Source organism: Ips typographus, linkage group LG13 (genome assembly GCF_016097725.1).
Source record: "Ips typographus isolate SLU linkage group LG13, UJ_Ityp_2.0, whole genome shotgun sequence".
Lineage (NCBI taxonomy): Eukaryota > Metazoa > Arthropoda > Insecta > Coleoptera > Curculionidae > Ips > Ips typographus.
In genome coordinates, this window is record NC_138434.1 from 6,297,349 (window position 1) to 6,362,561 (window position 65,213).

The window sequence follows — 65,213 nt, forward strand, 5'->3', positions numbered from 1 at the left end:
CCGTACAAGCCGGTGTAAGGCGGGTTGCAGGGACTTTAAAGTGACAGACTGACGTTTGACAGTGCCTTTTCGGAAGAATTGACAGAACTGACGGGTGACAAGGGAGGATTAAGAAGGTTGTTGTGGACGAATGTTGTTGTAGTTAGTTTTTAATACTTTAAAATTAGAAATAAAGGATTTAAAACGTAAACCGGCTACAATGTTATTTTCTTTGCAATGATTTACACAAAATGTATAGCTGCTGCTGCTGGTGCACCTCATGATTTATGTTCCCGCAAACTTCCAAGTGCACTGTTTTCATTATTTTTTAGTGCAAAAAGTTCCTCTTTTTGGCACTGTATGTACTATATTTGTTGTGCTTTTGTCATCAAACAAGTTGATTTAATAAAAAAAATGTTGTATGCAACCCATGCAAAAAATCCTGTTTTGCTCTTATGTGTTCTTGGCATGTTTTTGGTAAACTTTCACATTGCATGTAAAAAAGATGTACTTTTAGTAGTTAGAGTTATGGATGGCAAAATCTTTTGCAAAACATTTTTTCCACTACTAACATGATAAACATACTATTATTGACCCATTAGTAACTTGAGAAATTAGTTTTCTCTACCTTAATGGTCATTGTTGACTAGGTCAATAATAGAGTCTAATCTCTAGTTCTAGTCTGGCACAAACACAACAAAAAATAAAATTTTATTGACCATCAAAAATATGGTTAATAGTGGAAAAAACGCTATGTTATCCAGGGTTTAGATAGCTTTTATTGACCTTCACTCCTCGGGATTTAAACATGACATATGGTCAATAAAAGCTTCTGTCTAAACCTTGGTTAATAATATACTATTATTTTTAATTTATAATAAATTTATATTGTCGCAGATTCCAACATTTACATACCTATCGTACTATACACCGAATAATCGCGTATGTCAGCAAGTCTAGTAGGAATCTGGGTCAATCGACGAGTATTTATTCAGCAAGGCTGGCCATCTAAAATCACTGGTCTCCGGGTCGGTCGGCGAGCAACAGTCTCTAACTTGAAGTGGTGGGACGGCTCGCTACCCTCTTAGGATCCCAGGCTGATAAGAGAAGGGTTCTCTCGCAACTTGAAGTGACCGTTAGAACCCTTAATTAACCCCGTCAGTTGTTCACTTGGTCTTTTGGTCACATCGTACAAGAACACCTTTGCGTGCCCCTTTACGGTGTAGCTGAAGGACTAAAACCCCCACTCGTCTCTCCCGAACTCACATGCGCTCTACGACAGTTACGGCCGTGTTGGCCCTTTTATTCTGGGGGTAAGAATAACCCCTCTTAAGTGTATAGTTTACATTGTTTTATAATAAACGAGGCTTGCCTGTGACCTAGGTTGTTTCTCTACCATCCCTCACTACGCACCCCTAAACGTGACAATATTTATTGACAAACAAACTTTCCCAAGACCATCTTGAACTTTTTTTTGGAAGTATTAGAGCGAAGGGGGGATTTAATAATAATCCCACTGCCAGACAGTTTCAGGCTGCGTATAAACGTTTGTTAGTTCATACGCAAATCACTGGACCGGAAACAGGTAACGTCGGAATCAGGGACAATCTTACCATTTTATCATGTGGCAGTGGTCAAAAACTGACCCAAAATGAAAATGGCCACAATTTGTTACAAGATCCATCCAGCATAGTTTTTGAAAAAAATCTCATCAATTCTATTGATAAAAATCAACTGTCGGCTGGAGCATGGAATTTAACTTTATACACAGGTGATGTAGTTGCATATATTGCCGGCTTTGTAGTAAAAATATTGCGCAACTGTGTAACTTGCTCAAAATGTCTGACATTTCTTGAAAGTGAAACAGTTAATTCCATGCTTCAACAAAGGAAACAGTACGGTAAGTTAGTAAGGGCCTCTGAGCAAGTAATTGAAATTTGCAGAGTGGCAGAAAAATATTTCAGGTTTTATTGCAAAACAGAAGGTATTTTTAAAAAGACAAATAATCTAATTGTCGTATTAATTAAAAATGCATTTGAGTTATTGCCTTCAACAATTTTGGACAAATTTAACGATCATTTGTTTGACGATGATCCGGTAGAAAGCCATGCATTTTGGCTTATCAAATTAGTGCTAAGGAAATATTTTACCATAAGAATCCATCACGAAACTGCTAAAAAAATGGATGTTATTAAAAAATATCGAGTTAGAAGTATCTTGACGAAGACCATTTTATTTAAACACCAGTAGCTTCAACTGATCATATCCCAACACTTATACTCTTAGCTTATTCCCTAGGTTAAACCCATTTAAACTACTATTGTACAACCAGGCCTAAGCAGCTCGTTAGATTGTAAGGTTCAATAATAAGTTAATTTTGTCTTTAGTTTATATTTATATTATATTGCTCATTTTTAATACAACTTTTATAGTTGTATTACAATATGTGGATAGTTCTTGAAATGTAAAGGATTTTCAAGTGAACTGTTAATACAATGTGTGACTGAACTAGTGGACAATGACAAACTTCTTTCACATTATGATTCCGAATGTCACCAGTCATTGTCAACCTGATCTATCACATCCTATCAATACTTTACTCAGAAACTTGTTCGCTGTTTTCAAGAATTATAGCCCAGGTGGCATGGGTACTCAAGTCTATAAAATAATTTATTTAAATCTTATTTTATAAATTAATAAACATAGAAAAACTTCGAAAACCTAGTATTAAGAGCCCTATAATTATAAGTTGGTATTATTTTAAATGTATATAGTTTATAAGCACTAGATTTGGCAATAGATAACAGAGAGTAAAATAATTTAAAAGTGCGTTTTACATGTTTCATTTTTTTTGGAGTAGGTACCTATCCTGTGTAAAAGAAAGTATTTAGCCGTTTTCAGTTAACCCAGTATAAAAAGTCCAAAATAACATAGTATAGAATGCAGAATCAAAATTTTGAATAGGAAAACTATAATATTTAAATTTTTAATTGATATGGTTAATTATATAAATTAATCAATTTAAACCAATTATTATTATTATAGTATAAGAAAATAAAAAAAACAAAAAAAATATTCCGATTAAAGCTTACATTTATATCACAGAAACATTGCCATATTATCTTTTTTACCGCTTTAATAATTATTTGCATTGCTACCATAACGATAGGCTTTCCATGAGCAGAAGCTATTACTGAGAGTATACTTATGGAAGAAATTAAATTTAGGCAAATAATTTATAATCTTAAAAACGGTACGCCACTGGTAGACTAAAACGCGTTCCGCGTAAACATTGCCCCCACCTGAACAACAAACACATGTACTGTCTCTGGCGGCCATATTTTTACGTCTCTCACGCCGCGCGCCCACTTCTTTCTAAGTAGATGTTGTCCGTAAACAATAAGACGATTTATGAATGACTCGCGGGGTCTATACTTGTATTATGTCTATGAATATCATAACACGTAGCTCCTGGACGGCTGACCATATCACTATATCTTATTGAGTCTTATTATTGTCTATTTATAGGTATCTTGTTTGCACGAAGGACAGAAGGTTGGGGTGCAGGGCTTCTGGAAAAGTGTCAAATGGTGAGGTGACGGTTATGAATGCACACCAAAATCATCCGAGGGAGGCAAGGTACAAAGAAGCTGAAGCATTCAGGGCACAGCTAAGGAAAGCTTCTGTCACCCAGCGAGGCACTCTCAAATTTATTTACGACCGTGTAGCCACAAGGTAAGATAATATCTTATTCAATATCTATAAAGAAAATAGCAAAGCCTGTCTACAGGGTGTTTCACGTTTTAATATGCAAGCTTAAATCGCGTATTCTACGTCTAAAAATAACTATAGTTTGCTATATAAACCAAATTTCAAAAATGCTTTATTAAAGAAATACACGGTGTTCTTTAAAGTTTTGTTTTTTTAAGTTTTACTTCTTCAAACTTTTTTCTGTATTGCGTCAGTAATCTTTTTTTATAAATTTAAAATCCTTATTGAATGCTGTATTTTTGGAATATAGTTTAGGTACATAGCAAATTAAAGTTATTTTTTAGACATAGTATTTAAGTTTGCCTACTACTCCTTTTTTGGGCTTCACTATTTGTAATTGAAAATACTTAAGTAGCCATTTGAGGTAATTTAAAAAGTTGAATCCAAAAATTATTACCAAAATATTCCTAACCTCAAAATAAAAGGGCTACAGCTAATAATTTCTTTTTTCTAATGGATCACTGGGTATATTGAAACATTTTCGGAATGTTCTCAAAATTCTGCTAATATTTTCTAGAAAAAAATTTGGTTTTTAAATTGTTTTTCGAAATATTGGCTATTAGAAAATTTTTATTTTGTCTTTTGACAAACTTTGTTTACCTATATACAGTGCCATCATTTCAAAACTTCCTACCCTCACTACTTTTTTCAGCAAACAAAATTAGTTGTGACCAAAAAATATGTCAACTTAGATATCGAGGGGGAAGTTTAAAACTATAGTGGGCTTTGTATTTTAGATTTCCCCCCCTTGCCCTTAGGTGCCCTCACTTAAAATTTTTAAATGGCATTCCTAGCTTGTAGCACATTATTTTAAAGGTCTTAAAAACCCGACACAATTTTTACTAGAACACAAAATCAACAAATTTTTGTTAGTTTTTTTAATTTTGATTTTCAAATTTGTTAAACAGTCATGAATCGGGATTATGAAGACCTTTAAAATAATGTGCTACAAGCTATAGAAGTGCCATTTAAAAATTTCAACTGGGGGCACCTGGGGGCAAGGGGACAAATCCTAAAAATACAATGCTATTAGAGAAAACAATGAAAATTAGTTTATGTGGCAACACTGTATGTTAAATGTCAACAAGTAGTAGTCTAAAAACAAGTAATAAAAGATTATGTAGCCGGTCCTTTCACTCTTTGTATTTTGCACTTTTACCATATATAATTAAACAGTTAAAGTTCCCAAAATGTTTTATTAAGTCTACAAGAGCTACTCTGCAAAAGGTTATGGGCCCAGGTAGCCAAGTGAAGGTTTGAAAGTCGAAAAAGTGAAAAAGAAAACGGGGCACACGAGTTGTTCTTTTTGAGGTTACGATAGTACACCAGGGATGAGCTCCAGTATCGATATCTAGAACAATAACTTCTGTCGATAACTGCTTGTGTACCGAATAAAAAATAAGTCCCGATTATTTTTAATTTTTCGGTTTTTTTGTCGGGAACACGTCGTAAAAATTGTGTGGCGATTGTAAGGACTAACGCGGTGTAACGACTTGTTAAGTTTTTCAATCAGCCATGGATCAAAAAGAAGGATTTATCGTAAAGTTGAATGGGGGATTGGGACAATTGGAATGTTTGGAAGTTCCTGATGATAATAGTGCTAAAGTCCAAGGGATTATATGGAATTGTGTCAGGAGAACAAGGAAGGCCACACACTAACACAGATGAATGGGATAAAAAAGATGCAAAGGCCCAGGAGGTTTTAGTAACAAGGCTGGACGAAAATCCGGTAAATCACATTCTATCATGTACTACTTCTTCAGAAATGTGGAGCAAACTAATAGCAATTTATGAACATAAGTCGGAAGTATCAGTACACTTGCTTCAACAAAAGTTTTTTAATTTAAAGTACAATGTCTCAAGTATTGCTGATTTTATTTCACAATTAGAAGATTTAAAAACCCAACTCAAGCATCTTGGTGAAGAGCTTAGTGATAAAATGATTGTCACTAAAATTCTAATGTCTCTTCCTGATAACATGAAGTATTTCGTTTCGGCATGGGAATCAACTCCTGCTGAACAACAAACCCTCAACCATCTAACATCACGGTTACTAGTGGAAGAAGTCAGGAATAAGAAAGGTCAGCAAAATGATTTTGAAGTGAAAGTAGATGCAAGAGTAGATATTAAATGCTTTGCATGCAACAAGCCTGGACATTTAAAAAAAGACTGTTTTTATGCTCGTCCGGGAAATTCAAGGACTCATAATGCACATGGCAGATTTAATAGTAGATCTGCACAATTAAAATGTGGCTACTGTCATAAAAATGATCATACTGCTCAAAATTGTTGGAATAAACATGGACGACCATCACATAGAGGTGACGAAAGTGGCAATGCCTTCGTAAGTTTGCTGGAATTGGAAAACCAACCACAGGCGTTTACTTTAATCGCTGAATCCAAGCTAAATGGTTGTGATTGGTGTTTAGACAGTGGTGCGTCAGATCACATGACTCATGATGTTAACAATTTTGCATTTTTAGACTATTCAGCTAACAGGACAGTTAAAATTGGTGATGGTTCACTCATTAACGTTATGGGTGTTGGACTGATAGTCTTAGAGGCTTGGAATGGCAGTTGTTGGATGAGAACAGAATTGACAGACGTCTTGTATGTACCACAGCTGAAGATAAACCTATTCTCAGTAAGTAAAGCTTTAGATAAGGGTATGTTGATGAAATCTTCAAAAGAAAAGTGTAAAATTGTTGATAGTAAAAATTGTACTAGAGCCATAGCCATGCGGAGCGGTAAACTGTTTAAAATGTTATTTAGATCTAAAAAGGATGTTCAAACTGTTAATTCTAATGTTGCTTATGTAGTTGAAAGCGTCAATAGTTGGCACTGTAAAATGGCCCATGTGAATTTTCAGCATGTCCAGCAGGTTTTAAAGCAAAATAACATAAAGTTCAAGGATGATGCCACTACATGTAATGATTGTTTAATCCAAATATTGACGTGACATTAAGAATAAAGGAAGTGCATGATTTCTATGAAGCTCCAGTTGACAAGCGTGTCCAAAATATTACTGGAGTTGTTAATCAACGCGATAAGGATTGGTGGTTATGGAATCGTGCTGTACGACACCATGAATCAATAGTGTTTTGTAATTTCCATTATGTTCTTGAGATAAGATCTATAAATTTAATTATGAATATTGTCACGTTTAATTTATGAGCCCTTCTGGGTTCACCAATTAAACTGACTCACGACGTTAAACGTCGCGCCGGGATCTCAGTTTTAGGGATGAAATCAAACGCTGAGTTTTTCTCATACAACACTTAAATCTATTAAATATAGTATACACAAATGGATGCACAATACGGTTGTAAACATACAAAAAGTTGACAATTAACAATTGTACTTACATAGTCATAAGCTAAGGACTTAGCTTTTCCTGGCGATGGCTTGGTCACTTCGCGTTTGAATAACTTTGGAGAACGGACTAATTAACTTGATCTTTTCCCGAGGAGAGTCGACATTTCGACTTCTCGGGTCAGCTGGTCGCACTACCGTTGATCGGTTCACACTTATCCTATACTGCTAAAATCGGCGTATTTTATACCCGATTGATCGGCTGACGCAATTTGTTATTGTCGCTTGTTTTTCACATTTCTGCAAAGTAGGTGGTGGTGACTCATCACCGATACGGTGCACTCGGTGCATGACACATTCGGTGCATCGTGATGCGACCTTGCCTCGTGCGCTTAATATTTCGCAATCCTCGAATACTTTTATGTTTCTTAAGTTAATCAGTCCATCTTTCCAATTAACGGATTTTCCATTCGTGACATATGCCTCCGCCCCAGAAAAACTGGTCCCCAGTTTTATATGAACAATAATAAAAACTTTAAACAATAGAAAAAACATATCGTTAACATAAATTCAAAAATTACATGTGTTCATACCAAGGTATTATGATAAATGGTTAGTAGGTTTACATATGTGAGTATTTCATAGTACTCAGTTAAGTTACAATCATTTCTTAATAATAAGTTAGTACTTTCTCCTGCAATTATACATAAACAATATCATGCACTTTTAATCTATTCGGTTCCGGCACTGGCAGAACAAAAAATATTGCAACACTGAGAAAAGTTTAATAGAGGCTTAGTCCTATGAGCCAAACTTCGCATTTCACATCACTGAACACCATTGTGATCACTGTTCCATAAATGTTTGTGGTGTGAGTCGATTATTGAATCGATGATTCGGCTTGCTTGGACCTCCGTATCAACGTACAGGCCCATCGGGAGTTCCAACAACAATAATGGCTCATCATAGTGTCACGAAGGATAATAAATCAAATTTATTACTTGAACGAAAACATTAAAAAATGTTTATATTACTTGAGCGGAAACATTAAAATTGTGGAATGCGGTCGGAGTGCAACTGCAATTAAGATGCATTTGCTGAATTGCGAAATAATGTGGAATGTTTTCCAAGTACCGATGGTCGAAGGTCGTCACGAGTTGTCGGCTAGACGAGGCCAGGTCTGGGAGTTTTGATTGGTGGAATCAGTGTCTGGAATGCTATAAAAAAGAGGTTGCACCCTAGAGAGGAGTTCAGTTCAATTCAATCAGTTCATTCCAATCAATCCAGTTTTGCTGTGCACCACGTCGGAGAAGGCAGTACCTAGCCAGAAGACTCCGCTCACGCCACAGAATGTAGTCGTCCTGAATTTTGCAACCCGCACCGGGTTTACAAATTAATTAAATAGTAAACCATCTCTTAAACTATAATAAATCGCGAGTGCCAAACCCTCCACGAAGCTGCCCTCATAATTGTTTAACAAATGTAAGTACAGATTTGTTATTGTAATATTTTGTGCATGTAAAAGGTATTGTTTAAAGTGTTACTTTGGGAATTATGTTGAAGGTTTTATTCCGATTCACCAAGTTGATAAACCAACCATTTTGTCAATTAGTTTTAACTATTATTTAGTTATTAAATTATATTTTTCTACCAAGTGGTTTGATTCTACCTCTGAAACAAGATCTCGGTAAAGGCGTTTATTAAAGTAATAAACGCACGTCTCGTTTAACTTGTTGGGCCAAAAGGGCTTTTACAATTTAAACGTGACATTTGGTGGAGGCGCCGGGTAATTTTATTTGCCTTATCTTCCATTCCAACTCTAACCGAAGGAGTTCCCACCCTAACGGGACTGTCCTCTGTATCAACTGCAGGGTCTTCCCAACCTGAATGGGTGACTGTCCTGGAAGGAAAAGAATCATCTTCTGATTTACCTGAGGTTGATCTAGAAGACGTGGAGTCTGCTTATAAGTTGTTGATATCTTATGCCAAGAACAACAATCTTGGGGGTAAGTTAATCAAAGAATACTCCAAAAATTCTAGCTTTGTTGACCGAGGATTATTTAATATTACCCTATATGAATATTTGAACAACGAGATATCTGAAGCCCAAGCTCTGGGAATGATAAAAGGCATACGAATGGAACGGCAGAGGGCTCAAGCTCAGACTACTAGAGACACTGAACACGCCATTCAAAAGTTCATCACAGAGCAAGAGAATTTCCTGACTCTCGCACTAGTTAAGTTGAGACAATCGGGAGATAACGAACGAAATTGTGTTCATGTGCTACGTCAAACTATGGACACTCTCAACCGTCTCGAAAAACAGAAGTTAGACGCAACCCTAACTCCAAAATCAACCTCCCCGCCTTCTTCTATTTCCACAGAACCACCGGAAACAAGTATTGCATTTGGAAATCTCCAGCTCGGATGCAATGTAGGAGGTATCATTACTTCATATCAGGTGATTAAATCTCCTATTAATTTCGTTTTCTGGAAACAAGCCGGGGACTTCTTAATAGGGGTACCAAGTGACCTTCTAACTTCTATTCAAGTTGCAGAGTTCATCAAAAAATTCCGGAAAGACAACCCTAGTCATTCTGATAACAGAAAATGGGTTTTAAGCCTTCAGTAGATTTAGAAAAAAAAAAAAAAAAAAAAAAAAAAAAAAAAAAAAAAAAAAAAAAAAAAAAATCAAATAGTTTGGAGAAAAAATTTAATTTTACATACTGCAGCATGCTATTAAATTAATTTTTAGATGTCTTCTAAATGGGAAGTTAAAAATAAAAGCGGATTGTGTTATTTCGATGTCGAGGTCAAGCATTCCCGATAACGACAAAAAATGTGCCGGAATGAAACTTCTATTTGTCGACAAATAATTTTAATATAAGGTTTACTTATTATGTGTAGGTACCCGCTTTAAATAAAAGCATAGTGCAGAGTTAAAGAGGATTTCGATATGTTTCTATCGTTTGAAAACGAACAGTACATAAAAAAAATCGAAGGTTATTATTTGGTTGCTTGCAAAAATCGCGACATTAGTGGAAAATAAAGTAAAGCAGACTAATTAGTTCTATTTGACGCCGCGTGCCGGTGTGACCGACTTGCTTTATTGCACTCGTCTCGTCGCATCGCCGCGAAGGTGTCGATAAGAAAACTGCTGATTGATGAATTTTAATGTTTTTTTTTTTTCTAAATGCACATGATAATTTACCTACATGGAATAACAAGTCGAAATGTAGCATTGGCTAATAATAATTAAACTTGATTTTACTATGGAAAAAAATGACAACTGATTTAAAAAGTGACCCAAGTTATTTTTTTGAATACGAATGTACCATGATACATTTGTAATAAAGTATTTCTGAGGTGATATTTAAAACATTCAACACACATACTACTCGAATGAGACGATAGGACCCACACATCATAATAATGTGATTTTATTTTTACTTTATTTCTGCTGAATTTCAACCTGTTAAATAATTTTAACCTGCTATTTAATTGAGGTGAAAAACGCTAGCTGAGCGTAATACCTTATTATGTAAGTGGCACATAGAGTTTGTTTCTTTAACCGACCCGTTGTAATGAGTTTTATGAGTACTAAAGTTTCAACTTACATGCAGTTGAACTATTTTTGGTGCATCTGTACGAAGATGTCCAGCTCAAGATTCATGATTAAATAAAATAATTACTGAATTGCCAATGAAAAAATATTGGTATCTTTTATAAAGGAGTAATTTAAATACTCAAGAATTCAACAGGAAAAACAGTATAATTCAATGTTGGTAGGAGTATTAGCTCTCAAAGTAGTTGTTTCTGATTTTTCCCTTCTCAGTTGAGAAGTTTCTGATACAGAGAGGTCTGTACATGTTGAGAGATATTTGTTTTAGTGCCACACAGCAATACTGTTTGCTGTTTTCAATGTTAGGGCGGTGCATGATTTTTTCTCAAAGAACAAACCATAAGCATTTTTGAATGCGAAAACTAATAGCAGGCTGAAATAATTGAATGATGAAACCTTATACATACGTTTATTAAGTTTTGAAAATTGAGTCTTTGAAGCAAATTGATACTAGACTTCTTTAAACTCGGATATAAAAAGGTCCATATAAAGTAGCAAATTTGTCAATATTTTCAGGCAACGGAGATTCCTATTCCTGACAGCAACCGGTTATACGTTATCCTGGAAGTTTGCGTATTAGTTGCTTTAATCGTTTACCTTAATTCCGTTTATAGGATCGTCTCATTACGATGTACAATAAGTTGTACAAATTTCTAGCAGACTGACTACGACTACTTTTTGAAACAAATATTGAACTGCTGAATAATTCAAAGTTACAAGTTACAAGCCCGATAAAGTCAAAATGCTCATAATTAAGTTATAAAAATGATTTACTTTTATTTGCTTAAATGAATTATCCTACAGTAGGATATATTTTGTTTTTTTTGATTAGATAATTCTTTTCTTATGCCGCAGGCAGATGGTGATCACTTTGTTATTTAAGTCATCGCGGTACGAACGTTCACAAAAACTGCGTATGGATAAATATCATTGTAATTTCATTTTGACATGCAAATTTTTAGCATATGAGAATAATTATTAAGAAAAATTGCCATTGTTATTATAAAAGTGAAGAAGTGTACACTTGAGTTTTATATCGTGATTTTTCATTGTATGAGTAAATCGATTGATTGAAGACTTTATGAAACAAAGCTGGGCTAAATACTTATTGAACATTGACAAATAAAGACTGGATTGCACGGTCAAAATGTCAACAGACTACTTATTACCTATGCTGGTTTTTATACTATTTGGAAAATAGTAAGACAGATACATGGTATATTTTGAATTATACCACACGAAATAAAAAGTTACACACAAAAATACATCAGCTCTTGGACTAAAGCAAAAGCGAACATCGCTGCTTATCGTCCGGCTGATAATCCGAATGATGACAAACTTTAGCCTTGATTCCGCTTAGTAAGGCAAAGTGAAACTAAGACGGACAATGCAAATTTGTGGTAATGCAATAATCAGAGTTTATTTTTTATTAAAAATAAACCAAGCCAGAAATGATTTAAGTTAATCATTTAATACTTGCGTTTGCATACTAATAACATATTTTTATTTTTACAGAAATCAATGAGGGAAAAGTATTTGATTGAGGACATTACATCCAATTTTTGATAAAAAAAATCTTCTCCAAAAGGATTTGAAGTTAATTAGAAACGGTTAATGTTTCTGTATTTTTTGAAACAGGCAAATACGTTCTACTTTCCATAACATGAAAACTAGAGCGTCTAGAGCGAGTCGTTTATATTTACGGAGTTCAAACTTTTTAGTTTCAGGACCGGATTCCCGATTATTTTTACATGTCAATTAACTTTATAAAGTAATACGCAAGATTGCATGCAAATTAGAATTTTAATATAAGTATATTAGGCCTTAATGAACACATATTAACCTTTGTTCTTGTTTTCATTATATGTAAACAAACCATGCACTTGAGGGAGCCATAAGGAGCCAATGTACTAAGTGACGCTGTGCAAAGCCAGTATTGGAAGACCAATAAAGATGACACTTAACCTTATCACCAACGTCAACCACGTGATGTTAATGAAACTTAAGCAGGAAGGACTATGAAATTGACATTGCTAGACTTCAACTACTGTACTATTTGGTGACCAATGAGGGACAAAGTCATGGACAGGGCAATTTATGATTGTGACAAACATTTTTGTGCGAACAATGGCGCAATACAAATCGCAAAATCAAAACTGCGTATATTGAAGTATATGGTGCGTAGTTAAGCGCTCCCCAAGATTTCAAATGTGTTATGTTAATTTAAGGGTTAGTTTAATGATTAGGATTACTATAATTTTTAGGTACGACGAAGCGATGACGGAAAATGGAGAAAGTAAGCTTTTCAGAAAATATATGAAAAAGAAAATTAAAATTAAAATCAAAATTTTCTCTTACTCCATTTTTCTAATAATATTATAATGAGATGAATTTTATATAAGGCTAGCGATAACTAGATTAATAATTAGCATTGTCAAATGTAGGAGTTACCTCTCTTAGTTTAAACTGGAGGACCAGTTTCATGGAGGAGGGGCAAATGTCACGAAGGATAATAAATCAAATTTATTACTTGAACGAAAACATTAAAAAATGTTTATATTACTTGAGCGGAAACATTAAAATTGTGGAATGCGGTCGGAGTGCAACTGCAATTAAGATGCATTTGCTGAATTGCGAAATAATGTGGAATGTTTTCCAAGTACCGATGGTCGAAGGTCGTCACGAGTTGTCGGCTAGACGAGGCCAGGTCTGGGAGTTTTGATTGGTGGAATCAGTGTCTGGAATGCTATAAAAAAGAGGTTGCACCCTAGAGAGGAGTTCAGTTCAATTCAATCAGTTCATTCCAATCAATCCAGTTTTGCTGTGCACCACGTCGGAGAAGGCAGTACCTAGCCAGAAGACTCCGCTCACGCCACAGAATGTAGTCGTCCTGAATTCTGCAACCCGCACCGGGTTTACAAATTAATTAAATAGTAAACCATCTCTTAAACTATAATAAATCGCGAGTGCCAAACCCTCCACGAAGCTGCCCTCATAATTGTTTAACAAATGTAAGTACAGATTTGTTATTGTAATATTTTGTGCATGTAAAAGGTATTGTTTAAAGTGTTACTTTGGGAATTATGTTGAAGGTTTTATTCCGATTCACCAAGTTGATAAACCAACCATTTTGTCAATTAGTTTTAACTATTATTTAGTTATTAAATTATATTTTTCTACCAAGTGGTTTGATTCTACCTCTGAAACAAGATCTCGGTAAAGGCGTTTATTAAAGTAATAAACGCACGTCTCGTTTAACTTGTTGGCACAATTTAAACGTGACAATAGTTCGCCTCTTTCTTACATAGCCCTCAGTGTTACATGAAATATAAGACAAAAGGTTAGTATGTGCTACTTAAGGCTTAATATGCAATATTATGTCTTATAACAAAATTAATTTTAGCATCATTTGTAACCGTTATTCATTTGTTAGTATGTACGATCCATTTTCCATTAAAAAATAAAAAATGGAACGTGTGAAATTCATTTTCCAAATGCTGTAAAGCAAGGAATCCCGTGTATGCACCGCGTGATCAAAATTAGTCATGTAAGCAACGTCGAACTTTTATGTTAGTAGCTCGTTATCAACCAACAAGATTGTCGGGGCGTCGTGTCAGGAATATTCGCCTCTTCAGCGAAACATTTTTTATCACACCTATTAGTTCATGGCGCTAAAAAATAATTGGATTAATTTCATGACTTATACTCGCCATTTGGGGATAATATGACATCATACATTCCAAAAATTTTTTTTATTATATACTTTTTTTTATATATCATCCATTTGTGTATATCACGTCTGTATCAACATATGCATATATATATAGCCATTAAAATACAAAACAATAATAAGGTAACATAAATTAAATTGTAGACCTCATAGCTGCTGATAAGTAGCATATGGCCCCATGTCGTCAAACGGTTCTAATTGCGCGATAAACGGCTGTGTTACCGCGTGTCTAAGAACTTCTTCAGTTTGTTGCTGAATAATGGGCCCCCCTTCTTGCACCTGCGCCAGGTTTTCCGGATTCGGGCATAGTGCCGGATTGCGGTCGACCTGACTTGCGTGTGATCCAGGAGGTCCAAATGCACCTCCAGAAGATGTGCCAGCAGAACTGATTTCTGATGTTTCATCCCTTTCTTGTGTTTGGGGCACTACTGGTACCCGAAACTGATATGTCATATCATTTACATAAGCATGAGGATATGGCGGATGACCTGGTTGACTCAAAAATTGAGTTCTCCCGTACACACATGTAGCACAAGGACATCCTTGCACAAATACATTTTCCCATGCTCGCCAAAAATCCTCAGGTCGATATTGAGGTTGTTGGGGTGATATGCAAATTGCACAATCACATGTCGAAAATGGAGTGCCCCCTTGACGTACTTTTTCGCCAAGTAGAAGTATGGTATACTCCGTATGAATGATCTGAGTCCACAGGCCAAGTAGAGATTTTGTAATCCCCAACAATTGTATTGGTACCACTCGATCAAACTCTCCGTGCAGTTCCCACAAGTGGTACAGTGCCAATTTGTATAAATACAGTTTGGTGTTTATTTCGGTAACACACCTAATGTAAAACAAGAAATTCACAATCCATTCCATGTTTGGCACTTTCGCGAAAATTATAGGTTAACTTCACCCAAGTGTTACTTCACGACCGATTTCTAAAATGACACTGTAAATTGTTGTCCCATTCGGGTTTATTTAAACCAATCTAGTAATTAGTCATTATTCATAACTGCGCGTAGCGATGAATCAAATTTGTCTTATCGCTCGCGAATTAGTTGCTTTCTTTACCAAATGCATAAACAACTATATGGTCAAGGTGATTATTACACCGACAACATCATTATTTATCTTTATTCGTTTGTAGGTACCTACATCACAATAACAATATTCAATGTTTTTATTTCCATTACATGTAACCATTTTTTATCTTATAGGGAAAATTAAACTGATATCTGTTCTTGAATTTTAAGAATTTGCGCAATAAAAATTCAGACGCAGATAACAGAATAAAATCCTTGGGCCCTGTAAAAATAGGTACATAGCTCAATATGTGGAGCCGTACATTATAATTGTTACTTTGTTTAAACATTATGCTTAATTGCATTTTTGCATTTTATGCATTAATCGGTCTGCACTGAACAATGTCTGGTCTCATTAAGATATTATTCCGAACTGGCCAAATCAGCGAATCCCATGGGTTTAAGCATGGTGCACCATTTAACTGTTGGGAAAACATTTCTCTGATAACCTTAACATTTGACAAGTTCATCGTCTGGAAGTAATTTGCTAATTTCAGCATCCTGGCTTTCCGGTGGAGAGGGATCTGAATTGTATTTATACGGTTTTCTTATCACATTCTCCACAGTTCGTCCTCTGACCCACACGAAACTTTACCGTGCATTTTTGTCGTGTGTTTTATAGTGCATTTATAGTCTTTTGTAGTGCATTGTGTCATTTTTAAAAGTAAGTATAAGTGGTTTTTTTTTCTTTTATTCATCATTTCCATATATTTTTCCTTCCAAAGAAAAATTCTCTTTGTTTCGCTATCCAATGTTAACAATATCTTCCCTTTCAGATGGAACCTGGAAATGAAGTCGACACCGAAAAGGGCCGGGGCCGCGGTGCCCGTCTGATGGCCCTATTGGCTGCCCAGCGGGCCCGACGCACCGTGGGTGCGGCCAGCCTCAAACTGGGGCCTGGAGTGGAAGTTGGTCCTTCTGCGACCAGCGAGGTGGAGGCTCCTCCTGGGGTTCCAGCATCCCCAGAAGACGAGAAAATAGAAGAGGAAGGCGGCGTCAACGACGCCTCAACAGCGGTGGCGCCGCGTTTGGCTGTTGAAGCCATAGGCAGCAATGCCAAAACAGTGAACTTTTATTTTTTTTAAAATAAAGAAAAAGTAAATTATTAACCGAAATGCTTGTATTATTTTTGTTGCGGGGTTCCTTCTGGTGTCCATGGGTCATGGTAATGTAAAATTCTGCTTACATGGACCACTTCAGTTTTAGATTTTGGCGAAATGCCCTTTCGTATTTCATAGTCCACATCAGACATTTTCCGATTTATGTAATAAGGACCAAACCATCTAAGCAGTAATTTTTCACTTTTTCCTACTTTCCTGATAGGGGTGAAAACTTTTACTTGGTCCCCTACTTCAAATTCAACATGGCGGTGTTTACAATCATAACGTAATTTATCTATGTCTTGACGCCGTTTTATATTTTCAACTGCCAAATTTCTGACTGCTAAACCAATGTCTCTAATTTGGTCGCTATTACTACTTTCTAAGGGTGGCAACAAGTTTGCTTCTGTTGGTAAAATAGGTTCACGACCGTACACCAGCATGAATGGTGAAAATTTAGTACTATCTTGTTTTGCAGAATTGTACGCAAAAGTCACATGTGGAAGATATTCATCCCAATTTGATTGATCAGTATTAGTATTGTAACGCCTCCTTTACGTACCGGTCCAGGTACGGTTTTTGCCACACCTAGGGGTAGGTGCTTTGAAACTCGGGCGCCACCTTAGTTTTATTTGGAGAAGCGTAACTAAGGAACTCGCTTCGTATACCTGGGGAGCTTTTACACAGTCGAAGACAGAGTTCACGTTTATCTGTGAATGGATGAAGGGAGTGGGACAAAAATAAGGAAACACGGGGTAGTCAGCAAAATTAAACAAGTCGTGTTAACCATGAAAAATAACAAACATTCATATCCTTACTTAAAACTCTAGCACAAATGAACAAACAGAGAACAACACAGCCTCGTGTTCATATTAATAAACGGTACAGTCGGACCTGGAGATCCTAACTAAATCAATACGGTAACTTTGAAACGGAAAACAAACGGACAACATAACCTAGTGTTCAGAACGGGGAACGGTACGGAGAACTAAGACGGTTTCGAAACGGTAAACAGACGGTTACGGTATGCATGACAGATTCGGACGGTATGAAAACTGTGCTCTGGGGGTACAGACGGGGTCAGAGAATCGGTAACAGCTTTCAAACGGTCAGCCCTCGGAGTTGACCAGTTGGGGGCTAAAACGGCCGGAGCTGACAGTCCGAAGAAAACGGTTCGGAAATACCTAGGCGTTAGTGAGATTGTAGCCTCCGGAGTTGACCAGCAGTGTTATAACATCCGGTACTGGCAGTCCAGAGGAAACAACTCAAATCGCCGAGAGGTTTTCGGAGTCGTGGCCCTCGAAGTTAACCAGCAGTGTTATAACATCCTGTACTGGCGGTCCGAAGGAAACGATTCGGAAATACCTAGGCGATAGTGAGATTGTAGCCTCCGGAGTTGACCAGCAGTGTTATAACATCCGGTACTGGCAGTCCAGAGGAAACAACTCAAATCGCCGAGTGGTTTTCGGAGTCGTGGCCCTCGAAGTTAACCAGCAGTGTTATAACATCCTGTACTGGCGGTCCGAAGGAAACGATTCCGAAATACCTACACCTTCAAGCTTGCCCCCAGGAACAATAAGATTTACCGTTCAGCTGGCTGAAGCGTCGGTCGGTAGTGGTCCGGGATGAACCGAACTCCCAGATGAACTGAACAATGTAGCGCGCGGCGCATCACCTGTTTACCAGCTCGCGAGTCGCGACGGCGCGATGTTGCTTCGTTTACGCTACCGCGGCTGCGCGCTGAACCTTGATCGATCGCGGCGGTGCGTTCACCATTCTGTCGCGAAGACGCATTGTAACTTAAGCGTGTGAGGCTGCGCATTGTTTTCTTTAATCTAATTCTACATATTAACAAAAAATTAGTAACTTCGTTACAGTATACATAGATAACATATTGGCTAAAGTTTTATTAAATCTTTCCGTTAAGCCATTAGTTGCGGGATGATATGCAGTAGTAAACTGACTCGTTGTCCCCATCTTTTTTAGCAATTCCGTAACCAATTCTGATTGAAAAACTTTCCCTCTATCGCTTAACAATTCCTTGGGTGCACCGTGTTTTGTAATAATTCTCTCCAGTATAAATTTCGCTACAGGTCCGGTTTTGCCGCTGCTACTTCTGCGAAACGGACCTAACAAATCTATTCCAACTTTTTCAAATGGGGTGCCAACTGGAATAGGATGTAACAGACCAATAGGCTTTTGATTTTGTTGGCCTTTCCTGGCCTGACAATCCGGGCATCCTTTTACAAAACGTTTCACGTCCTTTTGCAACCCTTGCCAATAGTATCTTTGTTTTATCTTCGCTAGGGTTTTTGACAATCCCAAATGGCCACTCAGCGGTTCTGAGTGGTGGGAGTACAAAATTTCCCCTATTAACTGTTGCGGTATCACTAAAAGTTTAGTCCGGCCCACTTCATGCGGGTTTATACGGTACAAAACTTCTGACTCAAGTCTAAAATTTTTCGCTTGCTTACGTATACCAATTGTAGCTTCTTCAGGATGTTTTATAGCCTGAATTATTTCCAAAATGTTTTTATCTTTTGCTTGCAATTCTGCAATGTTACGCATATCCAATAAAAAGGTTGGTATTTCGTCAATTTCTTGTACTTTCGTATTTGCTGGCAAAACAGGATATCTGCTTACGCAGTCTGCATCTCTGTGAGCAATTCCTGATTTATGATGTATTGTGTAGTCAAATTCAGATAACTTTAACGCCCAATGCGCTAAACGTCCAGTAGTCTCTTTCAAGGTTTTTAACCAACATAGCGCATGATACTATTTTTATAGGTTTTCCATAAATAAAATGTCTAAAATAGGATAGCGCCCATATAGCTGCTAACCCTTCAAGTTCTGTTATCGAATAATTCTTTTCAGCTTTACTAAGGCTTCTACTTGCATATGCTATTGGGTGTAACCAAATGTCACGTTTAATTTATGAGCCCTTCTGGGTTCACCAATTAAACTGACTCACGACGATAAACGTCGCGCCGGGATCTCAGTTTTAGGGATGGAATCAAACACTGAGTTTTCCTTGTATAACACTTAAATCTATTAAATACGGTATACACAAATGGATGCACAATACGGTTGTAAACATACAAGAGGTTGACAATTAACAATTGTACTTACACAGTCATAGCTAAGGACTTAGCTTTTCCTGGCAATGGCTTGGTCACTTCGCGTTTCAACAACTTTGGAGAACGGACTAATTAACTTAATCTTCTTGACCGAGGAGAGTCGACATTACGACTTCTCGGGTCAGCTGGTCGCACTACCGTTGATCGGTTCACACTTATTAGTTCATGGCGCTAAAAAAATAATTTGATTAATTTCATGACTAGATTATACTCGCTATTTGGGGATAATATGACATCATACATTCCAAATTTTTTTTATTGTATATATATTTTTTTATATATCATCCACTTGTGTATATCACGTCTGTATCAACATATGCATATATATATAGCCATTAAAATACAAAACAATAATGAGGTAACATAAATTAAATTGCAGATCTCATAGCTGCTGATACGTAGCATATGGCCCCATGTTGTCAAATGGTTCCAATTGCGCGATAAACGGCTGTGTTACCGCGTGTCTAAGAACTTCTTCAGTTTGTTGCTGATTAATGGACCCCCCTTCTTGCACCTGCGCCAGGTTTTCCGGATTCGGGCCTAGTGCCGGATTGCGGTCGACCTGACTTGTGTGTGATTCAGGAGGTCCAAATGCACCTCCAAAAGATGTGCCAGCAGAATTGACTTCTGATATTCCATCCCTTTCTTGCGTTTGGGGCACTACTGGTACCCGAAACTGATATGTCATATCATGCGTCACATAAGCATGCGGATATGGCGGATGACCTGGTTGACTCAAAAATTGAGTTCTCCCGTACACACATGTAGCACAAGGACATCCTTGCACAAATACATTTTCCCATGCTCGCCAAAAATCCTCAGGTCGATATTGAGGTTGTTGGGGTGATATGCAAATTGCACAATCACATGTCGAAAACGGAGTACCCCCTTGACGTACTTTCTCGCTAAGTAGCAGTATGGTATACTCCGTGTGAATGATCTGAGTCCACAGGCCAAGTAGAGATTTTGTAATCCCTAACAATTGTATTGGTACCACTTGATCAAACTCTCCTTGCAGTTCCCACAAGTGGTACAGTGCCAATTTGTATAAATACAGTTTGGTGTTTATTTCGGTAACACACCTAATATAAAACAAGAAATTCACGATCCATTCCATTTTTGGCACTTTCGCGAAAATTATAGGTCAACTTCACCCAACTGTTACTTCACGACCAATTTCTAAAATGACACTGTAAATTGTTGTCCCATTCGGGTTTATTTAAACCAATCTAGTAATTAGTCATTATTCATAACTGCGCGTAGCGATGAATCAAATGTCTTATCGCTCGCGAATTAGTTGCTTTCTTTACCAAATGCATAAACAACTATATGGTCAAGGTGATTATTACACCGACAACATCATTACTTATCTTTATTCGTTTGTAGGTACCTACATTACAATAACAATATTCAATGTTTTTACTTCCATTACATGTAACCATTTTTTATCTCATAGGGAAAATTAAAGTGATATCTGTTCTTGAATTTTAAGAATTTGCGCAATAAAAATTCAGACGCAGATAACAGAATAAAATCCTTGGGCCCTGTAACAATAGGTACATAGCTCAATATGTGGAGCCGTACATTATAATTGTTACTTTGTTTCAACATTATGCTTAATTGCATTTTTGCATTTTATGCATTAATCGGTCTGCACTGAACAATGTCTGGTCTCGTTAAGATATTATTCCGAACTGGCCAAATCAGCGAATCCCATGGGTTTAAGCATGGTGCACCATTTGGCTGTTGGGAAAACATTTCTCTGATAACCTTAACATTTGACAAGTTCATCGTCTGGAAGTAATTTGCTAATTTCAGCATCCTGGCTTTCCGGTGGAGAGGGATCTGAATTGTATTTATACGGTTTTCTTATCACATTCTCCACAGTTCGTCCTCTGACCCACACTAAACGTCACAGTGCATTTTAGTCGTGACTTTTGTAGTGTCGTGTTATTTTTGAAAGTAAGTATAAGTGGTTTTTTTTTTTTTTCCTTTTTTTTATTCATCATTTCGATATATTTTTCCTTCCAAAGAAAAATTCTCTTTGTTTCGCTATCCAATGTTAACAATATCTTCCCTTTCAGATGGAACCTGGAAGTGAAGTCGCTACCGAAAAGGGCCGGGGCCGGGGTCGCGGCGCCGGTCTGATGGCCCTCCTGGCTGCCCAGCGGGCCCGACGCACCGTGGGTGCGGCCAGCCTCAAGCTGGGGCCTGAAGTGGAAGCTGGTCCCTCTGCGGCCAGCGAGGCGGAGGCGTGAGGTGGAGGCTCCTCCTGGGGTTCCAGCATCCCCAGAGGAAGACCGAACCGAGGAGGAAGGCGGCGTCAACGACGCCTCAATAGCGGTGGCGCCGCGTTTGGCTGTCGAAGCCATAGGCAGCCACGCCAAGACGGTGAATTTTTATTTCTTTTAAGAAAATAAATTATTAACCGAAATGCTTGTATTATTTTTGCTGCGGTGTTCCTTCTGGTGTCCATGGGTCATGGTAATGTAAAATTCTGCTTACATGGACCACTTCAGTTTTAGATTTTGGTGAAATGCCCTTTCGTATCTCATAGTCCACATCAGACATTTTCCGATTTATGTAATAAGGACCAAACCATCTAAGCAGTAATTTTTCACTTTTTCCTACTTTCCTGATAGGAGTGAAAACTTTTACTTGGTCCCCCACTTCAAATTCAACATGGCGGTGTTTACAATCATAACGTAATTTATCTATGTCTTGACGCCGTTTTATATTTTCAACTGCCAAATTTCTGACTGCTAAACCAATGTCTCTAATTTGGTCGCTATTACTACTTTCCAAGGGTGGCAACAAGTTTGCTTCCGTTGGTAAAATAGGTTCACGACCGTACACCAGCATGAATGGTGAAAATTTAGTACTATCTTGTTTTGGTGGAGGCGCCGGTCTGTTTTGGGATGGATAAAAAACAATAGTTGAGTTTTTTATTTATTTTTATTTTTTGGGGTATGATAAAGAATCAGGAAAATAATGTGTGGGCTATAAAAGAAATTTTAGGTATTATTTTCTTTTGGCTAGGGATAGTAACGTTGATTTATTCAGTGATTTTTTGGGGATTTCCTTTGCTATTGAAGCGCTCGTTTGATAAAATTTTGGTTTAATATGGGGGGTACATCTTCAAAAGAAGAGGAAATTATTATTTCCCAAGCGGGAAACAGTGGAGGTGTATCAAATAGTTCAGGAAAAGATAATTCATGGTCGGCAAAGGAAATTTTAATTATTATTTTTCTGTGCATGGGGGTATTAATGCTTGTGTATTTTAGCGTCAAAAAGATTATTAGTCTGATGAACAAGCAAATTCGTAAAGAAATTGCTAGGAATAATCAACTTGCTTAAGGAAAAAAAAAAAAAAAAAGATTTAAATTTAATTTTTTGAAAAATAATTTGAAAATAAATATAGCATATAAATGAATTTAAATATTGTCCATGAGTGAGTCGAGTGACAAAGATCGAGTAAAAACTCGCAGTAGGGCTCAAAGTTTGTCGGAAAAAGAAAAATTCGTGTTACGTGAAGCTATCGCTAGGGGTCGAAACCCAGAGAAGGTGATAAAAGAGTTAAAAGATTTTAAACCCGAGCATCACAGTTCGACTGTGAGTTTTCCTGCTCCGACACAAACAGCAACTTCTTCACACAAACAGAAGCTTGACAAACCCAGTTCAGTTTGTTTGACAAGCAGTGAGGACGAAGAAAATACTTTTGACAGTACTGTCGTGGGCGTTCAAGCTCAAACTTCTCAAGCCTCGGCTTCGACTTCTAAGCCCCAATCTACGGAAGTTTATTTCAAACCAAGAGCTTCGTTAAGTAGAACTCCGCCAAAACCACGTGAAACAGAGGATCCTTGGCAGGAAAGTCCCTTAGAAGTGGTAGTGCCACCAAAATCCCGCCCCTCAGAATTATTACAAAGTTCTAATAATTCTTGCCCACCCCCTGTGATTCGGGAAAGACACCGTGCAATACGCCCTAACGATATTTTAGTAATGGCTAACATGACTTTACAAGCAGCTTTGGCTGAGCCAAAAACTCCGGCCACCCCAAAGTTTACATGCCCATCTACATTTAATCCTTCTATTGACTCTCCCAGTATTTTTATAAATAAATACGAAAAAGCAGCGATTGTGAATAGCTGGTCAGAAAATCATAAAATATCTTATTTGGCTAATTTTTTGGAAGGTCCAGCCCATACATGGTTTAGTAATTATATTAGTGAGCCAGAGAATCAGATGAAAACATGGCTAAATATTAAATCAGATTTTTTGAAAGAGTTTTCAGGAGAACAGCCACTCCGAAAGTTAAAATTTAGATTAAACACCCGCAAACAGCAGGACGTCGAGGACATTAAAAAATACTATTATGATCTATTGGCAATCGCAAACGAGATTGACCCAGAAATGACTTTTGACGCGTTTAGGGATCATTTTGAAAATGGTTTACATCCATCTTACTATGAGATGTATTATTTGCTTAGTTCTAGCAATAGAAATTTTGACGATTTAAAGCAATTGGTCATTAAAATAAGCGATATAAAAGAAAGGACATTGGTAAACCAAATGACACAAAGTACAGCTTTATTGTCAGTATCTGCGGCAGTCAGTAACAGTAACAGTGGTAATAACCCAACAAACCGGCAAAGGACCTGGAATGACACCAGGCCACGGACATTTTTTAATAGGAATTTTTCGAATACGGTTCAAAATCAAGCACGAAATACCTATGTTCCAAGGGTGAATAATTTTAGACCGAATCAAAATAGTCCGAGGGACAACTCATTCAATAGGGGGCGACAATTTGTAAGAAACAATTCGCAACAACCCCGGAACCAGGATACTTTTAACGGGAACAGAAATCAGAACTGGAGAAATAATAATAGCAATAATTATTTGCCTCGTACGAGAACGCACGACGGCCGGGTTATTTGCATTGATTGCCGTAGGCCCGGTCATGTGTCTTGTAACTTCAATAATAGGCCTTTCCAAAGGAATGCACCTCAAGGCCGAAGAAACCCAAACGACAGAGGACAGTTTCAAAACTAAGAAGCCCGACCGAAATTGTCCAATTGTCATCTACGGGCACCAGTAGACAAACATTAATAGTACATATCACAGTTAACGGTAAAGATAACGTCCCTGTTTTACTTGATACAGGAGCTTGTAAAAATGTAGTCGACATAGATTATATCAGTAACATGAGACGATTACAAGACAATATACAACTGATAACCGCAGGAGGTTATCCGGTTCAACCTCTCGGCAATTCAGAGGTAATTATAAAAGTTAATGGCACAATTATTTCCGTTGAGGCACTAGTGGTGCAAAATTTATCAAAAGCCTTAATTTTGGGACATAACTTTTTGGCTAGTAAAAAATCATTGATTGACTATAATACCAATACTGTGACATTATACCATGAACTTGACCCATTGATTTTACATTTTGGCAACAATGTCAACAACAACATGGGGAAAATAGAACAAATGGAAGATACTAATAAGGTATTTGCGAACGTCGAGATTGAGTCAACCGGGCGAAGTTTGAAGGTTGCACTTGAAACCGACTACAGGGTCGAGGTTGGTCGCGAGATAACGGTACGACTGAACTGTGCCTTATCTCCGCACGAGTTCACGAAGTACTGCTTTATCGAGAACGATAAATACCTACGACCAAAAGGGTTGATTTGTTCAAATATTTTTGTAAGAAATGGCAAATGGTACATCAAAATTAATAATATGAGGTTTAAAGAAGTGTTCATATTGAAAAATACCACAATCGGTTATTTACAGGAAAATATAGAAATGGATATAACAAAAATTCCAGTTCATTTTATTGATGAAACTGAAGATGATGAAGAAATGATTACCATGAATGACCATAATCTAAGCAATATAACGAACCCAGAATTGTGTAACAAATTACAGACATTACTTTCAGAATATAGTGACGTTTTTTCAAAAACACCAAAATATATGGGAAAAACCGATGTCATTGAACATGAAATCGATGTAGGGAACGCTAAACCTATAAAACAGAAACCTTACAGAGTGGCACAAAAAGAAAGAGAGATAATAGATGAACAGATAAGAGAAATGGAACAATACGACATAATAAGGCAAAGTAACTCGCCCTGGGCAAGTCCCGTCGTATTAGTAAAGAAAAAGTCTGGAGAGACACGATTTTGCGTGGATTATCGCAAGTTAAACAATGTGACGGTAAAAAATTCATGGTCAGGATCTAATATTGAGGATATTTTGACGTACTTAGGAAACGCCAAATATTTCTCATCGTTAGACATGTATTCAGGTTATTGGCAAGTCAAAGTAAAAGAAGAAAGTAAGCCACTTACTGCCTTTACAGCGCCAGGTCACGGATTATGGGAATTTAATGTAATGCCTTTTGGATTGTGCAATGCTCCGGCAACATTTCAACAGTTGGGAGATGTAGTGTTTAGAGATTTAAAATGGAAAGAAGTTTTAATTTACATGGACGACATTATAATTTTTTCTAAAACGATAGATGAACATTTAGAAAAATTACGTAAAGTTTTCAATAGACTCCGAAGTGCAGGCTTAACACTAAAACCTAAAAAATGTGAATATTTAAAAGAAAAAATTAATATTCTTGGTTATACAATTTCAAAAGACGGAATTTTTCCTGATAAATCGAAATTAGTTTCAATTGAAAATTTTCCAAGACCAAAAAATGTAAAGAGTGTACAAAGTTTTTTGGGACTTTGTAACTACTACCGGAAGTTTATAGAAAATTTTGCGAAAATTGCACGTCCTTTACATGATTTAACAAAGAAGCAAAATAAATTTGATTGGCAGGACATACATGACAAAGCATTTGAAACACTAAAGCAAAAATTGATTAGTGAACCAGTTTTGGCACATTTTCAACCAAATAAAGGATGTGAATTGAGGGTAGATGCATGTAAAGATGGAATCGGAGCAATATTATTGCAGGAAGATCATGAAAATGCGTTACACCCAATAGCATATGCAAGTAGAAGCCTTAGTAAAGCTGAGAAGAATTATTCGATAACAGAACTTGAAGGGTTAACAGCTATATGGGCGCTATCCTATTTTAGGCATTTTATTTATGGAAAACCTATAAAAATAGTGACTGATCATCATGCGCTATGTTGGTTAAAAACCTTGAAAGAGACTACTGGACGTTTAGCGCGTTGGGCGTTAAAGTTATCTGAATTTGACTACACAGTACATCATAAATCAGGAATTGCTCACAGAGATGCAGACTGCGTAAGCAGATATCCTGTTTTGCCAGCAAATACGAAAGTACAAGAAATTGACGAAATACCAACCTTTTTATTGTAAACTACTACATCTCCTAACTGTTGAAATGTTGCCGGGGCATTGCACAATCCAAAAGGCATTACATTAAATTCCCATAATCCGTGACCTGGCGCTGTAAAGGCAGTAAGTGGCTTACTTTCTTCTTTTACTTTGACTTGCCAATAACCTGAATACATGTCTAACGATGAGAAATATTTGGCGTTTCCTAAGTACGTCAAAATATCCTCAATATTAGATCCTGACCATGAATTTTTTACCGTCGCATTGTTTAACTTGCGATAATCCACGCAAAATCGTGTCTCTCCCGACTTTTTCTTTACCAATACGACGGGACTTGCCCAGGGCGAGTTACTTTGTCTTATTATGTCGTATTGTTCCATTTCTCTTATCTGTTCATCTATTATCTCTCTTTCTTTTTGTGCCACTCTGTAAGGTTTCTGTTTTATAGGTTTAGCGTTCCCTACATCGATTTCATGTTTAATGACATCGGTTTTTCCCATATATTTTGGTGTTTTTGAAAAAACGTCACTATATTCTGAAAGTAATGTCTGTAATTTGTTACACAATTCTGGTTTTGTTATATTGCTTAGATTATGGTCATTCATGGTAATCATTTCTTCATCATCTTCAGTTTCATCAATAAAATGAACTGGAATTTTTGTTATATCCATTTCTATATTTTCCTGTAAATAACCGATTGTGGTATTTTTCAATATGAACACTTCTTTAAACCTCATATTATTAATTTTGATGTACCATTTGCCATTTCTTACAAAAATATTTGAACAAATCAACCCTTTTGGTCGTAGGTATTTATCGTTCTCGATAAAGCAGTACTTCGTGAACTCGTGCGGAGATAAGGCACAGTTCAGTCGTACCGTTATCTCGCGACCAACCTCGACCCTGTAGTCGGTTTCAAGTGCAACCTTCAAACTTCGCGCGGTTGACTCAATCTCGACGTTCGCAAATATCTTATTAGTATCTTCTATTTGTTCTATTTTCCCTATGTTGTTGTTGACATTGTTGCCAAAATGTAAAATTAATGGGTCAAGTTCATGGTATAAAGTCACAGTATTGGTGTTATAGTCAATTAACGATTTTTTACTAGCCAAAAAGTTATGTCCCAAAATTAAGGCTTTTGATAAATTTTGCACCACTAGTGCCTCAACGGAAATAATTGTGCCCTTAATTTTTATAATTACCTCAGAATTGCCGAGAGGTTGAACTGGATAACCTCCTGCGGTTATCAGTTGTATATTGTCTTGTAACCGTCTCATGTTACTGATATAATCTATGTCAACTACATTTTTACCAGCTCCTGTATCAAGTAAAACAGGTACGTTATCTTTATCATTAACCGTGATATGTACTATTAATGTCTTAGTGGTGCCCGTAGATGATAATTGGACAATTTCGTTCGGGCTTCTTAATTTTGAAACTGTCCTCTGTCGTTTGGGTTTCTTCGGCCTTCAGGTGCATTCCTTTGGAAAGGCCTGTTATTGAAATTACAAGACACGTGACCGGTCCTACGGCAATCAATGCAAATAACCCGGCCGTCGTGCGTTCTCGTACGAGGCAAATAATTATTGTTATTATTATTTCTCCAGTTCTGATTAGAAAACTGATTTCTGTTCCCATTAAAAGTATCCTGGTTCCGGGGTTGTTGCGAATTGTTTCTTACAAATTGTCGCCCCCTATTGAATGAGTTGTTCCTCGGACTATTTTGATTTGGTCTAAAATTATTCACCCTTGGAACATAGGTACTTCGTGTCTGATTTTGAACCGTATTTGAAAAATTTCTATTAAAAAATGTCCGTGGCCTGGTGTCATTCCAGGTCCTTTGTCGGTTTGTTGGGTTATTACCATTGTTACTGTTTACTGCCGCAGATACTGACAATAAAGCTGTACTTTGTGTCATTTGATTCACTAATGTCCTTTCTTTTATATCGCTTATTTTAATGACCAATTGCTTTAAATCGTCAAAATTTCTATTGCTAGAACTAAGCAAATAATACATCTCATAGTAAGACGGATGTAAACCATTTTCAAAATGATCCCTAAATGCGTCAAAAGTCATTTCTGGGTCAATCTCGTTTGCGATTGCCAATAGATCATAATAGTACTTTTTAATATCCTCGACGTCCTGCTGTTTGCGGGTGTTTAATCTAAATTTTAACTTTCGGAGTGGCTGTTCTCCTGAAAACTCTTTCAAAAAATCTGATTTAATATTTAGCCATGTTTTCTTCTGATTCTCTGGCTCACTAATATAATTACTAAACCACGTGTGGGCTGGACCTTCCAAAAAATTAGCCAAATAAGATATTTTATGATTTTCTGACCAGCTATTCACAATCGCTGCTTTTTCGTATTTATTTATAAAAATACTGGGAGAGTCAATAGAAGGGTTAAATGTAGATGGGCATGTAAACTTTGGGGTGGCAGGAGTTTTTGGCTCAGCCAAAGCTGCTTGTAAAGTCATGTTAGCCATTACTGGAGTATTGTTAGGACGTATGGCACGGTTTCTTTCTCGAATTACAGGGGGTGGGCAAGGATTATTACAACCTTGTAATAAATCCGTGGGGCGGGATGAGGTAGGCTCTGGCACTACCACTTCTAAGGGACTTTCTTGCCAGTACTCTTCTGATTCTCGCGGTTTAGGCGGAGTCCTACTCAATGAAGCTCTTGGCTTAAAAAACTCTTCTGGGGATCGTGATCTTGCTTTGGAATCTTTAGCTTTCTGAACTCGGGAAGTCGAAGCTTTGGTTGTTTGAATTCGCGGGGTTTCAACTTGAGCACTTACGACAGTTTTTTCGAAAGAGCTGTTCTCGTCCTCACTACTTGTTAAACTGTGAATAAAAGTTGTTCTGTCAACTTCTGGGGCCCCTGCATATATCGATGCCTGCACAGAAGCAGAGGAACCGACAGTTGAGCTATGATGCGCGGGTTTAAACTCTTTCAACTCTTTTAAGACTTTTTCGGGGTTTTTTCCTTGGGCTAGTGCTTGTTGCAAAACAAATTTTTCTTTGTCTGATATACTTTGAGCTCTACTGCGAGTTCGTACTCGTGATTTGTCACTTGGTTCACTCATGTAAAATTTAATATGAAATGTTTGGCATTATTTTTCAAGTTTTCGGTCAAAATTTAAACGATTTTTTTTTAAACAATTTGATTATTCCTAGCAATTTCTTTGCGAATTTGCTTGTTCATCAAACTAATAATTTTTTTGACGCTAAAATACACAAGCATTAATACCCCCATGCACAGAAAAATAATAATTAAAATTTCCTTTGCCGACCATGAATTATCTTTTTCTGAATTATTTGATACACCTCCACTGTTTCCCGCTTGGGAAATAATAATTTCCTCCTCTTTTGAAGATGTACCCCCCATATTAAACTAAAATTTTCTCAAATGAACGCTTTAATAGCAAAGGTAACCCCCAAAAAATAACTGAATAAATCAATGTTACTATCCCTAGCCAAAAGAAAATAATACTTAAAATTTCTTTTATAGTCCACACATTATTTCCCTGAATCTTTATCATACCCCAAAAAATAAAAATAAATAAAAAACTCAACTATTGTTTTTTATCCATCCCAAAACAGACCGGCGCCTCCACCAAATGTCACGTTTAATTTATGAGCCCTTCTGGGTTTACCAATTAAACTGACTCACGACGTTAAACGTCGCGCCGGGATCTCAGTTTTAGGGATGAAATCAAACGCTGAGTTTTTCTCATACAACACTTAAATCTATTAAATATAGTATACACAAATGGATGCACAATACGGTTGTAAACATACAAAAAGTTGACAATTAACAATTGTACTTACATAGTCATAAGCTAAGGACTTAGCTTTTCCTGGCGATGGCTTGGTCACTTCGCGTTTGAATAACTTTGGAGAACGGACTAATTAACTTGATCTTTTCCCGAGGAGAGTCGACATTTCGACTTCTCGGGTCAGCTGGTCGCACTACCGTTGATCGGTTCACACTTATCCTATACTGCTAAAATCGGCGTATTTTATACCCGATTGATCGGCTGACGCAGTTTGTTATTGTCGCTTGTTTTTCACATTTCTGCAAAGCAGGTGGTGGTGACTCATCACCGATACGGTGCACTCGGTGCATGACACATTCGGTGCATCGTGATGCGACCTTGCCTCGTGCGCTTATTATTTCGCAATCCTCGAATACTTTTATGTTTTTTAAGTTAATCAGTCCATCTTTCCAATTAACGGATTTTCCATTCGTGACAATATTTGCATTTAATGTCATGAAGGTTTTGTTGATGAGTTTTACAAAAAAGTTGCTTATCACTACCAGTGTCACGACTAGCGTGACGTGTTGAATTTAATTCAACTTATTTGCCTGGGATCTCGTTTCAGCGTGAAAATAAAACACAGTTAACTCTACCATCAAGTTCTATAATATATAATATATAAGTACCTTAACCTAACAACTCCTAACTTACTAGCTAATAAAATAACAGGTTTCCTAACCCAACGAAAACGTTACTAACTTCCAATAAAATTATAATAAACCAGGCGTAAATTAATACACAACATAGAAGTACAATAAACATACTTACATCTCTATAGAAGACAAAATCTTGGAGAGAGGCTGGTCACTTTGGAGCGCGTTCACGATTAACTTTACTTGAGCGTTACGGACATGTCTAATTGACATTTGCGGTTCGGTCACTAACGTGGTGCACAGCAAAACTGGACTGACTAGAAAGAGCTGGACTGAACTGAACTGAACCCCTCTCTAGGGTACAACCTCTTTTTTATAGCATTCCAGACACTGATTCCACCAATCAAAACTCCCAGACCTGGCCTCGTCTAGCCGACAACTCGTGACGACCTTTCGACCCTCGGTACTTGGAAAACATTCCACATTATTTCGCAATTCAGCAAATGCATCATAGTTGCAGTTGCACTCCGACCGCATTCCACAATTTTAATGTTTCCGCTCAAGTAATATAAATTCCACATTTTTTAATGTTTCCGTTCAAGTGAAATAAATTTGATTTATTATCCTTCGTGACATTTGCCCCTTCTCCATGAAACTGGTCCTCCAGTTTAAACTAAGAGAGGTAACTCCTACATTTGACAATTATAAATATTAATCTAAGTTATCGCTAGCCTTATATAAAATTCATCTTATTATAAACAGTATTAGAAAAATGGAGTAAGCGAAAATTTTAATTTTAATAATTTTTTTTTTTTTTCTTTTTCATATATTTTCTAAAAAGCTTACTTTCTCCATTTTCCGTCATCGCTTCGTCGTACCTAAAAATTATAGTAATCCTAATCATTAAAGTAACCCTTAAATCAACATAACACATTTGAAACCTTGGGTAGCCCTTAAATGCGCACCATTTTACTCTAATACATGTAGTTCTGATGTTGCGACTTATATTGCGCCATTGTTCGCACAAAAATGTTTGTCACAATCATACATTGCCCTGTCTATAACTTAACACATCGTCTTTCACTGGTCACCAAATAGTCCAGTAGCTGAAGTCTAGCAATGTCCTTCTCATAGTCATAGTCTCTTCTGCTAAGGCTTCATTTTCATCATGTGGTTGACTCTGGTGATACTGTTAAATGTCATCTTCAATGGTCGTCCAATACTGGCTTTGCACAGCGCCATTTAGTACATTGGCTTCTTATGGCTCCCTCAAGCGGTTTTTACATGTAATGAAAATAAGAACAAAGGTTAATATGCGTTACTTAAGGCTTAATAATAACATATAATAATATATAATATTACACGCATATTTCTTTTATATCTCAATCAAATTAATAACCTTCAACCGAGTGAATTTTATTCACTGGTATACTTCAAACCGATTGCAATAACTTCTGCATATGTTTAACAAATGTCCCAATTTCCATATCAACTAAGTTGTTTTAAAAACTGGAACATTGAACGTTCTAACTTCATTTCAAATCCATGCGGAGAAATACTTTATTTATCCAAAAACAAAAAATAAATTGACGATAACGTTTGATTGCTTCTTCCCTAGATTATCTGTAAACAAAAATAAGAAAGTAAATTATCAAAACGTAAACACAAAACAAAATTTACGGTTGTCTAATGACCCTATGGTTTGAAATGCACTCTACCTAAGTAGTGTAAACAACCTATACTCGGTTTATTTTGTCTTGTCAGCGGTTTTGAGGTAGGTCAGGGTGACGCTTGTGTCATCATTATCATATTAATAACAGTGACGTACTTGACGCCTTTTAAAACTTATTACGCCTGTATTAACTTTACCCATTTTACCTTTAATTAAACAAGAAAAATGGTTAAATATCATTTATTTTCTTCGTGCTACAATAGTCATTATTATATAGATAAACTTTAAATATATAGTATATAATATTGATATAAAATATTGAACAATAACTGTTTCACTTGTCTTGTTCGGTTTGGGTCTCTCCGGGTTTCGCCTGACCAGTGTTCAACTGGTCTTCATTTCTTTCCTCACGTATAGGCACTTGATATGGTGCCGTACCACGTACACGTGTACGATTTATTTGTCTTCTAAGAGGCGTGGCAGTCACCTGCCGAGTCCAATTTGTCATGTTTGCTGTATTTAGTGGTGGCTCAACGGGGTTCCAATTCTGTCGCAAAGTCACCCTCGGCACTTCAACTAATGTAGGTTCACTTCTTGATGGCACCCTAAATGGATGTCCCATCATTCTTGGTGGCAAATGGGGTCGGGGAGGTTCATGTAGTTCACGCCGCCTGAATTGTGAATTCCTTCTGAACGAACAAACATTGCATGCGCAACCATCCACAAACAGACTTCCCCAAATTTCCCAAAATTGTCTTGGTTGATAGAACGGCACCCTCGGAGGTGCGCAGATTGCACAACCACATCTTTCCGTAGGGTTTCTTCCTTGTCTCATCAATAAATCAATATGAATCATCTGGTATTCCATGTGAATTATTTGGGTCCAAAGTGCTAGTAACGCCTTTGTGACTCCCAAATACACTATTCCTGGTCGCTGTATTTCTTGATGTAACTCCCATAAATGGTATAACGCCATGTCATATAAATGTAATTTAACATTTATGTCCGAAACACATCGGGCATAATATAGAAACATCACAATCCACTCCATTTTTTATAAACTCTCGATCGGTATTTTTTCAAGGAAACGCACTCGCGGTACTATCACGGTACTTCGCTAACTAAAATGCAAATCACAGCGATGGAATTATTTATATTCTCTTAATTTCATGTCAGCACTTTTACGGGACAAGTGCGGTCGCATATTATTCATTTGATGCATTTGTTTCGACCGAATACATTATGCTGATATTTAAAAATATCCAACACTAAAATAAAACGAAAACTCGTTATTTTAATCTGTCTATCCCCCCATTATCACATACCCCTGACATTTATATTTATTCAAGTATTTACTTGTTCGGCACCTATGGCATTTCCCGATATATTAACGTCCCTCGTATTTTTTGTCTAAGTATGCCATTTTAATTATATCATTTTTTCCATTGTAGTCAAATAAATAACTTGTAACACGCGCGCTTAGATAATCATTTTACACACTTTTGGTGTAACTGCGGAAAATTAGACTAATATCCGTTCGTGAATCTTTCAATTGGCCATTAAATTCAGACGCGGATAAGAGAATAAAAATCCCTGAGCTCAGTAACTTCAAATTTATGTACCACTCGGTATGTGAAGTTTGTACCCAACAAACGTAATATTTTCATTTCAACAAAATTATTACTTTGTATACAAAGTGTTACAATCTTTATGTCAGTTAGGGATAGACGGTGCCTTATTATCGTTTATTTATTTTACTTATACAGCACTGCATTCACAGCAGTTTCGTCATTTTATGGACAAAACGGTCCTTCACTTTTTTCCTCTCCAGTCACTTTCTTGTGTGCCTTTGCGAGTGCAGTTGTTTTTTCCTTCAACTCCATTTGAGTGTAGTAGCTTGTGTTTTTTTTTTTTTTCGTCGTGTTTAGTGTTTTTACCATGAACCGTAAGTAAATTTGTTGGCTTTGTTATTCACATTATAAAGTAATCCAATTTGTTGTTCTTTTCAAAACTAAAGATCCACAATCTTGCCCCCCAAGTCACAACCAAACTGGGTTTGGAAGGGGTTGCCGTCTCCGGCACTTTCGGAGACTTTTAACAATGCGCCGCCCTGGTGAAGGGCTCGCCGACGTTTGGTCTGATAATGATAGGGACATTGGTGCCAGGTCCGCTTCACCGTCCATTGGGCGCCACCAGGGTGTCACTTATCCGTCACCCTCATCTAACACCTCTGCGTGGGGGTCACCAGTGCCAACGAGGCCATCGACGCCCCCGGTCCGAAAAGAGCGGCTCCCGAACGGGATTGCTGGTCCAACGGCGGACAATAATATTGAGGAGACAACCTCAGGAGACAGCAATTCTCCAACTTGGTGGTCTGGTGACCAGGTAACCATAAATGGTACTGGTCACCGCATTTACTTCCACCACCACCATTATTGAATTTTTTTTTCACATTACTTTTTTTTATCAATTTTATTGTATTTTTTGTAAATGTGTAATTTTAATTGTATTTTTTTTTCTTATTATTGTTATAATTTTTTTTTGTAATATTATTATTTTATCTTATTTCGTTTGTTTGTTGGTTTCCTTTTTTTTATAGTAGTAATATACTCTTTAGTTATTCAAAGTTGTCTCTTTTGTGTGTTTTTCCCATCTTTTTTCCTTATAAAGGCGTGCATTCTGGGGTCCAGGGATCATAATAGGGTAATATTCTGCTTACGTGAACAACTTCTCTTTTTGCTTTGTCTGATCTGCCTTTCTGTATCTCATAGTCCACGTCCGACATTTTTCGTCTTATATAATAAGGTCCGAACCATCTAAGCAGCAATTTTTCACTTTTCCCTACTTTCCTTACCGGGGTGAAAACTTTCACTTGGTCACCCTCATTAAACTCCACATGTCTATGTTTACAATCATAGCGAAGTTTATCTATGTTTTGTCGTCTTTTTATGTTTTCAGCAGCAAAATTACGTATTGCCAGACTAGTTTCCCTCATTTGATTGCTATTAAGAGATTCAGTATGCGGCATAATGTTCGCTTCAGTTGGTAGAATAGGTTCTCGTCCATATACTAACATAAAGGGCGAGAACTGCGTGCTGTCTTGTTTCGCTGAATTATAGGCAAAAGTTACATGTGGTAAGTATTGGTCCCAAAATTAGAGCTTTAGACAAATTTTTTACCACTAATGCTTCAACGCGTATCTCTTTATTATTAACTTCAATCGTCACTTGTGAATTTCCAATAGGTGTAAGAGGGTAACTGCCTGCAGTAATTAATTCAACATCATTTTCCAAAGGATACATGTTATTAATATAATTTAAATCCACAATATTTTTACACGCTCCGGTGTCCAGAACGACATTTACATTTTCTTGATTATTTACTTTTAAATCCACATACAATAACCCTTCTTTGACGCCCTTTGATGACAGGTGGACAATCTCGTTAGGGCTTCCTATTGACGAAATTGTCCTCTTTCGTTTGGGTTTTGATATACCCGATCATTTCGACGGTTATCTGAATTATTTCTGGAACTGTTTGCATTCCAGTTGCACGATGCATGCCCAATTCTTTTGCAATTAATGCATCTAATGCGTCCATCGTGTGTTCTTGTATTCGGTAAATAGCTATTACCTTGATTTCGGTAAGGTGCTCTGATTCCATAGTTTGGACCTCTGTACTCATTATTTCTATTCCCTTGCATATTCCGATTTTGGTAATATGGCCGTTGACCGCCATTATTTGAATCATTATTAATGGCATTGTTCCTTGGTGGCGTATTTCTTGTAAAATTTCCACGATAATTGACAAAATTCCTGTTCGGACCGTTACTGGCGACATTCCTGTTATCTATGAAATTTCTCCTTGTGCTATTACTATTATAATAGACTCGATTTCTATTTGGATTGCCATCTCTGCGTGGAAAATTTGTTGTATTTCCTGGTCCGCTCCTGACTATTTGATTCTCATTATTTAACGCATCGGACACGGAAAGCAGTGCCGTATCACGTGTCATCTGATTCACCAGGGTTCTCTCTTTAATGTCACTCAGCTTTAACACTAGCTGTTTTAAGTCATTAAAATTTTGATTACTTGAACTCAGCAAGTAATACATTTCATAGTAGGATGGGTGTAAACCATTTTCAAAATGGTCCCTAAACGTGTCAAAAGACATTGTCGGGTCGATTTCTGTTGCCAACGCAAGTAAATCAAAATAATATTTTTTAACATCCTCATTGTCTTGATGTTTTCGTGTATTTAGTCGAAACTTTAATTTTCTTACTGGCTGTTCACCAGAAAATTCTTTTAAAAAGTCCGTTTTTATATTTGTCCATGTCTTTGCCTGGTTTGCCGGTTCGTTAATATAACCATCAAACCAAGTCTGAGCCGGGCCTTCCAAGAAATTTGCTAAGTAGGAAATTTTGTGGTTTTCCGACCAGCTGTTTGCAATCGCTGCTTTTTCATATTTATTCACAAAAATAATGGGAGAGTCTATAGATGGGTTAAATGTAGGCGGGCATGTAAACTTTGGTGTGGCTGGAGTTTTTGGCTCAGCCAAAGCTACCTGTAAAGTCATGTTAGCCATTGCTGCAGGATCGTTAGGACGTATCACACTGTTTCTCTCTCGAATAACAGGGGGTGGGCAAGGATTATTACAACCTTGTGATAAATCTGTGGGGCGGGATGAGGTAGGCTCTGGCACTACCACTTCTAAGGGACTTTCTTGCCAAGACTCCTCTGATTCTCGCGGTTTAGGCGGGGTCCTACTCAATGAAGCTCTTGGCTTAAAAAACTGTTCTGGGGATCGTGATCCTGCTTTGGAATCTTTAGTTTTCTGAACTTGGGAAGTCGAAGCTTTGGTTGTTCGAATTCGCGGGGTTTCAATTTGAGCACTTACGACAGTTTTTTCGAAAGGGCTATTCTCGTCCTCACTACTTGTTAAACTGGCAATAGAAGCTGTTTTGTCAACTTCCGGGGCACCTGCAGATATCGATGCCTGTACAGAAGCAGAGGAACCGGCAGTTGAGCTATGATGCGCGGGTTTAAACTCTCTCAACTCTTTTAAGACTTTTTCGGGGTTTTTCCCTTGGGCTAGTGCTTGTTGCAAAACAAATTTTTCTTTGTCTGATACACTTTGAGCTCTACTACGAGTTCGTACTCGTGATTTGTCACTTGGTTCACTCATGTAAAATTAATACGAAATGTTTGGCAGTCTTTTAATTATTTCGATTTTCCAAGTTTTCGGACAAAATTTAAACGATTTGATTATTCCTAGCAATTTCTTTGCGAATTTGCTTATTCATCAAACTAAATAATCTTTCTAATGCTAAAATACACCAGCATTAATACCCCCATGCACAAAAAAATAATAATCAAAATTTCCTTAGCTGACCATGAATTATCTTTTTCTTGAGACGCTTTATTAGAAATACCTCCGCTATTACCCGCTTGAGAAATAATTTCTTCTTCTTTCGATGAAGAACCCCCCATTTTAAATAAAACGATTTTTTTTTTAAAAAATAAAAATTATGTTTTTTCCACCCTGAAACGTAGGCGCCTCCACCATATGTCACGACTAGCGTGACGTGTTGAATTTAATTCAACTTATTTGCCTGGGATCTCGTTTCAGCGTGAAAATAAAACACAGTTAACTCTACCATCAAGTTCTATTGAATAAGTACCTTAACCTAACAACTCCTAACTTACTAGCTAATAAAATAACAGGTTTCCTAACCCAACGAAAACGTTACTAACTCCCAATAAAATTATAATAAACCAGGCGTAAATTAACACACAACATAGAAGTACAATAAACATACTTACATCTCTATAGAAGACAGAATCTTGGAGAGAGGCTGGTCACTTTGGAGCGCGTTCACGATTAACTTTACTTGAGCGTTACGGACATGTCTAATTGACATTTGCGGTTCGGTCACTAACGTGGTGCACAGCAAAACTGGACTGACTGGAAAGAGCTGGACTGAACTGAACTGAACTGAACTCCTCTCTAGGGTACAACCTCGTTTTTATAGCATTCCAGACACTGGTTCCACCAATCAAAACTCCCAGACCTGGCCTCGTCTAGCCGACAACTCGTGACGACCTTCGACCCTCGGTACTTGGAAAACATTCCACATTATTTCGCAATTCAGCAAATGCATCATAATTGCAGTTGCACTCCGACCGCATTCCACAATTTTAATGTTTCCGCTCAAGTAATATAAATTCCACATTTTTTAATGTTTCCGTTCAAGTGAAATAAATTTGATTTATTATCTTTCGTGACAATATATTTAAGGCTAATTTTCTAATAAAACTCTTAAAATGTAGTATTTAACATAATATAATACAAAACTTATTGGGTACTGGTGTTATTCAAAGTATCTCCCAGTAATTGGTAGACTTTTGTTTTAAAACCAATTTTTTGGGCTGCAGACAACACCTTCATGTCTGCAGCAAGACTCTTTGCCCAGTGAATATCTGGGTCATCCTGGCCAGTACATTGTTCGGCAAATTTCTGTACCGTGCTTGTTAGAGACTGGCACATTTCCTCCTAGGGTGTTTTTTTTGGAACCTTATTTCTCTGGAGGGAGGAGTCAGATTCCAATAGTCTTTTTGGAGTGGGAGCTGTCTCTGTCACTGTCACTCTGCATTCTCAGGGTTCTTCATTGTCAGATACCACCATATCTCCTTCCTCTAGGATTGTATTGATTGTATCCCAAGGGCTCTGGGTGTCACTGGACCCTCCTGCGAGGCTGCTACTACCCACAGAAACACTCGACACCCTCCGTACATTTGATATAGTTCTGCAGAATCAAAGTTTAAAAATGTAAAATCTAGTAACCAAATCATTTAAATTTTTTTATTACTTTCTGGATGCTATATATGGGTCCAAAAAGCCCATAGCCTCAAAGTATGGCCAGTTGATATTGTGGGCCCCTGAACCAGATGGCAGTTCCCTCAATTCCTTCTTGAGGTGAGTGTACCTCTGTCTCAGTGATTTCCACCGGGCTTCACACTCATCCGCTAAAAAAATCACATTGTAAGCTTTCACTAATATTAATTTAATATCTGTACTTACTGGAACATTTCACATTAGAGGCAATTGTCTTCCAAGCCGCTTCTTTGGCCAGTTTGTATTTAAAACGCACATCCTTTTTATTATAAAGCGCGGGAAAAAGCGACACTTGCTCTATGAGCAACCCGTCATCCATAGTTAAATTCAAAAAAAAAACAAATAATATACAAAAAAATACGCGTGTTAATTCCGCCAAGCCAAGAATGAAATGATTTCTCTTTGTGCCTTATCGTCCTTATCTGTGCTTGACATGATTGACAAATGGCAAGTGACAGAAAAATAACATTTCACATTGCAATGTCATTTATCACGTGTTGTCATAAACTCTTTTCATTGGTTAAAAATTATATGTTGTGCGACTGTATAAACACCACAAAAAAACACTTGTGATTTTTTGTGCAATGTTATGCATTAAGTTGTATAGTAGTGCGCTGTATGAACCCAGCTGTAGTTTTAATATTGCATTGCTAATACGGTTAAATGGTTAAAGGGTAAAGTACATTTACGTAATTTATACACACCTTAAAAAAACTAATTGGAATATCTTTTAGCTAAATCACACAACAAAAAGACTGATAAAAATAAATGAAAAATCCATACGTATTTTCAGTGAATTTGGTGAAACAACTTACACCACAAACCACTGGAAATTAAAGTATTAACATTAAAAAAAGGTTTCTTTTGGACAACAAGTATTCTACAAAAGCAAAATAAAAACTTACTTTCCTAAAATAAATATTTACTAATTTGAAAGTTGCTCCATGCAATATCAAAATAGTGGATATCTCAAAAACGGTCAACTTTTAAGACTTAAAACAAGTATACCTTTTTCACGTAGAAAACATATTAGAATCATATTTTGAAGTCGTGTGTCTGTTTCAGTGGCATAGAAAAAAGTATTAGTCCTTTTAAGCAGATGAAAAAGCTGCAGGTAGCGCCCCCTATCAGCTACTGTAAATAGATGAAACCATCATATTTACCGGCTGTCAAAACCCCCTTATACACATTTTCAGTAATTTATATCAAAATACCTAGATAATATGATAAAAAAACAAGAACAAAATTTCAACTTTCACACCCTGTATCTTTCGGTATAGGACAATTTAGCTAAATCGTATTATTTTGATGTCTGGAATATGCTGTAACTCTACCAACGGTTGACACCTGCATTTTTAGTTTGTCGTAAGCTAGTTATAAATTTAAATTAAACTAAACTTAAACTTAAATCGAAGGTAAAAATTAAAAACCATAAATAAATTACAGTCTACTCAAATTAGGTGCATGACATACGTAAAACCTATCAGACAAAATAAATAATATACAGGGTGTTCCATTTATAAAAGTGGAAATTTCTTAAACTGAATTAATCAAAATATATTTTAAAAAATTGAACGTCCTGTAGCATATAATGCAATTACTATACGATTTATTTGCATAAATCATTTTTGTCGTTCCTGTAGAACGTTCGTACCAAATATGAGCATTCTACTTTTAGAAACAATGGCAATACAGTCAATTTTACATCATAGTAAAAAGTAATATTTGTATAGAAAAATTAAAAATTAAATAATCTGACATTATTAACAAAAAAGTTTTAAATTGTTATGAAGAATTTAATAGTTATTTAACGAACGAGTGTATTAATGAAAGCGATCAATAATCGAAAGTGAACACGTGAACGCGTTACTAAAATTGAGATTATTAATCGCTTATTAATATAAAAGTTGGTTACAACATTTTTCCGTCAACTGTAGTTTATAATAAACGTTTATAATCCTACAAAGTTTTGAAAAAACTGTTCTGTCAGTAATGGTGGATGTCAACTAAAGAATGTGTGTTTATTTCTCTACGATAACTAATGCTTTCTGTCATGTCTTGAAGAACCTGCATATCCAAAAGTAATTTTAAACTATAAATATTGTTACGGTTTGGGCCTACTATACTCGAGTCAGGATGAAACCGATGCGCCGCAATATCTGGCCGGGCGCGTATTAAAGTAGGCCACAGTGAGGACGCGCTACCTGGAAGATTCTTGAATGGTCAAGGCAACCCGCGAAGCGTTTCGCGGTCATTCTAGAACGTGGTTTGCGAATATAAAAGAAGCGGCGTCGTCGACGATAGGGAGAGTAGTGTAATAGTGAATTTGGGAACGCGGTTAAGTTTAAATAGTGGAATAATTGTGGAATTGTAGTAGTGTTTTTTAGTAGCTGTGTTAATTATTGTACGGAGTGTTTTGAAGTGTTAATAAATTTATTAATTGTTGAGTTAAACTGACTTTGTGTGAACCCACGGGAAAATCGTAACAATTGGTGTCAGAAGTGGGATCAGACTTTAGTGCGACGTGAATTGGAACTAAACTTCGGGTTAAAGACTTGTGTTCAGAACCGGACTAGAGATTTTTGGAACAGTGGTGTGTTAAATTTATTTTATGCCAATAACAAGACGTCAAAGTGCAAACATGGAGGCCCAACTTGCAGCTATTATGGCAATGCTTGAAGAACAAGAAAGGATTCGAAAACAAAACAAGGAAGAACAAGAAAAGATTCGACAACGAGACAAAGAAGAACAAGAAAGGATTCGAAAACAAAACAAGGAAGAACAAGAAAAGATTCGAAAACAAAACAAGGAAGAACAAGAAAGGATTCGACAACAAGAAGAAAGGATTCGACAACAAGACAAGGAAGAACAAGAAAGGATTCGAAAACAAAACAAGGAAGAACAAGAAAGGATTCGACAACAAGACAAGGAAGAACAAGAAAGGATTCGACAACAACAAGAAAGAATGCGACAACAAGATATAGAAATGCGTCAAAAAGATAGAGAGCGGCAAGAAAAGCGTAACGTAGAAATATTGAACGTTCTAGCGGGGATCAAGACAGACATCCAAGAGTATGTAACCCATAGTCTCAAAAAGATGGAGTATGACGTTCAGGTAAAATTAAATGATGTGCGGGAGGACATTAATAAAATTCAGAATGATGTCGAGATAAAGTTACGCGACTTAGAGCGGAAAATTGACAGCAGAGGAGCCAGCTCTACAGTGATCACCGGAAACGGGCTCAACAAGATCAAGCCTCCCACATACGACGGTCAAACTTCATGGGCAATGTACCAACTCCAATTTGAGGCCGCTGCAAATGCAAATGGATGGAGTAACGAGGAAATGGCTGTAGCACTAATAGTGGCATTACGAGGACCTGCATTGGAGCTGTTACAGACTCTGCCTATCGCCCAACGAAGCAACTATGAAACATTAGTAGCTGCATTAGAACGTCGTTATGGGGATCAACATAAGAAAGGACTGTATCGAACGCAATTAATGGCAAGACAGCAGAAAACTGGTGAAAATCTAGAAGAGTTTGAAACCGAAATTCGTCGCCTTGTGCATCTGGCTTACCCAGCCGTCCCGGATGAAGTCCAAGAAGAACTTGTGGCACAGTATTTTGTAGATGGGATTCGAGATCCGGAGGTAAAGAAATGGCTGAATATGTTCAAAGGGAGCAACAACAGCGAATTACTGATTCGAGCGCTGGAAATTGAAGCTGCGTGCAATGATTTAAAGCCAGAGACCATTCAAGAGGAGAGAGTACCGCCAGCCGATCATGCTGCTACACCAATGAATAAAATTGAATCAATGTTCGGCCAAATAGTGCAACAAATGGCAGCATTAGGAAATAGTCAGTCCACACAATTAGAACGATCACGCCCGATCACTAGAGTGGAATGTTATCGATGTGGACGCAAAGGACACTATAGAAGGAATTGCAGACAGCGGTCTTGTTCTCCAAACCCACAGTGCCGACGAAATCAGGACATTAGAACAAATCACCGGAACTCTTCTGTTAAAAGAAACATTACATGTTTATACTTGTGGACGTAAAGGACATTACCAATGGAATTGCAGACAGCAGTCTCGTTTACCGACCCCGCAGAACTGGCGTAACCAGGAGCAGGAAATGAAGAATCCAGAAAGACATTTACCGCGATATGTAGAGGATCGTCAAGCTTTGGATAGTGATTTAAGGTACCGGAAAGGACAAATTCATAATGGTTGGAGGATTGGTCAAATCGCGATGGTGACAGATAAAGAGGCTACAAAAAGAATGAAGAGCAGCGTTTCTAAGGAAGACATATTGAAAGGACAGCGCTCAGACTCTGATTTGAAAGTAATCAGAAGATGGTTGGAGAAGGATTTGAAACCGGATTGGCAACAGATTTCCAGATATGGACCAACAGTAAGGGGTTACTGGTTACAGTGGAATTCGCTTCGACTGCGAGATGACTTAATTACTCGCAAATGGGAAAGTCCAGACGGAAAACGCTTTGTTTACCAAACAATAGTGCCCAATTCCTGCAAAGAGAATGTGCTGCGAGAACTACATGACAGTCGCGGAGGAGGACACTTTGGAGTAAACCAGACTTTGGCTAGAATAAGAGATCGGTTTTACTGGATTAACTTCAGAAAGGACGTTGAGGAATGGTGTAAACGGTGTGACCAGTGTTCGTTACAGAAGGGATCCATCACAATTCGGGAACCTGAGAGAGAGAAGATGAAACCAAACAACAACCGTATGAAGATGACACTGGACCACAGACCAACTGGTGGCAATTATAAGGAAGGTGATGCTGTGTGGATGTTTCAACCCAGGAGGAGCAAAGCATTAAGTCAAAGATGGCAACGACACTGGGAGGGACCTTACCACGTGGTAAAAAGGTTAAATGACGTCGCGTACAGAGTCCAACGCAGCCCCAAAGGCAAGATGAAAATTGTCCATCTGGACAGACTCAAGAAATACCAGGGACTAGATGAAGCGGATCGGGACGATCAGCTTTAAGAGGGGGGCAGTGTTACGGTTTGGGCCTACTATACTCGAGTCAGGATGAAACCGATGCGCCGCAATATCTGGCCGGGCGCGTATTAAAGTAGGCCACAGTGAGGACGCGCTACCTGGAAGATTCTTGAATGGTCAAGGCAACCCGCGAAGCATTTCGCGGTCATTCTAGAACGTGGTTTGCGAATATAAAAGAAGCGGCGTCGTCGACGATAGGGAGAGTAGTGTAATAGTGAATTTGGGAACGCGGTTAAGTTTAAATAGTGGAATAATTGTGGAATTGTAGTAGTGTTTTTTAGTAGCTGTGTTAATTATTGTACGGAGTGTTTTGAAGTGTTAATAAATTTATTAATTGTTGAGTTAAACTGACTTTGTGTGAACCCACGGGAAAATCGTAACAATATCAATATTCTCTAAAACTTTTGTATTTAACATTATTTTTCTATTTCTCAAATCAAACGAGATAATGAACTTTATCATTGATTCAGCTGTACAGGGTGTCAGGATTTAGAGTGTTTTGACAGGAAAACCCCATTTTCCAGCTAGATACGGTGTTATGGCAAAAACCGTATTTCGATATCTTGTCAGATTGCGGCGCTAGAGGCCGTTTTTCGAATTTCGCCCATTTTAAAAACTTTACTCAACTTTTTTGTTTATTAAAATATCGGAGTGAAACACAAAAATTTTTAAGGCACTTTTTCGATGTGATTTCAGTTTCGTGTTTAGTTTTTAGCTACTGCGTTCAGTTTTCTCAAGAGTTGACATAACTTTCTTCTTTTAAATTTTCTTCTTTAAATATGTAATATACAGGGTGATTCACGCTGATGGTATATTAGAAGTATCTAGAGAACGACTTAATATTTTTCGTTTAAATTTGGAGTGTAGCCTATCCAAACTCTCTATGTAAAATATTTTGGACTTTGCAGTGTTGCCATATCAGTCGGAAAGAACACCAACTTTTGATTTTCAAATGGAATACACTGTTTCTAATCTAATTTTTGAATTCCTCGCAAGAAGCCTAGTAATTAATGTTAATACTTCGCTATCCTATTCTATTCCCTATCGTCCACCGTTTCTTAGATATTTCATAAAAGTGGTGGATTTGTCAGCAAAATGGTAGTCTAAACATTTATTAAATTTTCAAGTCCTGAAAGGTTTGCTGATGTGATCTTTTGTCCTCAGTTAGACAATACCACATGGTTGAAAAGCCCAGAGACGAAAAATGACAAAAATTTACAGGGTGAAAAAAAGAACATTAAATTTAGAACAAATCTATGTGTACTCTTCCTCTACCTAACTTCAACCGTTTGTGACTTAATAACAGTTTTTCCTTAAAGTGCGCATAAAATCGTAATCCATACTAATCTGAATACGGACCCCTGCTTGTGCTAAAGTTTCAACCAGTTTTGTATTTGACAAATATCTGTCAGAACATGTCGTTATAGAAACGACAACTAGTCATTAAGGCCAAGCAGGTGTCCGTATTCAGATTGGTATGACACGATTGTATGTACCCTTTAAGGAAAAACTGTTAATAAGTCAGAAACGGTTGAAGTTAGGTAAAGGAAATGTTTACATGGATTTGTTCTAAGTTTAATATTATTTTATTACAAACCATAAAACACCGATGAATCCATTTAAAAGAAATCGATCTTTTGGCAGTTTTTATATCTGTCTGTAGGTCCGGTAGGTTTTTTTCATTTTCTGTGTCTGGGGTTTCAACCATATGTAGTATTGTCTAACTGAGGACAAAAGGTCACATCGGCAAGCCTTTCAGGACTTGAGAATATAATTAATGTTTAAACTACCGTTTTTCTGACAAAGCCACCATTTTTATGGAACATCTAGGGAACGGTGCAAAATAGGTATAGGGAAGTATTAAGAATAATTACTAGCCTTCTTGCGAATAATTAAAAAACAAAGAATAGAAACCGGATGTTTAATTTAAAACTTTTCCTCCCTAGGGAGGAAAAGTTCCACCCGTAAAAGTCACACTGTCTAAAGACTGTTTGTCACTTTCTTGACAAATTGACAAACATATCTTTAGTAACAACACCTTCTTCAACCAGGTATTAACATAATATTTAACTGCTGCTTTTAACTATGCGCAAATAATTATTTTCTACGACCTCTATAGAAAATAAAAGTTTTCTCCCTCATTTGAGAGATGAAAATATCACTCTCACTACCTAGGGAGTAATTAGAGAATTTTAAACTAAAGCCTGTCTGAATATTGTGGACTTTCTTTCGTTGTTATCTGTTTAATGACTTTTTAAATTTGCTTGAGCATCTCATAAAAAGGTTGGTGCAAGTGGGTATTCTCGCTCTACACATATTACCTTTAAAATTTTACATTTATTGTAAATTAATTTTGCAATGCTGAAAAGTAACTTTACCGCATCCGGTGCGGAAAAGTACTCTTTCCCGCATTCAAATAAGTGTGTAAAAGTGCATTTACCGCACCTGAGTAAGAAAGGTTTTTTTTCATTATTCTTACTAGTCTGAAAACTATCTATTTTTTGGTGGATTCGTTTAAAAAAATGTACCTTTTCCGTGAGGACGCTGGAAAGTGCCCATTTCCCGTGCACTGTTTTTAACTGGTGGGTTTTCTCGTGCGCTGACAAATAAGTGTTTTGCATAAAATCTTTTTTTTTTAAAGTAAGTGAATTTCTGACATTATACGTTAAGTTGTGTGCTAGGTTACCATTCAATGTATAATGAATTTTTATACTGATTTTATGCTACAATGTAAAATCAAGCTTCAGCAAACATTGGTTAAAACCGAGTTCAAACTTAAAACACATTGACATTTCTTATATTCTCGTGGTAATATTTTTTTTTGTTTCAGATATTCTCCCGGTGAAGCGAGAAGCAAAAAAAAGTCATCCAGGTCAATCTTGGAATTTTTTTTTTATTTTAATAAAAAACGGGTGGTGTGTATGTAGTTTTATTTGCGATTTCGATTTGCTGTTATGCCATATGCAGCATTGTTCTATCCACAATATCTGGCCGAATAATTTTCCTTTAATTTCCAACTAAATGATGAAGTATTAGAAATATTGTCATTCCTTTAAATGTCAATCTATGCATGGCGAACTGAGTAACTGTGCAGAAGTTGACATTGGGAGTGAACAAGGACCAGCAATCCGTCATTCATATCTATCTAACGTACAATTTATTTTCCAACTGATTAACATCCTACAGCAAATTTAACTTTTTGTGTCTGCTCAGCTCCTATTTATATAGAAGAATTAATGCTAATCACAAATGTACTTCACATTTTACACAATAAACATTGTGTGTTTTTGAAGAACAGCCTGGCAACTTGCACCTGGTATTATTGGGCTTGTCATCATATAATGGATAATGCTCAACTCCATCTAGTTTTTTTTATTTTACTGGTTTACTTTCAACTTTTTGCCGTTTTGTAAGCTTGGCCTACCTCGTTTGGATGACTTTGGGCAATATACAAGTTTTTCGGCAACTTCATGACGAAACTGAAATAGATCGTAAGTTTTGCTTCTTCTTATACCCAAAGATTCGGCTTTTTTCCTGTACTCTAGCCAAAAGTTAACAAGTACAACGTCACATGCATGGGAGATCATTCTAAGGGTCCATTTTCTAGATCTTACATGGGATCGATACAATGACAACAAAAAGTCGGCCTTATCCACACCTCCCATATTTATGTTACATATTCTTACAGATTCGGGTCTGGGTACTTGTATGTGAGTGTTTTGTTTTTTATCCCAACGCGTGCAGTCGTTCTGTATCCCGACTCCAACAAAATTTGAGGCTAAATACACTGGCTTGTTGTCGTACCATTTGGTTATAACAATTCTATCTGTGCTAACAGCTGTGTCGTGGGAGACACGGCCTTTTTTCTTAAGCTCTTTATCGTCCAAAAGCGGAGGATTTTGAAATCGTTTGATTCTTATGGTCCCGACTAAAAACAAAAAAAAAATGTATTGAGTTTTATTGATGTTGTGATCTATAATCTCTTGTCACTAGCTCCGCTGCCAAACTTCATGAATTGCGCAGATATTTCTGTCGTAGAGCTATACAAGAAAGTCGTAAGTTATGCCACTTTGTCCAGCCAATATATACATTTTTATTCCCCATTTATTTGGTTTGTGTTTATTGTACTGCTTGATGCTGAGGCGACCTTTAAATGGTACTATCTGTTCATCTATGCAGAGGTTGGTCTCAAGAGGAAGGTCCAAACAGCTTTTTCTTATGGAGTCGTATAAAAGGCGCACTTTCCAAATCCTGTCAGTGTTTCCACCTCTTTGTGTACTGTTGTGTCGTGCACCAAAGAAACTACCCGTCTCAAGGGCCGTCGACCGATTCGTTAAAATAAAATACGGAAAGTCTGTACAAAACACTTTAATTTCCTGACAAAACTCAAAAATCTTACAAAGTTCCCGGCTATCTATTTTATTTTTGTTCTTTTTCTAAAAAACCATACTTTCATACTTTTTCTTAGGATTTAGGTTAAGTTCTCTTTTTTTTCCTCAAGACCAAACAGTCCTTGTTTCATGATGATTGTTGATTCCCGGATGAACTTTTCAACACCTGCCTCTGTGGATAAGCTAACCATACAATTTTCCACATAAAACCACTTTCCACTTCGTTTCAATTTCTCCACGGTCTCACGGGTATACAGCGGATTACCACTCGGTTTAGTTGAACAGCATAAATTTAAACATTGGGACAGGTGATGATTCAAAGTAGCCCGAAGAAGGAAAGGACTGCTATTCAACCCAAAAACTACTCTTCGGTGGTTGTATACGACTTCGCGTCCTTGAGAGTCTAGCCATAAAAATTTTATGAAGTCGCGATCTGCAGTATGTGCACTTATTTGCAGGAAAGCCTTACGAATATCCGCCACTACCCCCATCCTTTTTTCTCTGAATCGCAATAACATGGAAGGGATTTGTTCTATCAGATTGGGTCCCTTTTCAAGGCAGTGATTTAGAGCAGGTTTCTCTTTCTCATGGGCCGAAGCATCAAAAACCGGCCTTATTTTTGTAGTTAGACTGCTCTCTTTGATGACGGGCCTGTGGGGCAGATAATGTCCTAGAAGATGGTTAACCTTGTCTAGACTAACTTTCTCGATAATTCCTTCTGTTTCCTACTCGGAAAAAATCTGTTCGTATTGATCACACAAACCGGTGGATTTCAACTTTCGAACAACAAAAGAAAACAGACTCTAATCTCTTCTGTGCTAAACTATAATTGCTGGAAAGTGGAGGATGCTCTTCCAGCCATGGTAACCTGACTTCGTATCGCCCTTCTGAATCAATGTGGATTGTCTGATTAAAAAGTTTCCTGGCTGCAATGGTAGCTTCTTCTTTGCTGCGTTTATCCGAGGGCTTCTTAATCCCAAGAGCTTCCAGTTCCCACAGTTGAGTAAGGGACGCGTTTTGCACCAACAAATTTAACGTCGTCATGGCGGTAGTTGAACGAGTGCCATTATTGCTTGAAACTTTTCCCATAAGTGTCCAGCCTAGTTGGGTCTCCATGGCAATACATTTGTAAAAAACTGGTTTAGGAGTGGTTAGGATTATGTTAATTAGAGAATTTCCAGTTACATCTGTCCAACCATCACTTAATATACAGGGTGTCTAAAAAGTCTGGAATATTGCAAATATCTCGAAAACTGCTGATTTAATTTTTCTCAAAATTTGCGTCTTGTTAAAGTAAATAACAGCGCATGACGTGAGGGTAAAATGAGGTTCGCAAGTATACAGGGTCAGTCACAAAGTATACCAACTTTCTTAATTCAAACCTAACACACTGTATATTACTTCAGATTTTAAGAGTACTCATAAAGGCCAATTCAACGATCTACAGTATTGCTACTTTATTCTTAGTATTAGTCAATTTTATTTGAGGAAATTATGAAAACACTTAAACGTTAAGTAAATTAATTAAAACTAGCCCATTCAAAAAAATAAATAAAATTTAACACCATTTTAAGTAATAGGATAATTTGCCAATTAATTTAACATTATATTAAAGTACTGTTGAATTAGTTGCTGTCGTCTCTGCTGACCCTGCCTTAATACATCTGCTCTAATAAAATCATTATGCCCCTGTTCATCCATTTCTTCAGCAGGTAACACTTCATCTTCTAATTCAACATTTCCCAATATGCACATATTGTGTAGAAGACATACTGAATTTATTATTTGTCCTGCTTTGTATGGCTGGTACTTTAGCATCCTTTCTTTTAAAATGCATCGGAACCGCATCTTCAAAACACCTACAGAAAAGAAAATAGAGGTAAGGTAACTGAGAAGGGTTTATGTATTGATTCGTACCTATACACCTTTCCACACAGTTCCTGGTAGTATTTAATGCCTGTGTGTAACGTCCCTCTGGGTCATCCCGTGGTGCACCTCTTATTGGTGTCATTAGCCATGGTTCTTGTGGATACCCACTATCACCTAATAACCATGTGTTTCGGTCTCCTGCAGCAAAGCTCTGCTCCATGTGGAACCTCACAGCTGAATTCCTCCATATAAAGGCATCATGTGTAGAGCCCCCAAAATTTGCATACACATTTAAAATTAAAAGGTCGGAGTCGCATGTTATTTGGACATTCTTAGAATGGTATCCCTTGCGGTTAAAATGTAAATGCTCATCTTCTTTGGGCTGGCATATTGCAACATGAGTCCCATCAATACATCCTATAACCCCAGGAAATTGAAAGGCTCTCATAAAATCATGTTTCTTCCTTTCTTTTTCTTCAGGAGCTGTTGGAAACTTAATCCACAGGGGTGCAATTGTTTCAATTGCTTCACAAACTATGGTGAGAGCCTTACTCATGGTCTGCTGAGCCAATGCCACATCCCTTTCATTACCTACACTTCTTTGGTAAGAACCCTGTGGAAAAAACCGTAAGGCGCCTAATATTCTTCCAGCGATGGTTACTTTTGTCCTCCGCACTCCTGCGTTCATATGAGGGGTTAGCTGCTCAATTAGAGTTCTTGTTAATTCTCGACTCAACCGATAATGTTTACGAAAATGTGCCTCGGGCATTTCAAATGGGTTCGAATTATCACGTAAAGGTCTACGTTCCAGTCGTAGAACCTCCATTCCTTCTTCAGCTCCCGCATCATCAACAAAATGTAGAAAAATAGGGTACATATTGGTGCAACAAAAAGTTCAATGCAATTAAATCAAAAAAGAACGAAAACTAGGAAACGAAATGATATCTAACTAAACTGATCAAAACTTAATCAAATAATTAACTATTAATTTAGTTAAATTAATAGAAAAACGAAAATTTCTTGAAAATTTTTACCAATAACAAAACTTATAGGTTATAGGTAAATTTATGCAAACACTTATAACTTCAGTTCAGTCTATTTCTATAAAAAAAAGACGAAATCCATAAAATAAGAGAAGAATTAGTCAATGTTTTCATCTCCCGTAGTTCCAAACTTTCCTACAAACGAAGTCATCCGAATCAGATAGAGAATAACTTACGGAGTACCAAGTGTTAATAGAAAGAAATTTTCCTTCTTTTCTATCTTTTTAAGTTTTCTATTTCTATGATCTTACGGAGTTCGCCTTCAGAACACGTATGCTACTTTTTTTCTATCTATTACCGTTTTCTCTGTATCCCGTAAAACCATCAAAAATGCAGCACCCTGTACACACACAAAGAAGCAGGACATCATATAGTGGATTTGTATCAACAATTGTTTAATAACTCTATTCCTACTCAACTTCTTCTTCTTGTCCCTATCCAATGCCCAAATGTCCCTCAAAACCGTCACCAAATCGTAGACAATCCTCCGCTTCTTGTCCCTCTCCAGCGCCCAAATGTCCCTCAAAACCATTACCAAATTCTAGATAATCCTCCGCCTCTTGTCCTTCTCCAACGCCCAAAATGTTCCTCAAAACCGTCACCAAATCCTAGATAATCCTCCGCCTCTTGTCCCTTTTTAACATCCAAATGTCCCTCAAAACCACCCTCAAATCCTAGATAATTCGCCTCCTCTTGCCCCTTTTAAAATGAACCTCTTTATCTAGCTCCTTTTCAACGACCCATCGTTCATCCTGATCCAGTTGAAACCCCAGTTATTATTCCTCCACCCAGTCATCCTCCTAAAATAGTTAATCCCGATCCCGACCTAAATCCTGATGAACCTTTAAGGTCCGCATCTCCCCGATTCACCTCGTCGCGAGTCTCTTCCCCACGACTTTTTTAATCCTCCAAGTCCGATTCCACTAAGGCACAAGTTTAATTTTCCAGAAATACCCGCCGAAATTGGAACTTCTCGCCGCCCTAGAAGATGACGACCAACTAGATGAACTACCGCCTAGTGTTGACGGCCCATGGGTTCCAGCGACAACCCCCTACGACGACGTGGATATGACTACAGTGTAAAGTATGCCTATCAAATAGAGCCAGTATGTCATTGGGTGTGGTCATGCACTTTGCTCAATGTGTACTGCGATTTTATTCAATGCACAATCTCCACGATGCGGTGTATGTGGAGCAGATTTGCATAGAGATAGGCTGCCCATTGCATTGTATTTGTAAGTAAAAAAATCTTTGTAGTTTTGTATTTTTTGTTAGGATTTTACTATTTATGATTATAATTAATTCTTGGATAATTTGACTTTTTAATTGTACAAATGGTTTTTTTTCTAGTTTTGGCATATAAAGTGACACTTTTCAAAACTGATTAGAGTGACAAAACGTTTTACTTTTCGTAACTAGTTACCAAAAGTATCACTTTATGTAACTAGTTATGAAAAGTTCATTTCATCACTCCCTGTTTTTATGCATTTCCGTAGAAACATATGGGCGACATCCATCATAACATGTCGTTGTCACAGTTTATACAAGGTGCTATGAAAGTGAATATTTGTGTTAAATCACTTTAAAAGATGGTTTTTACCGCTTTTTGGTCAAAATTAGAAAAAAATTTATGTATGCAACACGTTTCGAAAATGTCTTATTGTGTAACTCATTCAAATTGTAGGACCTCGCTGCGCTCGCCCTACAAACATTCATTCGTTACACAAAATCGATCATTTCGTAACTGGTTACATAAATAGCTATTTTTTATGTTTTTTTTTTACATTGTACGTATGGTTTTGTGGTTGTGGTTTCAATAAATATTTTGTGTCTCCTAAGTACAACAATTTAAAAAGCTCCTTTTCAACGACCCGTCGTTCAGCCTGATCCAGTTGAAACCCTAGTTATTATTCCCCCACCCAGTCCTCCTAAAATAGTTAATCCCGATCCCGACCTAAATCCTGATAAACCTTTAAGGTCCGCATCTCCCATATTCACCTCGTCGCGAGTCTCTTCCCCACGACTTTTTTAATCCTCCAAGTCCGATTCTACTAAGGCACAAGTTTAATTTTCCAGAAATACCCGCCGAAATTGGATCTTCTTGCCGCCTTAGGAGATGACGACCAACTAGATGAACTACCGCCTAGTGTTGACGGCCCATGGGTTCCAGCGACAACCCCCTACGACGACGAGAATATGACTACAGTGTAAAGTATGCCTATCAAATAGAATCCAGTATGTCATTGGGTGTGGTCATGCACTTTGCTCAATGTGTACTGCGATTTTATTCAATGCACAATCTCCACGATGCGGTGTGTGTGGAGGAGATTTGCATAGAGATAGGCTGCCCATTGCACTGTATTTGTAAGTAAAAAAATCTTTGTAGTTTTGTATTTTTTGTTAGGATTTTACTATTTATGATTATAATTAATTCTTGGATAATTTGACTTTTTAATTGTATAAATGGTTTTTTTTTTTTTACATTGTACATATGATTTTGTGGTTGTGGTTTCAATAAATATTTTGTGTCTCCTAAGTACAACAATTTAAAAATATCCATAGGAATAGGCAAAGTAGTGTAATACATATAATTATTAATATGATTTAAATATTCAGATTATATTTTAAAAATTTTTAACAAAATTTAAGCTAAGCTGTTATTATGTATAACATTACTGTGTACATAAATATGATCATTTTGATCATATAGTGAGAAATTTGGACATTTTGCCGTAAGCCATTTTTTTTTTCAATCTATTTTTGCATTTTTGGTTAGAATATTTACTTTTGTTTATTCTTGGTTTATTTGACTTTCTAGTTGTTTATATGTTTGGTTATGGTTTCAATATACCAAAGAAAAAAGCGCTTTTAAGAGACTCTTCAAAGACAAAGTTTAAGTCAGAAAAGTAAACAAAGACAATATATTGGTTCTTAAAGACAGGATCCGAGCCAAAAACAAAAGGAAATAGCTATTGCTACGAAAGAACAGGATTCCGAATACAAAGAAAAGGAAAAACTTTATGGTCAAGATAAATGCGCCGATATCAACAAAAACAACCAAGAACAACTGTTACGGTAAGTTTTAACCTTGCCCGTAACTTGTTTGTCCTTGATTCAGAGTTAACATCGACTGAATCGTTCATCAATCAATCATTCTTTTTGTGCCGGTCAGTCTATGTCAATAGTGTCAATAGAGTTCAAGGAGAATGGTTCATCACCAACTTAAAAAGTTTGTTCGCTGAGATTCTAGAATTGTGCAAGTCTATAAAAGGCCAATTTGTCATCTGGCCAATTCTTTTTCACGCTGACTATCGAGCGAGATCCACGAATTTGGTGTTCCATTTTGTGACACGCGTGTGTTTGAGGTTATTTCCGCCATTTTGGTAAGTTGCCTTAATTTGCTGCAACCCAGCAACCCAGGTTTTAATGTTGGTTTTATTTAAGGGTGGCCGTATTCCAGTGGTTGGAAGCGGGCCGTTTTGCTTTTTCGTCCTTTTTTGGAAATAAATAGGTAATTTTCTTGACATGTGTTAACCTGGGTATTTAAGGTTAGATTTATCTGAAGGGCCCCTCCTGGTTGTGGTCAAAGCCTGTCTCCTGGAGTCAGAGCAGGGTAATTTGTTGGAAACAAGCAGGGAGTGGTAGTTGGTTGATTTGCCGTGGACAGACCCACGCGGTAGCTACAGGGAGCTAAGAGTTCGTGGATTGGTGGATTGAAAGGGAACAAAGATTCAGGCACCATTTTATTTTCCTGCTGGATGACTGGCCAGCGGATAGCCACGTGCTAAACCACCAAGAGTGTGGTGACTGTTTTGGATGGAGCATTTCGCCTGGTTAGTGGGTTATAGTTTTATTGTGATTCACAAAGCGACTAGAACTGAACTTGATAGCATTTAGAGTAATAGTTACTGTTTTGACTTTTTAAGTATTGACCTTGGCTTGGTTAACCCTTGTAGTAACCACTGGAAGTGGACCTTTATTCTGGCTTATTGCCACTTAACAGATTAACCGAGTCAAGGTCAGTTAGCTTATTGTTTTTGGGTGCTGTTTGCTGCTCTTGATTTCGGCCTAGGTATTCTACAACAACGACATTGGCCTGGAGGATCGTGCTGTAGCGCTGCATTCTGATTCGTCCCCGGCTCCAGTAAATCTGGCAGTAAGGGCGGTATGTTTTAAGTTAAGAGTTAGCAACAGCCCTAGAACTGTGTTCGAGTAATTTCCTGAGTAAATTTTAAGCCTTCAGCCTTAACTGTTTTTATTCTTTGTAAACTGTAAATTTGTAAATATAGATTGTACATTTCACCTAGTTCAGTGTATGTTTTCGACTACCTTAAAACCCAAAAGTGTTGCTTAGCAGGGCTATCTCATGCTCAATTATCCACGACCGAGAAAAGTTTTAATTTTATTAGCAATAAGTAAAAAGATTGTAACACAACATAATCTAATTAAACGACAGACTAGACCGCGCATGCAAAACCTTATAATCAATTCTTCTCAACTCCGAACTCATCCGATTGCAAGAGAAAGTAAACGAAAGACGACCGCTGAATCCGACCAAGGTCCAAGTAAACACCCGAGAATTGTTGACTCTACTCAGCTTCCGGATGAATTCAATGTCGACGTTCCTGATACATCATTTGCCATTGCATTTTGAATGGAAAATAAACTGTTACAACTTTCACTGCAAAAATAGTGCTTTATATACATATTCTGTGGGCAAAGTAGCTAAATTCGTTGTCAGTTTGCTCCAAACATAGAATTCTAAAGACAGAGCAAAGTTGGTATACAACTTTGCGCACCCCCTATTTATTTTTTTACCGTCAAATCACGGGAAATACGATAATTTGACATATCAAAGTGTATTTGTGTAGTTCTTAGACATCTTAAGACGCACGTACTTTATTATATTGATAAATATATAATTTATATACATATATTAATAATCGTAAAAAAAGGTACATTATAATAACTGAATTTTACTGGGCAATGTTGGAGGGTTTTACGGTATTTCAAATTGGTATTTGTACACAAAAGTTGGTCAGAATTTTCTGTAAAATCCTAATATGTGTTTGTGTGTTTCATTTAAAATAAGAAAGTTGTAATCGACGAAGTGCCACCAGCTTGAAAATGTTTCAGTTGGATTGGTTATCCTGTCAAATTATCAAAACTATCCTATTTATACTTTTCCCAATATCAATCGATGTGTTTCGTCGTGGCCCACCCTGTATAATTTAATTAATATTATGTGATGGTCAATTCATACGAATTCTAAAGTCTATTTTTTCTACGACTAATTAGAATTATACCAAAGATTCACAAAATCGATATATTTGGATCATTTCGATGTTTACAATGAAACATGTCAGTGACAAGATACAATGCAATGTTTTGATGACAACTGTCAGTATAAATGACTGAATCATGTTTCAGAGTCAAAATTAAACTATAATATACCAAAGATTTCATATCCGTTCAGCCAATTGTAAGTGCTTGCTTAACCAATCCTTAACCTCTTTTGAAAAAAGAAAATTTAGGGAAAAACGAGGGGTCCCTATATAGAATTTTCCTAAATTTAGGGGAAAAGTGCACAAGTTGGCAACACCGCATCCCAGGGGTGTCCCAAACTTACCCCCTTAATACGAAGTCTCAACCCTCTAGGCCCTAAAATAAGGGAGTTACCCATTTAACTCCATGTAAAATGCAAATCTACAAAACAACTACTTTTGGACATGTCCCGGTATCTTTAAACTTGGATCGGCGCATCAGATGGAATGTTCGCGATACAATAGAAATTGAAGATTTAGCAGGGCCAATATGGCAGCAGATTGTGACAGAAAGGGGACAGATATTTGCAAATCTTACTTACAATGAGTGCATCGTATATTATGTGGATAACATCATTGTATTTAGTATTACTTTCTAAATTTATTTTTCTAATAGCTTGCTCTTGTAAATCAGGCATATTTTCAATATCCACCTCAAAGGCGACTGATATCCTTTGTCTTCACTGTACTAGCATATCCTTATCCGATACATTCATGAGTCTCACAGGCACCTTGGCGCCCCTTTTACAGAGACTTCTCGCAACTAGCAATCCCTGCTGAGAATCTTCACATGGCTCTATCACAACATGCTGAGTCGTAATTCTTGAATAACCAGCTATACTAGCTAAACAAATCACCTCACTTCTTGGGGGTAAAATTAGATCTTCCTCTAGTAAAAGTTTCCACGATTTTTCCTCATTTTCCACATAATGAGTATCATCAAAAAATTCTCCCCGGACTTCGAAGCCTTCCATTTCGGCAGCTCTTAGGTCCATTTTAAAATTCGCATCACCGGAACATACGAGTTGAACATCAGGACATCCATGCGCTCCTGAATTTGGTTTTTCCAGTGCTTCCAAACGACTGCCAATCGTTTGAATGCCCACATCCCTCGTTGTTGGCAGCAACGATGAATGTTTCTTGGAGGTAGTTGTGTGTGAATGCGTCCGATTCTGAACATGTTGTCCATTTAAAGTTCCATATAAACTTCCCAAATTATCTTCATATAGAGATAGTTTTTTCTCCTAGGAGTACCATTTCTCCTTTTCCCCAATCAATAGTTTCACCATGCTCATGCAAAAACCCAATATCAAATCTGTCTAAAAACTCTCAGATTCAAGTACTTTGAACTCATGTTCCACAATTCTTCTTGGCCCAATGCCTACACGCAAACAACTGTTACTAAAATGAGAATACTATTACCCTGAGTGTCCACTAAGTTAATTCCACTATTTTGTAACGGTATAAACCCCTGAGAAACTGAGGGTTTCACTAGGGATAAAACAGCTCCAGAATCTATCAGTGCCCAATATAACTTTTCAGCTAATATTACCTTAGAAACATTGCAGGGCCTGGAGATTCTTTTCCACTCGCAAATGTTTCTCCCTACACTAACACCTTCACTTATTCTCACGTTGCCTCCATGGCAGCCGGGCTTTGGGGCTGGGAAGCGGCTGCGTCGGAGTTTAAATTTAAAGACCCAATTTCGGCGGTACATTCTCTAGCAAAATGTCCTGGTTGGTTACATTTAAAGCAGATTCGTTGTTGCTGGTTGCTAGTGGTTGTATTTCTGGCCCTTGTAGAAGTATTTCTATTCTGGTTATTGTAAACTTGGTTGGAGTTGTTCGTTTAGTATCAAGACAATCTCGTTGGTAGTGCCTTGGATTGTTACACTTAAAGCATAACTTATTTCTCGTTTGATCCGGTCTTGTCTCCAGTGCCATGAATATTACGAGAACATGCTGAAGAAATAGAGTGCACCTCCATAATTCCACCTATGTACTACATACATAATAAATGGGTTAGATTTGATCCCTATCCAGTAATCTGACTTCAGCCGCAAGAATTGAATGCTGACGAAAAACCATATCAATTCGAAAGCATTAAAAATTTAGGCTCGCGAGGCATCTACTGACACGGAAATTAAAATACGTTTATAGGGCTCATAATGACGTATCTTTCGAGGGTAGTGAGAACCCCTTACACCCCGTCAGGGGGCGGCATTTTTGAATTCACTAGTCTAGCAAGCCAGCGCATATGACATTCAGATTACTAATCATAGTATCACAACGCCCTTTGGTACGTTTATAGGGCTCATAATGTACCTGGTATAGTCTATCCATTTCTAGTTGAATATTTCCAACTTACAAAGACTGATCACTAATACACCATTACTCATAAACAGCCCCTAAAAACTCGTAAAAATTTTTTTTACAAAGCCTGGTATAACAGAAGAGGACGAGTACAATCGACCATTCAAAATATTGATGTTCGGCAAGCATTCGGTGAAACAATTTTGTGACATTATTTGGCTGTCGTTGCATCCACCTGCTGTCGACGACGGGCAAGTGGCCCATCGTTATCGTGTATTTTCACATAGACGTTTAGTGGGTAGGTTTGGTTTTGAGTTAGTGTAGTTCTTAATATTATTTATAAAAATGGCATTTTGGAGACCTTTTCACGAACTTGAAGCCGAAGATGATAACTGTGATAAAGAGTTCAAGAACAAAGATTTAAATGTACAGTGTCAAAGAATAATTTTGAACATGTATGACTGCTTAAAAAGAGAAAATAACCAAGAGTGCAATACTTTTATTGTTAAAAGAATCGTGGAACTGACTAAATTGTCTTTTTCTACAATTTCCCGTGTTATCAAAGAAGGAGATGTATTATACCATTCGGCAAATAGGAAGAAGAGGGGAGAAAAATTTAAGAGAATAGACGATGGTGATAAGGATGTCATCCGGCGAATTGCTTACAGTTTTTATAAAGATAATTCTGTTCCGACGTTAAATATGATTCAAGAAAAACTAAAGGATTATCCAGGAAGTAATTACATACTACACATCTTTGCAGCTGATGGTACATTTGGCCAAAGAAGGAATTCTTTCTCTCGGCACAATACGGCGAAACAGAATACCAAATTGCAAATTGCCACTGGAAGCTGCTATGAAGAAAGCGGAACGTGGGACAAGCCACGAGTTGGTTGCTTTAGTAGACGGTGTTGACATTTCTACTGTTGTGTGGAAAGATAATAAATATGTAACTTTAGCGTCATCTTTCGCAGGAAAAAAACCTACCTCCAAAGTGAAACGATTCGATCGCAAAGATAAAAAATCTGTGGAAGTTGAGTGCCCATTCATTGTTTCCGAGTATAACCGACATATGGGGGGCGTTGATTTACTAGACAGCTTCATGGGAAGATATAAGATAAAACTGAAAAGCCGCAAATGGTACATGCGTATTTTCTATTATCTCTTGGATTTGAGTTTGGTAAATGCCTGGCTACTCTACAAACGAGTGCTTTCGAAAAAGCAGCCTGGTTTCAAGCCAAAAAACCAAGCTCAATTTAGAGCAGAAGTTGCTTATAATTTGTGTAATGTCAGAGCTCTCTCTAGCAAACGCGGTCGTCCGAGTACTAGCCTGGAAAACGAATTGAAAGAAAGAAGAACAAGGGGTCCAATGAAGCACCTGCCGCCCATGGAAGTTCGTACTGACCAAACGGGGCACTGGCCAGTCCTTCAAGAAGCCAAGATGAGGTGCAAGTTTCCAAAATGTAAAGGTTTTACGCACACCAAATGCGAAAAATGCGGTGCAGATCTTTGTTTAAATCGGAAGAACAAGTGTTTTAAAAATTTTCACATGTGAGTCTCTTGGCTTGTAATACATGATGTTGCCATTTGGCAACAAACAGTTTTTTCTAAAAATAAAGTAAAAAAACATAATGTAGATTTTTTCCCTATTTTTCCCATATTAAGACCAATGCAATCAATCAATGATAATCGGAATTAAAAAAAAGTCATGCATTTAAGGGTTAAGTTTGAGATTGTGACACCGACATGTGACGTAAGCAGCGTCATTTCTGGTCAGATCGTACGTTTAATGTTTTGCCTAGAGACAGTACAAGCGCAAAGGTCTCAGGGTGCAGTCGTGTCGCCAATGTCTGGCTCGATTAAAAATTCCGCTTTTCACGTGTTTTAAAAACTTCGAAAAATTACCCCTGTAGAATATAGATCAAGGAAATTGAAGGAAGCCAAAGGTACTAAAAGTGTTCTATAATATGTTAACTGCATTTTACATATTGATTTCAGATTAAGTACTTGATTGTATGGCTGTAAAGTAAATATTAATAATAGTTTGACGTTTTGTAAGGAGACTTTGTGACATATTTTCTTGTCACAAACTGACGGTTGAGATTGTGACAACTGTTTCTAAGACGCCTAGCAAGTACAAAATGGTACCTGGATCACGTCAGTACAGGAATTATACGGAGGAAACGTTACAAGAAGCGCTGCGATGTTTAAGGGCAAAAACCCTTACCTACCGCGAAGCTGAAGAAAAGTAATTATTCTTTGAGAAAATAACTTTAAAATGTATAATTTTTGCTTCAATTTTCTGTTAAGGTTTCATATCCATCGGAATACGTTAGTCGCAAAAATGCACAAAAGAAATAATCTGCGAAGTGGTGGACAAACAGCGCTGAATGAAGACGAAGAACAATCACTTATTGCACATATTATCGCAGTGGGCACTTACGGCTTTCCCGTAACTACACATGACTTGAAATTTGTAGTAAAATCTTATCTAGATAGAAGAGGTAAAACCGTGATGCGATTTAACCAAAATACTCCAGGTCGAGATTGGATTGCATCTTTTTTGAGTAGACACAAGCAAGTGTTGGTTAATCGAGTCGCTAGAAATATCAGTGTTTATAGAGCTCCTGTAAACCGTGAAGTTTTAAATGATTATATTGATAACTTGTTTAACGAGATCAAAGACATTCCTCCATGTAACATATGGAATTACGATGAAACCAATTTGGGGGACGATCCTGGAGCTACAAAGGTGGTAATGAAGCGTGGCACCAAATATCCAGAGCAGATTAGAAATGCAACCAAATCATGCACATCAATAATGATTGCAGGAAATGCTGTTGGTGAACTAGCGCCGGTGTACGTTGTCTACAAATCGAAAAAACTTTGGCAAACTTGGATAGAAAATGGACCTTGCAAGGGCGGTACAACAGAACAAAGTCTGGATGGTTCGACTTTCAATGCTTTGAAGATTGGTTTATAAATCTTATGCTACCAATATTAAAAAACCAAGACGGTAAAAAAATCATCATAGGAGATAACCTTAGCTCCCACCTGAACATTGAGGTCATAAGACAATGCGAGAAAAATTCCATATCAGTTATCGCCTTACCACCCAATGCTACTCACTTGCTACAGCCATTAGATGTGGCTTTTTTAGGTCTATGAAGGGAAATTGGAGAAAACTCTTACATGAATGGAAAGACTCGGTTTTGGGAGCAAGATGTGGAACAATCCCTAAAAACCAGTTTCCTGCTTTATTAAAAAAATTAATGGACATCAAGGAGAGATCTAATGAAATATTACCATCTGGCTTTAGGAAATGTGGCATTTATCCACCTAATAAAGACGAAGTTTTGGCTCGACTGCCAGAGGAAGTAATGGAAAACGAAAGCTTCAATATTAAAAACACTTTAGGAGAATCATTTTTAGAGCAGCTGGAGCGCAAGAGAAATGTGTTAACTAATCTGCAACAACGAAAGAAACGGAAGAAAGTGAAAGTGCCTCCTGGAAAGAGTATATCTGCATCAGACTTTCCTCTTCAAGATGAAGCTAGTTGCAGCACTGAAAAAAGTACCAAAATCACTAAAATGAGTCAGCAAAGGAAAAAGAAGAATCTAGACAGAGACGAGCAGTGATGACACAAATGAAGAAATATCATTAAGGGAAAGCAGCTGTTCTCCAATGAGCGAATTTGACAATGATGTTGATGATGAGTTATTAGACATTTCTAAATCCAATCCTGTTGTGCCTTCCACTAATAACAACAAAAATAACCATAAAGAGTCAACCTCTACAGTGACAGCAAGTGTTGCTAATGCAATTGGCGATTTCGTTATCATACGGTATGAACCACAATATTTTCCGGGTATAATAACAAAATTTGTTACCGACGGATTGTATGTAAGTGCAATGCAAAGCTGTGGCAAATATTGGCAGGAGAAAAAAGATGAACTTTTTTACGAATTCAACGACGTTATCGAACAGAAAATTAGTCCACCTACACAGATTTCACGGAGACAAATTTTTTATTTCCCTAAAATGGACAAATTTCTTATTTAGATTATCTGCTTAGGTACCATTAGAATTAATATTTATTTTTGAATATGTAGCATAGGTACATTTAAGAAACGTTTTTGTTTATATTTTTTCACGTTTGATTTAAAAAAAGTAAAGTTTTTAATGACAAGAAATACTGTATTTGCATACATTTGGTGCCAAAAAAAATTTTTTTTTTTTTGTGTTTAGAAACTAAATTTGATTTGTTCTGGTCCCGGCGGTTGAAAGTAAGCATCTTGTTAAACTTTTTGTCACAATCTCGCTCTCTTAGGCGCGGAGAAAGTGTTTCTATTTGGATTGTTCGGTGTCATAATCTCACCCGTCGCATGCGGGTGAAATTGTGACAACTTTTTTCAAAAAAATATATATCTCACAAATAATATAAATTAAGTTTAACTAGTGATTCCATTAGGTAAAGGATGTACATTTAACATGCATTTTTTTTAACTTGATCATAAATAGCAAAATCGATAAAAAATGTTAAAATATGTATAAAGTGTCACAAAGCCACCCGGTTTTACGGTACTAGTTTACAGTACCGGTCGCATAAATCAGTCATTTAACTAAATTATTTTTCGGTCGATTAGGTTTGGTCGCCCTTTTAATTACTTTTATCACTTAAAGGCCACTAAGAAATCTAATATCGTTCACATATTCCCTTTCGGCAAGAGCACATTACCCATTTTCCCAGATATCAAGGAGTATAAAAATCGACTTCATCGCCAGCTCTACGCATTCTAGTCCTTTGATAAGTTCGGTACGGTCGGTCCCCCGACACTTGTAATTCATATTTTTAATAAAAGTCATTTAGTGTTTGTGCAAGTTTTTATTTCCAAGAGGATCCCAACATAATTTTGGCGCTGTGGACAGGATACTGGTCACAACGTTGGTCAATCATCTCTAAGGCCCCAAGAAGGCAGTACTTAGACTTCAAGACTCCGAGCAGTTCTTCAACGTTGACGAGTTTCCACGCCTTGGATTAGTCACCTCAAGAAGAAAAGAAGAAAAGGAATTTTTGTAAGTGCTACTTTCTTTTACTCCTCATATTACTCCTATTTTTTCTTTCTTCAATTTTGAAAATTATTATCTAAACTAAAAAAAAATTATCCTCATAACTTGTTTAAATACACTTAAC

General features: G+C 37.1%; 1 protein-coding gene and 1 long non-coding RNA gene across 2 annotated transcripts; both read left to right on the plus strand.

Moving 5' to 3' along the window:
• The first annotated feature begins 16,023 nt into the window (after window positions 1-16,023).
• Window positions 16,024-16,614, plus strand: LOC145736970 (uncharacterized). The gene is made up of 2 exons (XM_081991537.1): window positions 16,024-16,163; window positions 16,276-16,614. The coding sequence occupies exon 2, from the start codon at window positions 16,276-16,278 to the stop codon at window positions 16,582-16,584; it is 309 nt and encodes a 102-aa protein (XP_081847663.1). The 5' UTR covers window positions 16,024-16,163; the 3' UTR covers window positions 16,585-16,614.
• A 38,653-nt stretch (window positions 16,615-55,267) lies between these two features.
• Window positions 55,268-56,689, plus strand: LOC145737057 (uncharacterized). The gene is made up of 3 exons (XR_014180207.1): window positions 55,268-55,766; window positions 55,828-55,894; window positions 55,949-56,689. It is a non-coding gene; the product is annotated as an uncharacterized LOC145737057 (long non-coding RNA).
• Window positions 56,690-65,213: the final 8,524 nt, after the last annotated feature.

Bases quoted from the DNA above. Each gene is read 5' to 3' on its own strand.
- LOC145736970 (XM_081991537.1), top strand. From the start codon at position 16,276: ATGGAACCTGGAAATGAAGTCGACACCGAAAAGGGCCGGGGCCGCGGT.